We start from the raw sequence: 61,520 nt of genomic DNA on the forward strand, positions 1-61,520 counted from the left end.
AACTCTTCTTTGTTGTGTGTGAATGATCCAGAACAAGCAGTATCCAGCAAGGTTTTATCTTGAAAAGAAAGTCTTGCATACAAATTATCAATGATGATATTACCAGGAAGCTCATGAATGGGGCATTTGAGCATTAAAGACTTCAATCTCTCCCATGCTTGGGCAATACTCTCTCCATCATGAGGCCAGAAATTATATATGCGGTTTCGGTCTTTGTGAGTTTCACTTGGAGGATAGAATTTAGAATAAAATAGAGGCACAATATCCTTCCAATCAAGAGAATGTCCATCCTTCAGCAGTTTATTCCAATGCGCCGCTTTACCAGACAACGACATAGAAAATAATTTCTTCCTAACTTCATCCATAGAAATACCTGCACACTTGAATAACCCGCATAATTCATGTAGAAACAGTAAATGATCTCCAGGATGAACAGTTCCATCCCCTTCATAGCGGTTATCCACAACAAGTTCAATAATTTTCATGGGTATCTTGAAAGGAAAACTTTCAGTAGGTGGATTTAAAATATCACAAGCATTATTAGAGTTACCGCATATGGGAGATAAAGTATTATCAGAGCAAATTTTCTCCCCTAAAGATGGGAAGTTAAAAAGATCACAAAAACTAGCTTCCCCAAGCTTAGACTTTTCCATAGCATTAGCAGTAATTGCATTCATACTAATAACATTGCTACTATCATGCAGATAAGGTTCCATAGGTTTTTTAATTTTTGCATCAAACAATTCATGTCTTAACTCAGGAAATAGATTAAAAAGCTCACTGTTGTTTTCCATTATGCCTAACTAGTGAAAAATAAAAACAAGAAACAAAAAGATGCATTTGCAGGATCTAAAGGAAATAGCTTCGAGCACTCACACACCGGCAACAATGCTAGGAAATAGCTTAGTAGTCGGAGGATGTGAATGCCTTTTACCTTACCTCCCCGGCAATGGCGCCAGAAAATAGCTTGATGTCTACGCACGCTTCTATTCCTGTAGACAGTTTTGGGCCTCCAAGAGCAGAGGTTTGTAGAACAGCAGCAAGTTTCCCTTAAGTGAATCACCCAAGGTTTATCGAACTCAGGGAGGTAGAGGTCAGAGATATCCCTCTCAAGCAACCCTGCAATTAAGATACAAGAAGTCTCTTGTGTCCCCAACACACCTAATACACTTGTCAGATGTATAGGTGCACTAGTACGGCGAAGAGATAGTAAAACACAGGTGGTATAGATGGTGGTAATATTGCAGGAAGTAAAGATGCAGTAAAACGGTAAACAAGCGATGTTTGCAGTATTTGGAAACAAGGCCTAGGGATCCTACTTTCACTAGTGGACACTCTCAACATTGATCACATAACAAATAAATAACTTCTCCTCACTTGTGCTACATACACTCTCTTGTTTGATAACAAACACCATTCATTGTGTAGGGCTACAAGAGCTCCCTCAAGCCGGAGTTAACAAGCTCCACAACATTCGGAGTTCATATTTAAGTAACCTCTAGAGCATAATAGACCGTTGCAATTTAGACCGAGTACTAACATAGCATACACACTGTCACCTTTAAGCTATGAAAGGGGGAATAGATCACATCAATACTATCATAGTAATAGCTAACTCCATAATCTACAAGAGATTACAATCATAACCTACGCCAAGTACTACATGATGCACACACCGTCACCATTACATCATGAAGGAGGAATAGACTACTTTAATAACATCACTAGAGTAGCACATAGATTAGTAGTGATACAAAGCTCATCATATGGATCTCAATCATGTAAGGCAGCTCATGAGATCATTGTATTGAGGTACATGAGAGAGAGATTAACCACATAGCTACCGGTAGAGCCCTCAGCCTCGGGGGAGAACTACTCCCTCCTCATCATGGGAGACAGCATCAGTGATGAAAATGGCGGTGGTGTCGATGGAGATGGCTTCCGGGGGCAATTCCCCGTCCCGGCGGAGTGCCAGAACAGAGACTTCTGTCCCCCGAAACGGATTTTCGCGATGGCGGCGGCGTCCCTGGAGTCTTTCTGGAGTTTTGTCAATCGGTGTCGGGTTTTTAGGTCACGAGGGGTTAAATAGGCGAAGAGGCGGAGTCGGAGGGGCCAGGGGGCTCCCTCCTCATAGGCTGGCACGCCCCCCCCTTCAGGCCGCGCCGCCCTATGGTCTGGGGGCCCTGGGCCTCCTCTCAGGCTCCCCTTCGGTGTCCTGGTCCGTCTAGGTGAAATATGATGTTTGGCCTTTGTTTCATCGAATTCCGAAAATATTGCCCGAACAGCCTTTCTGGAACCAAAAACAACAGAAAACAGGAACTGGCACTGTGGCATCTTGTTAATAGGTTAGTTTTGGAAAACGCATGAAATCATTATAAAGTGTGAGCAAAACATGTAGGTATTGTCATAAAACTAGCATGGAACATCAGAAATTATAGATACGTTGGAGACGTATCACCCCCTCGACGGTTTTTGGTCTTAACATGCCCGCGGTGTCCATACTCATAAAAGATTTGGACAAGTTCAAAGTTATTTCCCTTGCATCTTCTTCAGAAAGCCGAGGCATCCTTGGTCGGTGTCTTCCCGAACCTTGGTTGCTCCGAGACGTGCCTGCCTGTGAGGCTCTCCGGCTGTGTAACATCCCAAATTTACAAACAAGAAGAAAATGAATTTCCTTTTTCCAAAAATGAGAACCAACAAAAACTTTTATTACCTAGTATGCTATGCATAGTGCTTCTACCTAATCCTTGTGTTATTGCCATGATTGTTTGTTGTAGTATTTTGAAATGACCTAAAACCCTAAACCCTATCCTTTTCACCATTCAAGTTAAAACAAAATAAAAAGAAATTAAATAAGAAAAGGGCCTATGTGCCTATGGCTATTTTTGGTAAGACTTTTACCTAGGCTTTTCTACCTTGTTTAGATATTTTGAAAACCTCAACAAACCTAACCTAGTACTTACCAACTAATTCAAGTGAGAAACAAAAATAAAATAAACTTGGCATAGAGGCATATGTGACACATAGCCATATTACCAAATCTTGCCCTATGCCCTCATACCTTGCCCAAATGGTTTGAAACCATCTCTAAACCTAATCTAACCCTAAATGGACCCTAAACCATGCCCAAGTAAAGCAAGAGGAACAAAATAGAAGAAAAGATAAATTGGAATATCACCTCTTATGTGTTTATGGCCATTTTTGCAAATCTTTGAACTAGGCCTTTTGGAATGGTTGCAATGGTTTGGAAATGTTCCAAAACAAATAAGAATCACTTTGGAATCAAGAAAAACCAAATCAAATAGAGAGAAATAAAAGAAATAGAAAAGAATACCATTTTCACTCTCATACACATTTAACCAATTATGCAAATCATCAACCAAGGCCCCAATTGCTTGTGCCATTATTTGTGAAACACAAATACCTCAATAACAAACACTTTGGCATCAAAGAAACACAAATCAAATCAAAGGAAAAATCAAATCCTTGTTACATATGATAATGGTCACTTTGCCACTTTTTATCATCATGCCCACTTTGAGCCCTTCTACTTAGCTAATCCCAAACTAAACCTGGCCAACTCTTTCCACCTCATCCAAGAGCATATCAAGGTGAACATTTCTTGTGTTGACCACCCTGGTTGACTCTACCTAGTTTGACCAATATAAGTGTGACAAGTGGAGACTTTGAAACAAAGTGAAGATCATACCCATTTTGACATTTTGCAAATCAACTCATTTTTGAACACCACCACCACCCTTCTACTCCTTTATTTATTCAAAGCAACTCCACCAAAAAGAATTACAAAATTCAAATAAAATTCTCTTGCGGCCAATTCATCAAACACTTGGTGAGCAATAATCTGAAATTTGAGTACATGCTAAAACCCATTGGATCTTGGACTAAACCAGGGACCATTGGTGATCATCACAACCCTGGTACCTCCTCTGCATCAACCATGCACTGCAGCCCTGATAAAAGTGAAGAAATGATCAAAGTTTCAACCATGCCGAGCCCTCATGCCAACCTCATGTCACTCATGGTCTCCCTTTTTCTCTGGTCCACACCACCATGTCAGCCACCTCCCTCTCTCCCTCCTGAACACGATGGTACAAGCCCTGGCCAGAGACACGCACGGCATTGGCCAAACTCGACGCGCCCAGACACGCCCAGTACCTGCCAGCACGCGCGCTCACCGCGCACTGGGCGCGCCAGAGCGGCGAGTCGTGTCGTCGCCTCCGTCCTCCCCTGCAGCCATATCTCTGCATCGAGCATCGCCTCCAGCCCCTCTAGCTCCTAGACACGCTCCAGAGCTCGCGCGTGCACCGTCGCCGTCACCATGATCAATCTCTGCCGCGCCGGTACTACAAGGACGCGCCTCTCGCCTGCACACTCTCGTCCATCATTGACCGCGCCAGCACGCTCCCTAGCTTCGCCTAGACGTCGCCTACCGCACGCGCACGCGCACCTCGCCTTGCCCCTTCGCGCCTCAGAGATGCCGCGCCACCGTCGACCTCGCCAGCACCCCACGGCCACCTCGCGCTCCTATAAAAGGAGAGCTCCTCCTCCTCAATTGCTCACACCACTCGACTCCCCTCCTCTCCCTGATCATCCTCGACCTCTCTCCCCTCCACATCATCGCCGGTAGACTACCAATCGACAGCTAAAGCCCACGGCGGTGCTGCAGACGAAGCCGATGATTTCCGCCACCACTGGAGTCACCGCCGGTACCAGAGGATCTGCCGTCGTCCGCAACGCCGCCGTACATCGTCGTTGATCATCGCCGGAGCCCAGGATCACCGCCAACCCCCTTCCTCCACCGTGCCAGTGCCCCCTTCTCGTCGACGACGACGACGACGCTCGACCGTCGGATCGTCATCTAATCCAACCGCTCATAGTAACAGGTACCGCTTCGGTGTTTATGTATCACTGACGAGTAGGTCCCACCTCGTCAGGCGGCCTGCGGCGTGAGAAGCGCTGTTGGGCTGGCTTTTGCCTTTTCAAACCTTTTCGGCCCAGTAGTTTCCCGCCTAGCACATTTAGTTCAAATTCGAATTAATTCATTTCAGTGAATTTCAATACTGGTGCTCACTTAGAATTTGAATAACTTTAAATCCACCAAACCAAATTTGACCAATTGTATATGGTTGAAAATCCTATCAAATGCTCTATCCAACCCCACTGGTTTCAAAGCAAAATCTTTGGTAGAATTTGAATAGTAAAAATAACAAAACAGAGAGTTTTCAGAATTCAAATAAATTTATAAAATCAACCATGATGAATTTTGAGATGATTCAAATTCTCATAATTCACATTTCAAATACTCTAATTGTTTATGTAAAAATATGATATGGTTGTTTCACATGATCATGGGCTAGAGCAAAATAATGGCTATGTGGCTATTTCTAGTCCATTTAAATTATCCAAATTTAATTGTTTAAATAATATGGGAGATACTATCTCATTTAAACCATTGTCCTAAGTAATCCAATATGAAGTAATAACCTTAATTTATAGCACCTCATATGAAATTACTTAGTAATATTAAATTGCTCCATAGTGATATTTAGATGGCATGAGATGATGAATCTCATTTAAATCATTTGTTTCTCAAATGATAAGTGTGAAGTGTTGACCTTGGTCACCATGATCTCACATTTATGAATTGAGGAGATTAAATCTTAACAAGATTTAATGAGAGGAAATTATTTCTCCAAACTAAATAGAACCATATGTCAATGAGAGAAAATTATTTTCCTAACACTAAGTGAGAAAACCCTAGCATAATTTTTAATAAATGTTAAGTGATGATGCTAGATCATCTTGTGTGAGCCATTAAGGCTAATTAAGTCTACTTAAGTATTGTTTGGTGATTGTATCCTCGTATTCGTTTATAGACGCTAGTACCGGAGACTATCAAGAGGAGGAGGTTTTCTACCAAGAAGAAGAAGAAGAGAACTTTGATCACTACCCCAATCAAGGCAAGCTAACACTCTTGCAAAGTTCCCAAGGCAAAGCTCTACAAGAGCAAGGCCTCATCACCATTTAATTTATGCTTAATGATCCTATCCCAAGTTTTTACCTTACAAGTTTTTGACTTTGGTTTATCAAAGTTTACTTTTTGATTCATGATTCACTTGGTTTAGATATAGAGTAGAACAAGAGCATCAAAGTTAGCCTAGAGCAATACAAGCTAGTTAGCACCCCTCACGACTAGTTGCTAGTGCTAACAAATAAAATTGACTACTCTAGATGGGAACATGTGAAATGAAATGACTTTGAAAACCTTGGAATGAGGAGTCATTCTATTGAAAGATTTTGAAGGTGAATATGACTGGTGAATGACTTGGTGAATTTTACAAAAACTGATGGTTGGGTTCGGATGCGATACCATTCCAATTTTAAAGTACCCCCACAATACCCAACATGGGTAAGGGCTTAACTAGAAATTTATGTGCATTAGTATGGGTTCCCTCTGAACAAGCGTCATAGGGGTTATGCCGAGGCTGCCTCCGTTGGAAGTGAAATGATGTGAAATGACGTGAAATGAGGTGAATGTCCGGCCCAAGCCCTGTGCAGTTCCTAGGCTGACCGTTTGTCTTCACTGGGAGGCCAAGCTCATGGGGAGAGGTGCCTATACTAGAGTATGTAAGTGAAAGGTTATGGTTGGTGGTCCGTGATACGTCTCCAACGTATCTATAATTTCTTATGTTCCATGCTAGTTTTATGACAATACTCACATGTTTTATACACACTTTATAATGATTTTATGCATTTTCCGGAACTAACCTATTAACAAGATGCCGAAGCGCCAGTTCATGTTTTCTGCTGTTTTTGGTTTCAGAAATCTTACACAGGAAATATTCTCGGAATTGGATGAAACAAAAGCCCACGACCTTATTTTTCCACGGAGCTTCCAGAACATCGAAGAAGAGTCGGAGACGGGCAGCAGGGGGCCCACACCATAAGGTGGCGCGGGTGGCCCCCTGGCCGCGCCCAGATGTGGGGAGGGAGCCCCCTGGCCCCTCCGAGGCTGCCCTTCCGCCTATATATTACCTCCGTCGCGAAAACCCTAAAAAATAAGCCACGGGACGAGAAAAGTTACGCAGCCGCCGCCATCGCGAAGCCAAGTTCGGGGGACAGAAGTCTCTGTTCCGGCACGCCGCCGGGACGGGGAAGTGCCCCCGGAAGGCATCTCCATCGACATCACCGCCATCTTCATCGCTGCTGCTGTCTCCTATGATAAGGAGGGAGTAGTTCTCCCTCGAGGCTAAGGGTTCTACCGGTAGCTATGTGGTTAATCTCTCTCTCATGTACCTCAATACAATGATCTCATGAGCTGCCTTACATGATTGAGATACATATGATGAGCTTTGTATCACTATTAATCTATGTGCTACTCTAGTGATGTTATAAAGTAGTCTATTCCTCCTTCATGATGTAAAGGTGACGGTGTGTGCATCATGTAGTACTTGGCGTAGGTTATGATTGTAATCTCTTGTAGATTATGGAGTTAGCTATTACTATGATAGTATTGATGTGATCTATTCCCCCTTTCATAGATTAAAGGTGATAGTGTGTATGCTATGTTAGTACTCGGTCTAAATTGCAACGGTCTATTATGCTCTAGAGGTTACTTAAATATGAACTCCGAATGTTGTGGAGCTTGTTAACTCCGGCTTGAGGGAGCTCTTGTAGCCCTACACAATGAATGGTGTTTGTTATCAAACATGAGAGTGTATGTAGCACAAGTGAGGAGAAGTTATTTATTTGTTATGTGATCAATGTTGAGAGTGTCCACTAGTGAAAGTAGGATCCCTAGGCCTTGTTTCCAAATACTGCAAACATCGCTTGTTTACTGTTTTACTGCATCTTTACTTCCTGCAATATTACCACCATCTATACCACCTGTGTTTTACTATCTCTTCGCCGAACTAGTGCACCTATACATCTGACAAGTGTATTAGGTGTGTTGGGGACACAAGAGACTTCTTGTATCGTAATTGCAGGGTTGCTTGAGAGGAATATCTCTGACCTCTACCTCCCTGAGTTCGATAAACCTTGGGTGATTCACTTAAGGGAAACTTGCTGCTGTTCTACAAACCTCTGCTCTTGGAGGCCCAACACTGTCTACAAGAATAGAAGCGTGCGTAGACATCAAGCTATTTTCTGGCGCCGTTGCCGGGGAGGTAAGGTAAAAGGTATTCACATCCTCCGACTACTAAGCTATTTCCTAGCACTGTTGCCGGTGTGTGAGTGCTCGAAGATATTTCCTTTAGATCCTGCAATTATATCTTTTTGTTTCTTGTTTTCACTAGTTAGGCTTAATGGAAAACAACAACAAAATGAGAGATCTTTATGAACTTTATCTTGAATTAGGACATGATGTGTTTGAAGTGAGAATTAAAAAACCCATGGAACTTTATATGCAAGCTAATGGGAATGTTATTAGTATGAATGCTTTGAACACCATTGTTGCTAATGCTATGGAAAATTCTAAGCTTGGGGAAGCTGGTTTTGATGAGCATGATATTTTTAGTCCCCCAAGTTTTGAGGAGAAAATTTTCTTTGATGATACTTTACCTCCTATTTATGATGATTATAATGATAGTGGTATTTTGGTGCCACCTACTATGGAGGATAAAGGTTATTATGATTATACCATGCCTGCAATTTATGATGATTACAATGATGGTTATGGTAGTTTTACTCCCACTTTTACTAATAAAATTGATTATGCTCATGTGGAGAGTAATGATACTTTTATGCATGTGAATAAGAATGCTTTATGTGATACTTATATTGTTGAGTTTGTTCATGATGCCACTAAAAGTTATTATGAGAGAGGGAAACATGGTTATATGCATCTTAATAATATTAGTTTCCCCTCTTTGTGTTGAGAATCTTGAAGTTGCGCTTGTGTTGCCTTTCTATGCTTGTTGCATTGTGCTTACATGACTTGTTTATTTACAAGATTCCTTTTCATAGGAAGTGGGTTAGACTTAAATGTGTTTTGAATTTGCTTCTTGATGCTCTCTTTTACTTCAACTCTTATTTCTTGCGCGAGCATCATTAAAATTACTGAGCCCATCTTAATGGCTATAAAGAAAGCACTTCTTGGGAGATAACCCATGTATGTTTTTACTACTGTTTTGTTGAGTCTTGGAAGTTGTTACTACTGTAGCAACCTCTCCTTATCTTTATTTTATTGCATTGTTGTGCCAAGTAAAGTCTTTGATAGTAGGGTTGATACTAGATTTGGATTACTGCGCAGAAACAGATTTTTTACTGTCACGAAATTGAGCAGCCCCGTCTGTAGGTAACTCAGAAGAATCTGCCAATTTACGTGCGTGATCCTCAGATATTTACGCAACTTTTATTCAATTTGAGCTTTTTCATCTGAGCAAGTTAAGTGCCTCTGAAAAAATTCGTCTTTACGAACTTTTCTGTTTTGACAGGTTCTGCCTTTTATTTCACATTGCCTCTTTTGCTATGTTGAATGGATTTCTTTGTTCCATTAACTTTCAGTAGCTTTGGGTAATGTCCAGAAGTGTTAAGAATGATTATGTCACCTCTGAATATGTGAATTTTTGATTATGCACTAACCCTCTAATGAGTTTGTTTTGAGTTTGGTGTGGAGGAAGTTTTCAAGGGTCAAGAGAGGAGGATGATATACTATGATCAAGAAGAGTGAAGAGTCTAAGCTTGGGGATGCCCCCGTGGTTCATCCCTGCATATTTCAAGAAGACTCAAGCATCTAAGCTTGGGGATGCCCAAGGCATCCCCTTCTTCATCGACAACTTATCAGGTCACCTCTAGTGAAACTATATTATTATTCAGTCACATCTTATGTACTTTACTTGGAGCGTCTGTGTGCTTTTATTTTCATTTTTTATCTTAGTTCTCTGAATAAATTGGATCATACCTTGTGTGGGAGAGAGACACGCTCCGCTTTTTCATATGAACACTAGTGTTCTTCGCTTTTACTTTTAATGTTCAATGGCGAAAGTTGACCGCTTCGTTAATTGCTATTTAGTTGGAAACAGAAAATGCTTCATGTGGTAAATGGTATATGGTCTTCAATAATTTAATACTTGGCAATTGTTTTGAGTTCTCATAGATCATGTTTAAGCTCTTGCATCATGTAGTTTAAACCTATTAGTGAAGAACTACCATAGAGCTTGTTGAAATTTGGTTTGCATGATTGGTCTCTCTAAAGTCTAGATATTTTCTGGTGAAGTGTTTGAACAACAAGGAAGACAGTGTAGAGTCTTATAATGCTTGCAATATGTTCTTATGTAAGTTTTGTTGTACCGGTTCATACTTGTGTTTGCTTCAAACAACCTTGCTAGCCAAAGCCTTGTACTGAGAGGAAATACTTCTCGTGCATCCAAAACCTATGCCATTAGTGTCCACCATACCTACCTACTATGTGGTATTTCTCTGCCATTCCAAAGTAAATTACTTGAGTGCTACCTTTAAAATTTCATTCTTTGTCTTTGCAATATATAGCTCATGGGAAAATAGTCTTAAAAACTATTGTGGTATTGCATATGTTGCTATGTATCTTATTTCTTATAAGTTGCTTATTGAGCGGTAACCATGTTTCTGGGGACGCCATCAACTATTACACCTTTGTTGAATATCATGTGAGTTGCTATGCATGTTCGTCTTGTCTGAAGTAAGGGCGATTTATCATGATCAAATGGTTTGAGTATGCATATTGTTAGAGAAGAACATTGGGCCGCTAACTAAAGCCATGAATCATGGTGGAAGTTTCAGTTTGGACATTAATCCTCAATCTCTTATGAGAATATTATCTGTTGTTGAATGCTTATGCATTAAAGAGGAGTCCATTATATGTTTTCTATGTTGTCCCGGTATGGATGTCCTTAGTTGAGATCTATCAAAAACGAGAAATCAAATGTGATTTATCTCCTTGGACCTTTGTACAGGCGGCATAGAGGTACCCCTTTGTGACACTTGGTTGAAACATATGTTATGCAATGATAATCCGTGTTAATCCAAGCTAATTAGGACAAGGTCCGAGCACTATTGGTATTCTATGCATGAGACTTGCAACTTATAAGATGTATTATGCATAACACATATGAATTATTACTACCGTTGACAAAATTGTTTCTATGTTTTCAAAATAAAAGCTCTAGCACAAAAATAGTAATCCATGCTTCCCTCTGCGAAGGGCCTTTCTTTTACTTTATGTTGAGTCAGTTTACTTACTTCCTTCTATCTTAGAAGCAAACACTTGTGTCAACTGTGCATTGATTCTTACATGTTTACTTATTGCACTTGTTATATTACTTTATGTTGACAACTATCCATGAGATATACATGTTACAAGTTGAAAGCAACTGCTGAAACTTAATCATCCTTTGTGTTGCTTCAATGCCTTTTACTTTGAATCTATTGCTTTATGAGTTAACTCTTATGCAAGACTTTTTGATGCTTGTCTTGAAAGTACTATTCATGAAAAGTTTTGCTATATGTTATCTATTTGTTAGCAAACTATAGATCATTGCCTTGAGTCACTTCATTCATCTCATATGCTTTACAATAGTATGATTAAGATTATGTTGGTAGCATGTCACTTCAGAAATTTTTGTTTTTATCGTTTACCTACTCGAGGGCGAGCAGGAACTAAGCTTGGGGATGCTTGATACGTCTCCAACGTATCTATAATTTCTTATGTTCCATGCTAGTTTTATGACAATACTCACATGTTTTATACACACTTTATAATGATTTTATGCATTTTCCGGAACTAACCTATTAACAAGATGCCGAAGCGCCAGTTCCTGTTTTCTGCTGTTTTTGGTTTCAGAAATCTTACACAGGAAATATTCTCGGAATTGGACGAAACAAAAGCCCACGACCTTATTTTTCCACGGAGTTTCCAGAACATCGAAGAAGAGTCGAAGACGGGCAGCAGGGGGGCCACACCATAAGGGCGGCGCGGGTGGCCCCCTGGTCGCGCCCAGATGTGGGGAGGGAGCCCCCTGGCCCCTCCGAGGCTGCCCTTCCGCCTATATATTACCTCCGTCGCAATAACCCTAAAAAAATAAGCCACGGGACAAGAAAAGGTGACAGTGTGTATGCTATGTTAGTACTCGGTCTAAATTGCAACGGTCTATTATGCTCTAGAGGTTACTTAAATATGAACTCCGAATGTTGTGGAGCTTGTTAACTCCGGCTTGAGGGAGCTCTTGTAGCCCTACACAATGAATGGTGTTTGTTATCAAACAAGAGAGTGTATGTAGCACAAGTGAGGAGAAGTTATTTATTTGTTATGTGATCAATGTTGAGAGTGTCCACTAGTGAAAGTAGGATCCCTAGGCCTTGTTTCCAAATACTGCAAACATCGCTTGTTTACTGTTTTACTGCATCTTTACTTCCTGCAATCTTACCACCATCTATACCACATGTGTTTTACTATCTCTTCGCCGAACTAGTGCACATATACATCTGACAAGTGTATTAGGTGTGTTGGGGACACAAGAGACTTCTTGTATCGTAATTGCAGGGTTGCTTGAGAGGAATATCTCTGACCTCTACCTCCCTGAGTTCGATAAACCTTGGGTGATTCACTTAAGGGAAACTTGCTGCTGTTCTACAAACCTCTGCTCTTGGAGGCCCAACACTGTCTACAAGAATAGAAGCGTGCGTAGACATCAGTCCGCACACGGAGTGTGATAAATCAGGGCCAGTTAACCCTGACGGATTATTGCAAATATTGTGGCAAAAGTGTGCGACCTCTGCAGAGTGTAAAACTATTCGAATAGCCGTGTCCACGGTTATGGACGGTTGGAAAGGCCATACTGTTCCATCATCAGACCATTTTCAAAAATGTGACATATGACTTGTGACTTGAACTTGAAAGGTGAATGGTGAATTTGAATTGAATCACAACAGAGTTGTCGGAATGACACTAATGTTCCCACTTGAGTTAGTTAGCAAATGAAGAGGCTTTTACTAAATATTTGTGAACTAAAATTGGCTTTACGCAAATAAACTTAGAGCTTAGCACCCCCTTACTAAAATTGATAATACTTACATTAGTATTAGTTTGTGAGTACTTTAAAGTACTCATGGCTTTGTCCCTGGCTATTCAAATGGCCATACTATGAAGGAGAACAGCAGTATGAGGAAGATGGACAACAGGACGTCTACGACAACTAGGACTGCTCCTGACGTCAAGCGTTGGCCTGTGGATTAGATAGCCACTACTACTTCGCTTCCGCTATTTGTGATGTTCGTTGATCAATAGATCAACTACTATTGTAATATTGGATCATGTGATCTACCTTTGACGATTATGTGTTGTAATAAATGATGATTCTATGATATTCAACTGTTATGTCTCGCAACAACAATCTTCCTGGGATTGCGATGTATGGCATAATAGGCATCTAGACTTAAAAATCCGGGTGTTGACAAGTTGGTATCAGAGCCATTGTTTGACCTTAGGAGACCCTAGTTAGAATGGACGTCTGAAAAACTTAGTTTCAAAACAAATGAAGTGAATATTTCTGAAAACTTATTCTCACCCTTATCTTGAGATCTGTTCAAAAATAATAAATCCATGCTCTACTTTTCTTTGTAATTCGACATAAAATTTTGCACACTTGATCACGTCATTAACTTACTTATCCTAATTGCTCACAGATGGAGTACCAATGTGAGTCCTATCAGATTGGCCATGGAGGAAACCTGATGTTCGAGAAGGATTTGAAGCAACTAGTTGAGTATCAAGGACGCCCGTATCCCGAGTTCTTCGGAATACCCCTCAACCATCCTCGGGAGGACCACCTCGGTGGGAAGTTATTGCAGATCTGAGAGGAGAACTTGGAGCCCCAATATGGGAAACCATCTGGTTTTCTGTAACGGGAAAAACTTGGAAGGATGGAATAGCCAAAGCCATGCAGGAAGCAATTGCCAGTCTGTGTGGACAAAATGAGAACAAGATCAAGAACACTCGCTTTGTTTACTACCCAAGACATGACCCCATGGGAAGACCACTAACCATGCCACCGCACCCGGAGATGAAGTACTATGTGGTATGCCTAGACTTCCTGCTGCACAAGACCCGTAAGGAGTTGGACAATGCCCGCCAAGCACATTACCGTGAAGAAGAAGAAACCACCATTACGAATGAAGAGTAGTATTACTAAGTCACTTGAGTAGGTGTGAGTTTGTAGCAGGATCCCCTTGTATCGTAGAGCGATGAATGGTTCCTAAAACCAACGGTGTGTTAGCTTTGTAATATGTGATGTCTGGTATGAATGAAAAAGTGTTGTTGGTTTTTACCCCCTCAACACTACTCAAGTTTTCAAGTTTTGAACTTTTTTGAACTTTAACTCAAACAAACCATAGAAATTTCCCTCTCATCTTATCATCTACCTCAATGTTCAAATGGCCCCACCAACCCGCAGCACCAACCAGGACGCAATGCTGCAGATGCTGCAGATGATGATGGCAGACATGGAAGCCGAGAGAGCTGAACGTCAAGCCAATATCGCCGCACTGCAACAGATAGCTCAGAACAACCAAGGCCATGGAAACCATGATCACCCTGGATCGAAGCTGAAGAACTTTCAGAACACCAACCCTCCGATGTTTAGCAAGACCGAAGAGCCACTTGACGCAGATGACTGGCTCCAGACAATGGAGAACAACCTAGAAGTTGCAGGAGTAGAAGCCGCAGAGAAAGTACTGTTCGCCACCCACTACCTGTCAGGACCTGCCAGAGCCTGGTGGACAAGTGCCCGCGCAATGAACGCGGGACAAATGATGACCTGGGAAGACTTCAAGATCAAGTTCAGCAAGTATCACGTGCCCCAAGGACTGATCAAGAAGATGAGAGACGAGTTCCGGGAACTCAAGCAAGGAAGGATGTCCGTGGTGGAATACCGCGACAGATTCCTCACGCTGTCAAGGTACGCCCCGGATGAAACCGACACCAACGAGAAAAGGAAGGAGAGATTTCTGAATGGACTGCATGACGAGATGCAAACTGTGTTAGTGAACATTCCGTTCGCTGACCTAGAAGCCCTGGTGGACTCCGCCATCCAGATGGAAGGAAAGCTGCATCAAGCCAACGAGAACCGCAAGAGAAGAATGATGAACCAGAATGGACCCAACAATGCACAGAAGCACCGCAACAACTCAGCTGGAGGGTTTGCCTCAAGATACAACACGCCACCTGCTCAGACTTACCGCCCAAGCTACACCAACAACAACGGAGGACCCCCGAAGCCCGGAGGGAACAACAACAACAACAACCACAACAACAACGAAAACCACCCCAATGGTAACAACAACAACAACCCCAATACTGCCCCAAGGACTGGAAGCAACGCTGTTCCCGTCAACCCCAAGGACAAGTCAACTGTGAACTGCTATGAATGTGGAGTTGTGGGTCACTACTCCAATGAGTGCCCCAAGAAGCTTGCCAAGATTGCCGCCAATACCGCTGCACCTGCCCAGCAACAGCGCCGCTTCGCAGCCAGAAGGAACCAGAACAACCGCAACGGCCGTCTCTACCACATGAATGTCACTGAAGCCCAGGAAACACCCCAGGCCATGCCAAGTATGTCTTCCTGTTAACTCAACTGCCCAATCTCTCTTAGGAGCCTAACTTTTATTAAAATCTCGGGACGAGATTTGTTTAAGGGGGAAGGGTTTGTAACATCCCAAATTTTCAAACAAGAAGAAAATGAATTTCCTTTTTCCAAAAATGAGAACCAACAAAAACTTTTATTACCTAGTATGCTATGCATAGTGCTTCTACCTAATCCTTGTGTTATTGCCATGATTGTTTGTTGTAGTATTTTGAAATGACCTAAAACCCTAAACCCTATCCTTTCACATTCAAGTTAAAACAAAATAAAAAGAAATTAAATAAGAAAAGGGCCTATGTGCCTATGGCTATTTTTGGTAAGACGTTTACCTAGGCTTTTCTACCTTGTTTAGATATTTTGAAAACCTCAACAAACCTAACCTAGTACTTACCAACTAATTCAAGTGAGAAACAAAAATAAAATAAACTTGGCATAGAGGCATATGTGACACATATCCATATTACCAAATCTTAACCTATGCCCTCATACCTTGCCCAAATGGTTTGAAACCATCTCTAAACCTAATCTAACCCTAAATGGACCCTAGACCATGCCCAAGTAAAGCAAGAGGAACAAAATAGAAGAAAAGAAAAATTGGAATATCACCTCTTATGTGTTTATGGCCATTTTTGCAAATATTTGAACTAGGCCTTTTGGAATGGTTGCAATGGTTTGGAAATGTTCCAAAACAAATAAGAATCACTTTGGAATCAAGAAAAACCAAATCAAATAGAGAGAAATAAAAGAAATAGAAAAGAATACCATTTTCACTCCCATACACATTTAACCAATTATGCAAATCATCAACCAAGGCCCCAATTGCTTGTGCCATTGTTTGTGAAACACAAATACCTCAATAAAAAACACTTTGGCATCAAAGAAACACAAATCAAATCAAAGGAAAAAATCAAATCCTTGTTACATATGATAATGGTCACTTTGCCACTTTTTATCATCATGCCCACTTTGAGCCCTTCTACTTAGCTAATCCCAAACTTAACCTGGCCAACTCTTTCCACCTCATCCAAGAGCATATCAAGGTGAACATTTCTTGTGTTGACCACCCTGGTTGACTCTGCCTAGTTTGACCAATATAAGTGTGACAAGTGGAGACTTTGAAACAAAGTGAAGATCATACCCATTTTGACATTTTGCAAATCAACTCATTTTTTAACACCACCACCACCATTCTACTCCTTTATTTATTCAAAGCAACTCCACCAAAAAGAATTTCAAAATTCAAATAAAATTCTCTTGCGGCCAATTCATCAAACACTTGGTGTGCAATAATCTGAAATTTGAGTACATGCTAAAACCCATTGGATCTTGGACTAAACTAGGGACCATTGGTGATCATCACAACCCTGGTACCTCCTCTGCATCAACCATGCACTGCAGGCCTGATAAAAGTGAAGAAATGATCAAAGTTTCAACCATGCCGAGCCCTCATGCCAACCTCATGTCACTCATGGTCTCCCTTTTTCTCTGGTCCACACCACCATGTCAACCACCTCCCTCTCTCCCTCCTGAACACGATGGTACAAGCCCTAGCCAGAGACACGCACGGCATTGGCCAAACTCGACGCGCCCAGACACACCCAGTACCTGCCAGCACGCGCGCTCACCGCGCACTGGGAGCGCCAGAGCGGCGAGTCGTGCCATCGCCTCCGTCCTCCCCTGCAGCCATATCTCTGCATCGAGCATCGCCTCCAGCCCCTCTAGCTCCTAGACACGCTCCAGAGCTCGCGCGTGCACCGTCGCCGTCACCATGATCAATCTCTGTCGCGCCGGTACTGCAAGGACGCGCCTCTCGCCTGCACGCTCTCGTCCATCATTGACCGCGCCAGCACGCTCCCTAGCTTCGCCTAGACGCTGCCTACCGCACGCGCACCTCGCCTTGCCCCTTCGCGCCTCAGAGACGCCGCGCCATCGTCGACCTCGCCAGCACCCCACGGCCACCTCACGCTCCTATAAAAGGAGAGCTCCTCCTCCTCAATTGCTCACACCACTCGACTCCCCTCCTCTCCCTGATCATCCTCGACCTCTCTCCCCTCCACATCGTCGCCGGTAGACTACCAATCGACAGCTGAAGCCCGCGGCGGTGCTGCAGACGAAGCCGACGATTTCCGCCACCACTGGAGTCGGCGCCGGTACCAGAGGATCCGCCGTCGTCCGCAACGTCGCCATACATCGTCGCTGATCATCGCCGGAGCCCAGGATCGCCGCCGACCCCCTTCCTCCGCCGTGCCAGTGCCCCCTTCTCGTCGACGACGACGACGACGCTCGACCGTCGGATCGTCATCTAATCCAACCGCTCACAATAACAGGTACCGCTTTGGTGTTTATGTATCACTGACGAGTAGGTCCCACCTCGTCAGGCGGCCCGCGGCGTGAGAAGCGCTGTTGGGCTGGCTTTTGCCTTTTCAAACCTTTTCGGCCCAGTAGTTTCCCGCCTAGCCCATTTAGTTCAAATTCGAATTAATTCGTTTTAGTGAATTTCAATACTGGTGCTCACTTAGAATTTGAATAACTTTAAATCCACCAAACCAAATTTGACCAATTTTATATGGTTGGAAAGCCTATCAAATGCTCTATCCAACCCCACTGGTTTCAAAGCAAAATCTTTGGTAGAATTTGAATAGTAAAAATAACAAAACAGAGAGTTTTCAGAATTCAAATAAATTTATAAAATCAACCATGATGAATTTTGAGATGATTCAAATTCTCATAATTCACATTTCAAATACTCTAATTGTTTATGTAAAAATATGATATGGTTGTTTCACATGATCATGGGCTAGAGCAAAATAATGGCTATGTGGCTATTTCTAGTTCATTTAAATTATCCAAATTTAATTGTTTAAATAATATGGGAGATACTATCTCATTTAAACCATTGTCCTAAGTAATCCAATATGAAGTAATAACCTTAATTTATAGCACCTCATATGAAATTACTTAGTAATATTAATTTGCTCCATAGTGATATTTAGATGGCATGAGATGATGAATCTCATTTAAATCATTTGTTTCTCAAATGATAAGTGTGAAGTGTTGACCTTGGTCACCATGATCTCACATTTATGAATTGAGGAGATTAAATCTTAACAAGATTTAATGAGAGGAAATTATTTCTCCAAACTAAATAGAACCATATGTCAATGAGAGAAAATTATTTTCCTAACACTAAGTGAGTCAACCCTAGCATAATTTTTAATAAATGTTAAGTGATGATGCTAGATCATCTTGTGTGATCATTAAGGCTAATTAAGTCTACTTAAGTATTGTTTGGTGATTGTATCCTCGTATTCGTTTATAGACGCTAGTACCGGAGACTATCAAGAGGAGGAGGTTTTCTACCAAGAAGAAGAAGAAGAAGAGAACTTTGATCACTACCCCAATCAAGGCAAGCTAACACTCTTGCAAAGTTCCCAAGGCAAAGCTCTACAAGAGCAAGGCCTCATCACCATTTAATTTATGCTTAATGATCCTATCCCAAGTTTTTACCTTACAAGTTTTTGACTTTGGTTTATCAAAGTTTACTTTTTGATTCATGATTCACTTGGTTTAGATATAGAGTAGAACAAGAGCATCAAAGTTAGCCTAGAGCAATACAAGCTAGTTAGCACCCCTCACGACTAGTTGCTAGTGCTAACAAATAAAATTGACTACTCTAGATGGGAACATGTGAAATGAAATTACTTTGAAAACCTTGGAATGAGGAGTCATTCTATTGAAAGATTTTGAAGGTGAATATGACTGGTGAATGACTTGGTGAATTTTACAAAAACTGATGGTTGGGTTCGGATGCGATACCATTCCAATTTGAAAGTACCCCCACAATACCCAACATGGGTAAGGGCTTAACTAGAAATTTATGTGCTTTAGTATGGGTTCCCTCTGAACAAGCGTCATAGGGGTTATGCCGAGGCTGCCTCCGTTGGAAGTGAAATGATGTGAAATAACATGAAATGAGGTGAATGTCCGGCCCAAGCCCTGTGCAGTTCCCAGGCTGACCGTTTGTCTTCACTGGGAGGCCAAGCTCGTGGGGAGAGGTGCCTATACTAGAGTATGTAAGTGAAAGGTTATGGTTGGTGGTCCGCACACGGAGTGTGATAAATCAGGGCCAGTTAACCCTGACGGATTATTGCAAATATTGTGGCGAAAGTGTGCGACCTCTGCAGAGTGTAAAACTATTCGAATAGCCGTGTCCACGGTTATGGACGGTTGGAAAGGCCATACTGTTCCGTCATCAGACCATTTTCAAAAATGTGACATATGACTTGTGACTTGAACTTGAAAGGTGAATGGTGAATTTGAATTGAATCACAACAGAGTTGTGGGAATGACACTAATGTTCCCACTTGAGTTAGTTAGCAAATGAAGAGGCTTTTACTAAATATTTGTGAACTAAAATTGGCTTTACGCAAATAAACTTAGAGCTTAGCACCCCCTTACTAAAATTGATAATACTTACATTAATATTAGTTTGCGAGTACTTTGAAGTACTCATGACTTTGTCCCTGGCTATTCAAATGGCCAGACTATGAAGGAGAACAGCAGTACGAGGAAGATGGACAACAGGACGTCTACGACAACTAGGACTGCTCCTGACGTCAAGCGTTGGCCTGTGGATTAGATAGCCACTACTACTTCGCTTCTGCTATTTGTGATGTTCGTTGATCAATAGATCAACTACTATTGTAATATTGGATCATGTGATCTACCTTTGTAAGACGATTATGTGTTGTAGTAAATGATGATTCTATGATATTCAACTGTTATGTCTCGCAACAACAATCTTCCTGGGATTGCGATGTATGGCATAATAGGCATCTGGACTTAAAAATTCGGGTGTTGACAGGCTGACATAGGCATCCCGGATGGGCCTATCGAATATAGTACTCGGGGTTTACTGAAAGCCCATCACCCAAATTTTATGAAGCCCGGAAGCCCATAAAGTTATTGACTATGGCAAGTAGAGATAGATACTTGTAATTCTACGGGACGGACTCAAAGAGCCTTCCGGCAATTGTAACTTGTGTAATACGAAACCCTCGGATCCGCCTCCTATATAAGGGGGAGTCGAGGGACAAAGAAAGGATCAATCTCATTGTCAATTCAACCCTAGTTTTTAGCAGTCGAGCACCTTTTCGGGTGAAACCTTCGAGATCTACTTGCCCTCTACTTCCGCGAAACCCAAGTCTACAACTTGTAGGTATTGACAAGTTAATACCTTGTCACCGACGTTCACTAGATTGATCAGCCACGATCCAACGTCGGTCGAGAGTTGCTTGCTCATTCGATTTCCCTCCAATATAGAACGATATGCATTAAGGGTCCCCACCAAGGTCCCGGAAGGGAGCCCAGTATTGTTGAGTATAGCAGCTCGAGCTGCCGCCCACTCTTCTTCAGCGATAGTGTAATCGCTGTCGTCATTGCTGGCGCTATTCTCGGGGTTGCGGCACCTGCTAACATGTGGTGTGCGCTCTCCTTCTTCTCCTCCGTTCGCTGAACTGAGTATAGAGTAGATCTGATGATGCGCCACCCTCCAAGTGGCTATCCTAACGGCGCTGTCGATACTTTCTTCACCGAAGAATAGTTGGCACTGCAGACGAATGGTGTGTCGAAGGATGCCCTCAACTGAGACCGGAGTTGACGCGGTTGATCCTGTTGCAGACGAGGATGAAGTCCTTGCTGAGTTGGAGACGATCGGTTCGGGCAGTCGAAGGATGCCCTCAGCGTTGATGTTGTAGTGGACGCTCCCGAACGTCATGCCCAACCCTCCTTGTAGATCCGAAAAGGTTGGGCGAGACGAGTTGTCATGCGGTGTGAATTCGAAGGACCTAAATTGAATCGAGTTCCCCGAGCTTGGCGATGAAGGGGACGATGATAACGTCGGTGATGATGATGAAGCTGCTGATAGCATGGCCGAAGGGGCCGATGTCGAGTCTTGTGCCAACAGGGTTCCCACAGACGGCGCCAATTGTCGAGGGTGCTCCTCCGCAATGCCCACCTTGAGGGGCTTAGGGTTGATGGAATCCTGCAGGCTGACACGAGACATCGGATACCAAACAAACGGGAAGAGAGATTTACCCAGGTTCGGGGGCCTCCATGAGGTAAAACCCTTACTTCCTGCTTGTCTGATCTTGATTATTGAGAATATCGGGTTACAATGGGGTAGCCGAAGGCTTCGACTATGATCTCGTCGAGAAGCTAGGGTTTTGTACGACCTAACTCTAGACTTACGATGGTTATGGCTAAAATTGATTGTGTGTCCCTCGGCAGACCCTCTCCTGGCCCTTATATTGTGAGCCAGGTCTCGAGAGGTCTGTCCGGGTACGACTAGGTTACAAAGAGTGCTAGATATAAACTTTTCTTGTTCCTTCATATTCTCGCCTTGTTCTTCAAGAATCCTTCTTTGGAACCGACATATCGGCCCGCCTTGGTCGATGGTGATCTTCATGGTCCCCTGGTCGGGCTGTAAGAGGTAGCACAATACAAGTTACCCGAAGGGTAATGCCCACATCACATGTTCTTCAAAAGTTATTCTTTTGAAATATAATAAGTAATCATCCGCCATGCACTATAAGACTTAAAACTGATCACTACTCTTTATTTATTATGCAATCACTATTCCTTCGTGTGTATGATTGTTATGTGCACTATACCATTTGTTTATGATACTAAAATAACCAAACCCTAATAAGAACCTTGTTTGTGGAACCACTCTAAAAGTGCATCTGGGAAAGTATTCACATAGGATTAACAACCAATATCGTCCAGACCATAAGATCTATAATGCATCTGGGAAGTCAGTTGTATCTTTTTTCCTTCTACATATCAACGGACTTGATAGAGCCTGGCTGGGTGTTGCGAGAACACTGCAGCGGATGCTTGATACGTCCCAAACGTATCTATAATTTCTTATGTTCCATGCTACTTTTATGATGATACTCACATGTTTTATACACATTATATGTCGTTATTATGCATTTTCCGGCACTAACCTATTGACGAGATGCCGAAGAGCCAGTTGCTGTTTTCTGCTGTTTTTTGTTTCAGAAATCCTAGTAAGGAAATATTCTCGGAATTGGACGAAATCAACGCCCAGGGTCCTATTTTTGCACGAAGCTTCCAGAAGACCGAAGAGGATAAGAAGTGGGGCCACGAGGCGGCCACACACTAAGGCGGCGCGGCCTGGGCCTTGGCCGCGCCGGCCTGTTGTGTGGGGCCCTCGTGTGGCCCCCTGACCTACCCTTCCGCCTACTTAAAGCCTCCGTCGCGAAACCCCCAGTACCGAGAGCCACGATACGGAAAACCTTACAGAGACGCCGCCGCCGCCAATCCCATCTCGGGGGATTCAGGAGATCGCCTCCGGCACCCTGCCGGAGAGGGGAATCATCTCCCGGAGGTCTCTTCATCACCATGATCGCCTCCGGATTGATGTGTGAGTAGTTCACCCCTGGACCATGGGTCCATAGCAGTAGCTAGATGGTCGTCTTCTCCTAATTGTGCTATCATGTTCGATCTTGTGAGCTGCCTATCATGATCAAGATCGTTTCTTTGTAATCCTACATGTTGTGTTTGTTGGGATCCGACGAATATTGAATACTATGTCAAGTTGATTATCAATCTATCATATATGTTGTTTATGTTCTTGCATGCTCTCCGTTGCTAGTAGAGGCTCTGGCCAAGTTGATACTTGTGACTCCAAGAGGAAGTATTTATGCTCGATAGTGGGTTCATGCCTCCATTAAATCTGGGACAGTGACAGAAAGTTCTAAGGTTGTGGATGTGCTGTTGCCACTAGGGATAAAACATTGATGCTATGTCCGAGGATGTAGTTATTGATTACATTATGCACCATACTTAATGCAATTGTCTGTTGCTTGCAACTTAATACCGGAAGGGGTTCGGATGATAACCTGAAAGTGGACTTTTTAGGCATAGATGCATGCTGGATGGCGGTCTATGTACTTTGTCGTAATGCCCTGATTAAATCTCATAGTACTCATCATGATATTTGTATGTGCATTGTTATGCCTTCTTTATTTGTCAATTGCCCAACTGTAATTTGTTCACCCAACATGCTATTTATCTTATGGGAGAGACACCGCTAGTGAACTGTGGACCCCGGTCTATTCTTTACATCTGAAATACAATCTACTGCAATACTTGTTCGTTATTGTTCTTCGCAAACAATCATCTTCCACACAATACGGTTAATCCTTTGTTCACAGCAAGCCGGTGAGATTGACAACCTCACTGTTACGTTGGGGCAAAGTACTTTGGTTGTGTTGTGCATGTTCCACGTTGGCGCCGGAATCCCTGGTGTTGCGCCGCACTACATTTCGCCGCCATCAACCTTCAACGTGCTTCTTGGCTCCTCCTGGTTCGATAAACCTTGATTTCTTTCTGAGGGAAAACTTGCTACTGTCTGCATCATTGGGAAATCCTTTAAATCCCCATCCTTGAGGATGAGTGCGTCTATGATGGATTGTCCATAGTACATCGTGGGTAAAGTCGTATGATCGGGAGATGTCTACCGGGGATGTGCGGATGGACAAAAGGGTGGGTATGCAGGGTCGCGGAGAAGGCAGTGATTGGCTTGGATCTTACACCTGGCCTCACACCAAGGAAGTGTGGACGGGAAAGAATTCTCCTGGTTGGCAGCAAGGATAAGGTCTCTTACGGGTAAAGTAACACACCTCTGCAGAGTGTATTGAACTCTGACTTGTCACTCCCTGTTTCGGGAAGGAACTACGAACGCGGCAGGAAAAGAACTCCATGAAGTTCTCGTCAACCTGTGAAGACTGACGGACATAGTTTTTCAGAATAAAATAAACCTTTTGAAGAAATGTTTACGAAAACTTGCATTCGCCTATGACTTTCTGGTCTGTAGCTATAGCTAGTGCATGATACACCTATTTCCTATAATGAACTTGCTGAGTACGTTGTACTCATCCCTCTTTGAATCCCCTGCTTAGTTGTGGAGTCACCGAAGGGGAAACTACCTTGGAACTCGAAGACAAAGGAGTCAAGTACAACGAGATGGAGAACCCGATCAATGAATTCAATGAAGTCAACTTCTGCATCGGCTAGAGGGGAAACCTAGACTAGTAATATAAGGGAATCATTTCCTAAATCCTAGCACCTAAGTAGCTAGAGTTCTATAGCAAGCCAAGTAGCTCTAGAGCTAGAGTTAGCAACAAGTTAGACTACGAGTTATTCTTTTGGAGCTTTATTTGCAATTTTACCTCACTGTAAAGTATGAGGCTATGTTGATCTTCTATAAAGAGTTTTTGTGTACTTCTATAGACATGCCTTGGACTCGCATATGTTTCTGTTGTACCACTCTGAGGGATGTAATATGAGTGAAACGGTGTTTCACTTGTGTTATATCAACGACTTGCGTACTACACCATGCAGTGGTATGCTGGGGCACCGTAGATGGCCACGCAACCATGCGAGACACGACGCTTCGCTGCGCCGACTGGTAAAACTGTGCGGTTCACTAGGAAAGTTGTGTGGCCATTACGCTGCTTGATCGTAGGCGACATCATAAAACCCCCACGCGCGTTGGTTTGTGTCACTGGTGAAGCTGGCGCACCACTCGCAATCTGGTTTTTCGTTGAGTCCGGCACCCCTGCAGCGTTTTCTGTGTAGTAAAAATGTGCTCGGGGCACCAGACACTCTATAAGTGCATCTCCACCGGCGGTCCCCAAATAGGCGCCGACAGGGGTGCCAGCACTGCCGTATGGGGGGATACCAGCAGAGCATCCTCTATTTCGGGATGCTACTCCCACACCCCCATACGCCAGCCACGATAGAATTTGAAACTTAAAATGAAAATTTTAAAACGATATTCATACGAAATCCGAACGAAATTTATACAAAAGTAACTCGAATTTAAACTAAAAAAACTAAAAAAAAAAGTCTAGCGGAGCCGTGAGTCGAACGTGCTGAAGTCCAGGTCATCGTCGTCGTCACCGTCGTCACTGGATGGCCTGAAGGACCAGTCGTCGGCGGTGGCGACCTTCTCCTCCCTTGGCGCCGACAGCTCGGAAGGCCCGGTGAGGTCGACGAAGTTGGCGCCATGGTACCTGGCGGACCACACCGCAGCCTTCCGCGGGTCCATCGTGATCTGCCGGTAGTCCTCGTCTTCGGAGCGGCCGACGATGAAGTTCTAGCCGAGGAACTCCTCCGGGTCGTCGCCGCCACGGAGGGCCGCCTGCGCCTCTTCATCCATCTCCCACCATTGCTTCTTCTTTGCCAGCGGAAGTGGTGGCGAGGCCGTGGCGTCCTCCTCCTTGAGGTGGCGGCGGTGGCCTGACCTCGTCGTCCGACGGGCCAGAGCAGAGGACGTGCGCCTCGCCCCGTCGCGGATGACGACGCCTCCGGAAGGAGGCGCGGGCGCGGCCGAGCGCGTGCGCGCGACGGCTGCTGACGATCTGGTGCGCAAGCTTCCGGACGCCGCGGTCCTTTCCGGCGTGCACGCCGCCTGTGAGAAGTACAATGGGTGGGTCACCGCGAACGCACTGGCGGAAGCCGTGCGGCGCATCGTGGTGTCGACGTCGCGGCCGTGCCGCTAGGCACGGCGGCCGACGGTGTTGAAGCGGCCGCGCGAGCGGTCGGCCGCCCGCGCGAGCTCGACGGCGCGCTTATCTTCGAATCTCCGCTGCAAGGTCGGGCTGTCGAGCGCGTTGTTCGGCAAGTTCCTCCCCGCCGACGTCATCAGGTTCCGCTGTTCCCTGGCGAGGGCTCGTGTCTGTGGTCCTGCCGGTGGCGACGGTGGCACGACGAAGCCGGCGTTGGAGACGTGCCAGCCGTGCGGCAGTTTGTATTGTGCTGGCATGGGGATGCGCTGATACACCCGTCGAGGCTGAGCTGCAACGAGCAGAGCACGCCGCCGCCGCTGCCGCCAACCTCGTCGTTGTGCCACATCGTCGGTGGGTGCGTGGGAGGTTTTGCCCGGCGATTGCGACGGCGACGGCTAGGGTTGGAAGGCGGGGAAGAAGAGAAGTGCGCGCCGAGGTGGTTTTAAGGGAGGTGGGTGACGCACATTGAAGGTGCGTGGGTAAGGTAGGTGGACGCCGCATGGCCAGTCGCCGCCCTCATCGCCGCTTGGGTTTCCGCGCGGGAGGCCATTAACGGCGACAACCAACTTTCCCGCGTCGTATCCGATGCGAACCGTCGCATCCTCTCGCTGACAAGGAGCCCCCACCTACGAAAACCGTTGTGCCGTGAGGGGCCGGCTAGGGTTGCCGATGCTTCTATTAGGTTCGAAAAAGCGCCGGCGCCTATTTAAAGCGCGCTGGTGTGAGTCTATTTTCGCTGCCGCTCCCAGAACGCTATCGGGGCCGGTGGAGCTCTAAGGAGGGTTTTGGAATACACGGGTGGAAGTGGTCAGGTGAACTATTTGGGGATGCGACTGGAGCAAAACCTTCCCATTCGACCCTAAATCCTCAAAACCCTAAACCATAGCCTCTTCTCCCCATCCCTATGGCGCCGCCGTCGCAGCAGCTGGTGCTCGCGGCTTCCTCTGCCGACGCCGGCGTGGCCGCGTGGGATCTCCGCACGGGCGCCGAGGCTATCCGCCACCGGCCCTGCTCTTCCCGGCCACGTGCCATCACCGCCGTCGCCGACCGTTTCCTCGCTGCCGCTCAAGCTCCCGCCGGCAACTCCGCCCCCATCCACTACTACCACTGGGACAAGGTAAGCGCCCTTTTGCAAAACTGACCTTGCTTACTGAAACTCCAAACCTAGCCTGAGCTTGTGTTCTTGGTTCCAACTGCAGCCCCAGGTGGCCGTGAAGAGCTTCCCCGCAGAGCCAATCCGCGTGCTCATTGCTGATCCGGAGGGGAACTATCTCATCGGCGGCGGTATTTCCGGTGACATTTTCTTTTGGGAGGTGAGGGAATTATGGTTTCTAGGTTCTGTGGTGAAACAGTTAACGGTGAAAAGTTGATCCAGCTTACACCTGTTATTTTCTCTTGTTTTGTGTAGGTGGCAAGTGGAGAGCTGCTTGTCCAATGGCATGCTCACTATCGTGACGTTAGGTGTCTAGCCCTCTATGACTTGTTACTTGTCTCAGGGTCTGAAGATGGGAGCATCAAAGTTTGGGATCTTCTCACGTATGTGTTTTGTTGAGACTAAAGTTGAGGGAACTATTTGTAGCACATTGTTTAATCGGGTGTTGATTGCAGGATGCTTGATGAACAATCAAGGTTGGAGGCGAAGACTCCATACCTGTACAACTTTAATCAACACGCACTTCCTGTAACTGATGTTGCTTGTTTTCATGGAGCAATTGCTGTGTCATCTTCCGAGGACCGCACGTGTAAAGTGCGTATTCAATTTGCTTTTTTTAGTTGTAGCCTAATTATGGACTCAATGCTTGTATTTGTTTTTCTTTCCCCAGATATGGAGTCTATCTGAGGGCAGAATGCTAAGAAGTATTTCATTTCCTGCCATCATTGATTCTGTTGAAGTAGACCCAAGAAGTCATATTTTCTATGCTGGTGGCAGAGATGGAAAGATATATGTTACTGCTATGGGAGTTGACCCCTCTCAGGGCCGTGACGATTCATCTATTCTCGGGGCTTTGGATGACCACAGGTTTGCTTACTGTCCTAGTCTTATTTTACCAGTCTCTCTTTTATAATGTGATGTAAATAGCTCTATTATGCAGACTAGAATTTCTCTTATGTCTTCTGAGAGTACACAGGTTAGAATTTTGTCTTGTATGCTTGAGCTGTAACTTGGCTGTAGAAATCTGAACTTGCTGTTTCAAACTCGGTCTATTAGCTTCTTTTCTTTTCTTGCTGTATCTTGTTTGATTTTTTAAATTATCTTATAAATTTATAGCCTAGTATTGTTGAAGTCAATTGGTATGCCTAGTAACCAAGGTTCAAAAAAGCGCTAGGCGCTAAGCGAGCGGTGAGGCACTGCTTAGAGGAACTGTTGCTTAAGCGAGCTTAAGCGCGACTTAAGCGCTCAGGCTAAAATTGTACGAACATGAAACAATATGAAACAGGAAGTCAAAATGGGCACATATAACCCTATAATATGCTGTAAATTTTTATCTTAAGCATGTAATGCTACATTTCTGAGAAACAAGAGGATTAATACCTTGGTTAGCCTCGGTTTTGCTCCAATTTTCTTATAGAGGCAAGCAGCTAAGCAAACAATGTAACAAACACAAATAAGCATCTAAGCAAACAATGGAACAAACACAAACAAGCAGCTAAGCAGTACTGGAGTAGCAAGCAGCTAAGCAAGACCTAATCAAATTAACATAGCATCAATGCGTCGAGCAAGGAGCAGAGCAACACAGGCAACACACGAACACTCGCATAGAGGAGATTCTAGCACAAAATATGACCAGATTCCCTGTCTCACTTAATCGAACGCTTAGGCCAAAAGCGAAGCGGAAGGCAACCGCTCAGCGCTTAAGCGCGCTTAAGCGTACCTAGGCGTACGCTTTTTGAACCATGCTAGTAACGTTGACACCTCTACTAGACATGAACTAGCCCTGACAAAATGCATCATCTAAAATATACTCATCCAACTCACTTACGAAAACGTCAACACCAATATAACTGGTAAAAGTGAGGTCCATGAACGCAAAGTGTAAACGGAAGTACTTGAATGGTCTCTTGTTCACAGAGATTATGTCCTGTGAGCTTGTATAAGACTGCTGGTCCTGTGCTGCTCTTGGGCACTGGTATAGGCACCCAGGAGCAGTAAAGAAATATGATAACTGTCATTCACTTCCAATCGATTACTATTGGTACTTTTTCGTGATTTTTTATTTATTATTTCATTGAGCTAATACTTCATGACTCATATAGAAGTCTACTTTGCCCTTTAAATGGAGATATGTACTTTGATTAGCTGCATAAGTTAAGATGTTAACAACTAACTCTACTGTTAGTTTGAGTCGCTTCAATTCAAATCTCCTGTTATTTGTGTTGCAAGACTTCTTACTTGATCCTGGTGATTTGTGTTACTTGTTCAGCAAGGCCGTAACGAGCTTAGCATCAAGCACTGATGGGCTTCTGCTAGTCTCTGGATCGGAGGATGGCCATGTTCGGGTTTGGGATACCAGAAGTCAGCAAGTAACCCGGAAATTCAAACACTCCCAAGGTTCATAGTTTATTTTCCGCACTCGATCCTTTTCTCTTCAAACTTGTTTGACATGTATTCTTCATTATCATGGACTATGGAGTTTATATTTTATCTACTTTTTTTTTCTTGAGAGAGAGAACTTGATATTTACTTGTGGTTGTGACTGTAAAGTAGAAACACTCCTATGTGAAAAGCAAACGAGATCCCCCGCAAAAAAAGGAAACAAAATGATATTTGATGTTGGCACCTTGCATAGATTGACACGAGTATAGTTTGTTGCCTTTCTTATTTTTCAGTGTGCTTCATTTGTATGAACAATTAGGTCTTGCCCTAGGATACTTTACCTAAAGTAAAATGTATCAGTCCATCCTACAATATGACTTGCTATGTCGATTCAGAAGCTCAAACAACTTTTTCGTAAGTTTTCTTTACTGAAGAGAAACGATTGTAGCTGTATGAAGTTATAATTAAAAAAAGGCCCCATGGACAGCAGATGTAAGCATTTTTGGGTTTTAATCAAACCTTAGTTTTGCTTGAGACTCACCAGTCACCATGGAGAACTTGAGCATCTTAAATTTAAGGTACTCCCTCTGTTCCAAAATGTAACGTGCCCTTAAATTTTGCAGGTCAACAAGTTATTACTTTGACTATGGTTTGCACTTATAATATATGCACAAAAATACTATAAGTATATATGAAATGAAAGAATTTGCAAGACAAATGCAACGATACCATTTGTACATTCTGAAGCTATATAATTTGGTGGTATATATTAGTGGGACGGAGTGAGTGGTTATTAAAAGATATAAGGGCAAATTTGTATTTTGGTACTTTGTATTGTAGTGTGATGTCGCTTTTTCTAAGTGAAACAATGCGACTTTGTCAATGGCAAATAAGAAAATTGTACGTGCCACTTTGGTGTTCAATTCTGATTTGTTTAATACTTCGTAATTCATGCTGGATAACACATCATTCTATGCCCTCAGTCCTCAGCAGCCTACCAAACCATTGAATGTTTGTTGTGCACATTGCAGCTGGCCACCACAACAGATTGTGGTGTACCAGTGACCCACAGCTACTAAAAGTACCAACTTTATCCAGATTCTGTAGCATGGACCATGTAAACTGACTGACAAGATTTGTACGTGGAGAACATTTGTGTCTATAATTAATATCCTCACCATCTGATAAGTAAAACCCACAAAATGAGGAAAGGAGTGACTGATCAATAACATCAGGGGGGTAACAGCCGGCTAATTGTGTACATGATTTTGCGATCCCTAGAGTGGCAGACACCGTTGAGGTAACATTTGTGTGTACAATTAATATCCTGACCATGTATAATGAGTAACAAACTCCAAAAGGAGGAAAGCAGTAAGCAATCACCAGATTGGCAGACACCATTGAGTCATTTGAACTGATTGTTTGCCTTGACAACTCAACTGATACAGATGCACGTGATTAGCCCCAAAAGAGTGATATACATCTTATTTGAACTGATTGTTTGCCTTGACAACTCAACTGATACAGATGCACGTAAGTAGCCCCAAAAGAGTGATAATTTTTTTATTTGAACTGATTGTTTGCCTTAACAACTCACCATATTATCGGACCATTCATCTATGTATTTTGTTTCTGAACCATGTCAAAGGAAATAGTCTTTTTGAGGTTTTGATAAAAATCTTGTATAACAGGTCCAGTAACAAATGTTCTCATAGTAACACCCAAAAGAGTGAATTTACCACCTCTACAATCATTGCGTAAAGTGTGCGCAGCAAATGGCGAAGTTGAACCACGAGCTGTAATTCTGCCCCACCCTGAAAACGATGTTCACATTGCTGGAAATCTCAGCTCTAACCTTCTAGAGCACCTCTTGGATGCAACTCAGGTCAGCTGATCTTGTATTTCCTTACATTTGGTGCAAAAATTGATTGTTAACCTTTCGTTTCCATGTTTCTTTCTGTTGTGTCTTATTTGTCATACTTTGATCCAGCAGCATGGCAGTTCTAGGTTATTTGATTCTGGGGCGAGCACTCCCAATGGGGCACCTAATGAACAGGGGGAAGAATGGAGAAGTAAATACCTGGAATTGCAGGATCTTTTTGTGCATGAGGTTCTTGGTCAGATGCCATCTTCAATGGACATATGATACCTCAAGACTGGATATTACAGATTATTACCGTAAGTTAGGTGAGAACTGCCTAATATTTCTCTTCTGTTGTTCAATTAATAGTGGGGAATGAGGAAAGAAAGTAATTATTTATCAGCGGTCATCTTGTGAGCTCAAAACAGATCAGATGGTAATATGCCTTCAACATTTGTAGATTTATGTAGCTGAAGAAAATTCTTGCTGGTGAAACTCATTGGTTATTTTTTTTTGCCAGAATCAAAACATCTGAATATGTTCTGCTCTTATTTGGTGTCCCTGGCAGTTTATGTTTTTGGATCATTGCGCAGGATGCTTGTCTGCATATGTTTTCTGCTGTTATTTGTTGTCCCTGCCAATTTATGTTTTTGGATCATTGTGCAGGATGCCTGTGGTGAAATTGTGTCGCCAACAAATGAGCTGGTATTCAACTATAAAGCCTGGGAACTCTGCGGATGCAGAAGATGAGTTCTTAGAAACAATGAAGATCATACCTCTTGATGTGCTGACAGGTGAACTGAAAGGATGAGTTTTTTGAAACAACGAAGTAGTTATATCAATTGACATGTGGAAGAGTAATACTAGAAATGGAAAGATATTTAAATGGAACAAAATGATTGGTAGTAGATGGGACATCTGAAACTGTGATTATACTGAGTAATCAGAAGTGAAGATTTTTGCTTAAAATATGGTACTGCGTTAGTGAATGGATTTCCTTTACCCGTTTATGAAGCAATATATGACAAGTAAAATGTCTGGCTCGGTATCATGTTTGTTCGGCTTGGTTTTCTAGGTATGGTTGCAGCTTGCAAGTCTTGAGCTGCTTTGAGACTAGCTCCCTACAGAATGGTTTGGCACCTGACCAAATAAATGTGCTACTACTGTTTGAAATCCGATGACGAGTAGTGTTAGGCCAGACTGAAATTACGTGCAATCCACACTCAACGTCTGCTCGTTGTTTGAGACCCGCTTGCGGTATCTCTGTCTGCCTCGTTGGTCCCGAATCACCCATTCATAGCACATGATCCCCCACTGGCGCGCCCGCGCCTCTGATAGGATTAGAACCTATCGACAGATGAACATTGGGTTTAGACAATTTGCAGCTACAGTTGTATGTTTTTTGGGAATCTTTTAAGACTTCAATTTCTGTCAAAAAAAAGTAGGAGCCTTGAACCATATAAACAAGTGGCGTCTAGGTTTATACCACGAGGGAAAATATGAAGCTAGAACCCTTGAACAACTATAAATCACCTTAAAATCTGGAAACGAGCTTTCTTTCTATCACGTACTCTAGTTCTACTGTCGCACGTGAAATGGGTGAACGAGATTGTTTTGCCCCTCTCAGAGCCCTTGCATGCCCGGTTAGTATTTGAACATTTATAGGAGAAATGTATAACCTATTTATAATCTTTATTGGTCATAATTGCTAATTGTTGGTTTTCGTTGTGTTCTAGGTTTTGCAGGTGGTTTCCATCTTCAAGTTTGACATAAAAGTGGAGGACAAATGGCAGTTTTATTTCCGAAAATTGAATTTCATGTCCTCAGAATGGTCTCAAATAAAGAATACATAAACATGAAAATTGTCGATATGAAAACGTTGCCTCCTTAGAGCTACCTGAGATACACTTGGCTGGACACTTCCCCCCGTCTCCTCTCTCAGCCTGCTACAGTAGCCAGAGGCAAATCCGTGAGATCCGGCCTGATCCCGAGCCCCTCCGACGGTGATGCCGGCCGGAGGTGAGGCGCTGGAGTAGTTTCCTAGGATAGGAGTAGTTTCCCGACGGTTTGCTGGTTAGGTTTAGAGTGGAAGCTCTGGTTTCGCGGCCAGATCCAGAACGGGCCGAGTGCTGGCGTCGTCCCTCTATGCTCCGGCGGCCGGAGTTCAGGGAGCCTCCTTCTCGACCGATCTCTGTAATAAGGCCATCGTCATCTCCCTCGAGCTCCTCATGGCGCCTCTTCTTCCGCTCCTGGCCGGCCTTGGTGGTGAGGGGGGTTGGTCGGAGTCGTCGTCAAGGGCTTGATCTGGAGGTGACAGGGGCTGAGTGCCTCTCTGGTGCTCCGGCACGGCACCAGGCGGCCCGTCGCTGGCGGCCTCCCTCCAAATCCATGGGGGATCTTGGACTGGAGCTCGTCGACGGTTGCGCTCTTTGATAAGGCGCCTAGGAGTCAGCAGCTGATGAGAAGGTTGCCTCCTTGGCCGGCCATGGTGGCGGGGGAGGTGGGCGCGGAGGCGGACTGCTTGGTTTCTTCCGGCCTGACCGGCCGTGGAGGCGAGGGGGCGGGAGGTGCCATGCAGCCGTGCTTCTCCATCTAGCTGATGACGCAGTACTCGTCGCGGCTGACTCTCTCTCTCTCTCGCTTGCTCAAGCCCCATGGTGGTGGCTTGGTTGCGGGAGTTGATTGATGTCGGCGACGACTTCGAAGAGGAGCTCCTCTCCGATGCTTTTTGGCGTCGGACTGAATGATAGTAGGGCTGTCGCTCCGCCGCTGCTCTGCTCCGGCCAACGGTGTTTCTCCTGTGCTTTGTCTCCAAGTGGTTTGTCCCCGGAGATGATGGCGCAGTCCGTCGTCCGAGCTCGATCTGGAGGAGGAAGATGGAGGACTTGATCGCGTTTTTCTTTTTCTTTTAGGGTCCTCTCTGCTTATTTCCTAGACCCCTATCACCCTATGTAATTCTTTGTATCTCTTAGGGTCTCCTTGTACTCCAGTTATTTATAGCAGCTTTGTCGGGTTTCCACCCGAAGGAATTTCAAAAAAAAAAGAGCTACCTGAGATGTTGCCTTGTTAATTATTGAGGGGTATTTGTTTAAATGGTACCACAAAATCACCAAGGGCCTGCTTGGATGGCGTTTTTTTTTTTTTTGAGAAACACAGTACAAACGCAGACGCTCATATACACGCGTATACACTCATCCCTATGATCGCACACACGCACACCCTACCCCTATGAGTACCTCCGGAAGACTGAGCCGGCGGATTGGATCTTGAAATTGACGAAGTCACCACAGGCGCCTCGCTGTCGACGGGAACGTCGCCTCCCACTGAATGAATATTCCGCCTTTATGAGACACACAGATGTCAAACCTGGGGTTTGAACTCTGGTGGGCTGGAGATACAACCATCCTCCTAGCCACCCAACCTCGGGTTGGTTCTCAACTTGGATGACGTTTTGATTACCATCCAGGGCGAGGTTTTCTCTTCCATGCCCGAAATTTAGTGTGGCCTGACCAGGTCCGTAAATATTACACCGTTTTATACTAAAATACGGGGAACCAAACGGGGCCCAAGTGGTTTTTCTAGAATATATTAGAGGCCATCATAGGTGCAATCGAGTTTCCAACCTATGAATGCTCAAGAAAGTGTGTTTATATTGCTGCTGTATCTTAAGATAGACCACATCACCAACATTGGATACCCTTTCAGATCTATGCTTGTCTACATAGTGTTTCATTCTTTCATGTGCTCTTGTCAGATTGTCTTTGGTGAGCCGAGGAATGTTTTCATTTGCTGATTTGTTGAATCACTTTTGGCGGAAGGCTCTACCAGCAAATTTATTTTAACTATTGGACGGGGAGGAAATCCCTATAAAGCTTGAAATGATGTCATATTGACTATTGAGTGATGTGTTGAATGGTGGCGCTTAGCTATTAGAAGAGGAGTTTGATAGGTGGCACTTAGCTAGGTTGTTCTGCTCCAAGAGCTTTGGCTTTCCGGAGCCAAACCCACTCTAGGGGAGTAGGCTTACCTGCGGGGAGCTATCCACCCCATGTGTTGACAACATTAACCTACCGTTTCAGGCGTTTTTTTTTAAGACAAGCAAAAGAGCCTTAATTAATTAAATAAGGAGAAGTTTTAGGTAACAAGTTTAAGTACAAACCAGCCACCTCCACACAAAATCCTACTTTCCCGAAATTAAGTGACCCAAATGCTTAGCCGCAGCAACCACCCAAGTCCGCGCTTCCATCTTGATTTCGTCCAAGATGGTCGTGGGCATCGTGCTCACATTCTTGAAAGTTCTTGCTCTTCTCTCATTTCAAAGCTCCCACGAGACTAGCATGAGGAGGGAAGCCAAAGCCATTTCAGGCGTTGTATGAGCCATCCGGTTCCTTCTTCTATTTTTTTGACAAAAAACATATATTAATATCACAGAGATACCAATTACACCCAGCCTCTGCAACAATGACTGCCCTAGCCGTATTACGGATGCACACAATCCAAAAAAGAAAGAAGAATTTAAAAAAAAATCCCGCTACAACGATCTAATCCTTGAAAACAGCAATACTAACACCACCAAGACAACACCAGAAGTTCAGCTTCTCCAAAACGACGGCTCCAAAAAGGTAACAATGCACAAACGCTGTCGTCATCCGATCATAGATCTTAGGTTTTCACCTGAAGAAATCCTCACTCTCAAAATAATGCCTTCAACAAGGACATTGTCAGGCACAACCAATTAAGGCCAGACCTTGGATTTTCACCCTGAAAGGTAAGCGTTTGAACTTCTCCTACCGTCACCCCCACTCATGCCGCTGCTCCAAATCACAGATCACCAAGCCAAATCCTCCTCGGCACCAAGACTCGAGTCACCGTTGCAAGACCTAAGATCTCGGCTTCCATGTCATTCTCCGCCAGCACCACGAAACGAGAACGTGTTCCATGATAATAACCGCCAGCAGAGATTTGAATCGCTCCCTCTGAAACCAAACGGCCAGAGAAAAACACGAGTACGCACGACCGAATTCCACCCAATCTCCAGGCTTGGTTCGCCCAATGGAGCGCCGGCTGAGCCTTCCGGAACACGACTCATCCGCTAGATCGATGAGGACAAGGCTCCTTCTTCTATATATTCAATAAACTTGGGTTAGACCACCATTCAGCCATAGGAAGCCCATTTACTTGGTCGTGCAAATGCCATGCATCTCAAATAATTCTCCAAGCATTGATGCATTTGTCTATCCATCAGTTAGGAGGTGCTGAAATGTAATTTAACTCTATTGACTTTAAGAGATTTTGACACAGATACCATCATTTTAACACGGTTGTGTAGTGTGATTTTTTTTTTTTTGAGGGGGGTGCGCTATTTGTCGATCGGCACTATTATTGCTTTGCCACTGCGAAATACTTCAAAATTACAACAACACAGACGGTAATGTCCGGCGTAGACAACTTATTATCACCTAGGCTGGATGCCGCCTCTCGCCCTCAGCCTCTCCCTGGCAAAATCGCCGGAGACAGGTGTTCGCCGATTCCGTGCCGCCACAAAGCCCTGTGACTCGTGACCGTGAGCCTTCGCTGTCGGGTCAGGTTTGGTGGCAGCGCCTTGCTGCTGCTGCTGCGACCCATCATCGTTGGCTGCTTCGTCAGAAGCCTCCTCAACCGAGCTGCTCCAGCCGAATTCCATCATGCGCTGCTGGTAGCATTTCATCGCCACCACCAGCATGAACACTGCACAATAATGCCAAATGTATTACAGTTACTAGCATTTTGTCAAGGATGGCATGCGCTGCACGGGTAGAAGAGGTTAATTAGTTACCAGCCCAGACACGAGCCACTGTGGACGAGACGTTCCAGACGAGGGTGAAGACGGCTGCCACCACCGCCTTCTTGTGGGAGCAAGACTCCCATGCATCCCTGAACCTCTCCAGCCAAAATTTGCCTGCCGTGCGTGCAAATCAGTTCAGTTAGCAAATTGTGCAACAACGATTGAAAATAATTCCTAAATCATCTCCTTAATTTCATCAGCTGATTCTGTATCTCTTTATTTCTTTCTCTCTTTCCTTTGAGAGTGGCCTAGGCAACATGGGCTTATGGTCGACTTGTTTTTCTTAGTCAGACTCAGAGGTGACATGATCTTTCAACTAATTGCTGTTCGCCCACAGTGTTTTGTTGTCGGGTTGGTTAATGGTGTCTTACTTTTTTCTTTTGGACAACAGAGAGAATTGGCAACCATGATTAGGCATAAGTAACGTTGGGTCCATGTTTTTAAGTAACCTAATCGATGTCATTTGGACAAAAGATGGAGGGAGTAGTCATGATATATGTTTCTTCTTGTCCCTCTGAATGAACATTTCATTTGGGCACACCTATGTTTGGACAGCGACAAGCTATCTATACTCCACCTTCACTAATTAGTGAAGTCATTGGACTTGATGATTCTGATAGTCTCGTTAAACTACCTGTGATGCAACATTCATCATCACAATCAGCTTTATCACATGATTGCTGCTTCCACTTTGTTATGGCTAAAGAAGTGGTAGAACAACAACATCACTTATAACATCTACAATATTCTCTATGGTTGTTTGATGAGAAGCAGATATAATGAGCATATCAAACGAATCATGAACCTAATATCTTGAAGAATGTCAGCTAGTAATATTATTGATGTATTATTGTTAAGAGGGATGGTGAACAAACAGAAGGCCCCTCGGAATGGAGTGGGGATTGTATCTAGAGATGCTAAACGGAGGGTCGGGATTCGATCTACTAATCCACAATTAGTGGCTAACTAATAATAAGTTACTGTTCAATCCAATTCAGAAGAGAAGGCAAAGCTACTATAGCCGAAACAGCGGTAAAGTGCAAGAGTAGGTTCAAAAGCTGACACAACCAAATTTATTTTAATTACCCATAACATGCGGCATACTTTTTTATCACTGAATTAATCCTTGACGACACCAATGATGAGACTAATGTTGGCCGTTAGTGAGATTCGTTTCACTTTCCCATCAAAAAGAAAAGGAAACAAGGTGTGGGTCACCTGGTACAGCAATTTCATATCCTTTTAGCTTGAGCCATCGCAACAACAACAATCAAGCCTATATTGACCACCTTGCACGTGCAAAAGGTAGCAGCTAGCAGGAATAACCGTCCATGCTCCCTCACCGACGCAAAAGTTACCTATGGTTATATACTTTACTTACTTTTCCTCCAAAGAGGAAAGTTACCAAATTATCATCTAATAAAGTTACTGGATGATTATTACTTTCTACATCTTCCACAACAGCTATATAGTACCGCTGGCTCTGGCTAGCCTCTTAATTATTTACTGGCTAATGTATGCTTTGTTACTGGATAAACAGAAGTCGCTCGTTTAATATGTTTTACCGCCAGTAACATAGCCTGTGTCTAAGTACACCCTGTTCTTGGTTTATTACTACTGCAGTAACTAATGTACGGGCTGAGGAGTGCAAATTAACTAGTAGTCGGTTTTCCTTGAAATAATTAAAAGCAAGGTTTTGAACTGCAAATTAACTAGTAGTCGGCTCCTGGGTGCATATGCTCTCTTTAGTTTGAACTGTAACTTTGATACATTTTGAAATGTTAAAAATTCCAAACGAAAAATTCACGTGTACATCTTAACATGCTAAATACGCACAAAGTCTTTCCATGAAAAATCAACTTGTAGTTTGAGCTGTGTAAAAAAGACAAAATTTAGTGCTAAAAATAAGGCATTTTGTGAGACTTGTTTTGTCTTTTTTACATCGATCACAAAAAATATCGGTTTTTCATGAAACTGCACGAACGCACATAGATTGTCGAGATGTACATGCAAAAAAATTTGTTAATTTTTTTTTGATAATTAAAAATATGTTTTTTGGGTGGAGGGAGCATATGCACCCAAGAGCTGAATTGAATTTCCGCGCTCGGCTTCACCTATTATCCATAACAAACAGTTCTTATCTGGCTTTAGTAGAGACCATAACTCACAAGCCAAACTAAGCGCAAAGGGAGTAGTCTCAAAGAGAAGGGAGTACTCACTGCAACAAAGACATATACTGGCGTTGCAGGGAATCTGAACCGTGATACTAGTACCCAAATGTACCTGTCTTAATATAATCCTTCTGTCCTGCTCAGCTATTTACCTTGGTCATTAATTTTACATAGTCCCTCTACCTAGCACATGCTCCTGTGGGCTGTGGCTTTGGGGACCAGTAAAGTAGTGTACCAATGTTGGATGGGAGAAAACTTGGATCCAACAACCACAAATCTTGTAAAACACAAAGCAGCTATCCCTATGAACGAAACTAAGGTATCCAAAAACTTGCAAAATGGTGTCTGCGATAAGATAAGCGGGCCCACCCACGGAGGAAATCCAGTGGCGTCTATTTATCGTCCACTGAGGTGCAGGTGATGTTGATCATGTGTAGTTGTATCTATGTTCTTTGGGTGTGTCTGACTAGATCGATTTGTGATCTCTGTCAGAATCTGGTAAATACTTCTGCCTTCTATAGAGCTAAGGTACTCCTAGGCCTACTCTAAAAAATAACATTTTGGGAAGAAAAGTGTAGGAGAGCTTTCATTTCACTTACCATATCTTGCGAGCTGCGTGGAGTAAGAAGAGCACACCTTTGGAATGATGAAGATGCCAAAGAACACTGCAGAACCACCCACAGATCACAGGTACAAAAAAGTCAGTAATAGCACTAGTTCATGCTTGTGGTCCTACATACAGAAACACATATACAGCCAAAGCTAGGCTGTATATCAGAGGTTGTCATTTGCATTTTCTACAATAAGAGATGTCCATACATGCATGCATCAATTATTCAGTTTCCTTTCAACCTATGAATGGTTTCAGTATTTGACCACTTCTGGGTGTGCTTGGTAAATTGAAGAAACAGAAGAGGCTCAAGAGAGAAGAAAGAATGTACATGATGGTGGTACTTACCCAGTTTGGCCAGGGTCCAGAGGGTGACAAAGTTGCCACACCGGGCCATTGCAAATAGCAGCAGTGCCAGCTGCAGGCACATGTGTCACTCTGTCAGTACAAATCTAGGGATGCATGCATGCATCTATGCCAGTGAAGACTAGCTGCTGGTACAGGAGGAGAGGCAGCTTCTTTTTTACCTTCATGGTTGTTGCTGGCTCACCGGAGAAGAGAGACCTGAGATTCAGGAGCACCTCATTGACGTAGGGCAGCACAAGCCTCAACAGCCAGATGGCATCCTCCTCCCCTACCAGGTGGTGGTACCTCCCACCAGTCCTCTCATCATCACACTCCACACTTTCACCTCTACATTTCAACACCAAGGTGGATAGTATTATGTTATTAAGCAGGAAATTATTGGATAGTTTATAAAGGTGGGTAGTTAATTTGGAGAAATTTGTTACCTGTTAAGTATGGACTTGGCAAGGAATCTTAGCCCAAGGTAGACTAGGCCTAGATATGAAACTGCTGTTATTGTGCTGTGAATTTAGAGATTTGAAGGGAATGTTAGATAAATTCACTTTTTTTTTTGTAGCTTCAGGGTAACAATACTGAACAGTGACTTACTTAAAATTTAGGTCTTTGGCATAGGAACAGGATATGAGCAAGAAAGTCCCAAATCCAAATACAAATGCAGACTTAGACACATCTCTCCACATTACTAAATCCACTGAAAAGAAAGGAACCAAAACACAACAAAAATCTTAGCAACTCCAATTCTTTAAACATGAAAGAAGCGGAAAAGCACCAAATTTACATTCCCACCGTCTCATAATATAAGATGTTATTATAATCAACATATGAGTATATTGGTTGTAACAACATCTTATATTATGGAACAAAGCGTAACTTTTAAAACCATAGATCACTAACCAATGTTCTGCATTCTTCCATTGCTTCTGCTAGGTGCTGATGGCCTTCCCTGAATTTCCTCATACTCTTCCACTTCAGGACCAACAGCAATGCATCAGTATAATAACCAAAGAAGAAGAGGACTAATAGGAATAGAGAAGGACCAACCGAGCAGGCAAAACGGAACTCACCAGGAGGAGTATTGACAGGCTCTTGCTTGGGGATCCGGCGACCAATTACTGGCGATGCTTCCTTCTCTGGAGAACACCAAGAAGAAAAATAACACAATTGAAGTAGCCTTAGCTTAGGAAATGCTGCATAAATGTTTCTGTTTAAAAAATACACACCAAAGTTACCAGGAGAAGTTCTTGCCGGCTCTGCATTCGCCTTGCGATGAATTACCACCGGAGTCGGTTTTTTATCCACTGCATTTTGGAATAACTGAGGAGGTCAGCAAAATAGAGTTAACATTCATCTGGATTTTTTTTTTCATCCGTGGAGGAGGAATTCACCTGGAGGAGGGGTGACGGGCTCTCGGATCATCGACCGGGAACCAACCGCTGCAGCAAGTTTCACCGGCTCTGAATTGTCCGCTCTCTCATCTTCGTCCGGCGCTGCCACCGGCTTATTATTACCTTCTACAGTTGAACAGATAACCATATCATCAGAAAAAACAGGAACAGCCGTGAAAGAATGAAAAATCTGAATTTGCTCTCACTTTTTGTCGGTGGCTCAAGATCTTCTTCATCCGCTGCAATATGACGACAAATCAAGATCCAAATTGGAAAACTGAATCTTTAAGAAACGAATCAGACATAGACAATCAGAGGGGAGTAATTCTTGCCTTGATGAAGAGATGTCGCCTGTACAGTTTCTTGGTCGTCAATGGCCATGTGATCTTGATCTAGAACCTCCTTCTCCTCCTCCTCTGCTTCCAGCTCTTCTTCCCATTCCTCCTCGTCTTCCTCTGCCTCCTCCCCAAAATTCTTGGGTTGCTGCAATGGCACCTCCACCACTAGCACCTCCTTCACCTCGGCCACCTTCTTCTCCGGCGTGGTGACCCTGGCCACCGCCCGCTTGGCCACCACTCCCGTCGCCGCCGCCACGTCGGAGCGTGACTTGCGCAGCTCGCCGATCGCCGTGACCGGCTCCGACGCCTTCCAGTTCCTCCTCTTCTTGGCCGCGGCGGCGGTCCCCGCGCCCGCGCCCGCGCCGCTGCCGCCACCACCACCATCGCTCTGATTCCGCCGCAGGCGGCTGTACACCCGCATGCCCTCCTCATCGGCGTCGTCGCCGCCCTCGCTGAAGACCTTGACGCCACCCTTCACCTCGTCCATCTTCATCCGCGTCTCCCACACCGACGCCGCCGCAGCAGTCCTCCGCGGCACCGTGAGGCGTCTTCTCGTACTAGCTGCCGCGCCTCCCCCCTGTTGCTGCATCCTTGTAGATTAGTAGTTCGTCCACGCTCTGCAATGCTCTGGCGTCGTGTTTTGTGCTCTGCGACTGCGCTGGTTGCTTGCGTTTGGGGGCTCTGATCTGCCCTGCTCTGTTCGTGCGTGTTGTCCCCCTCAAATTCCCCCTCTTCCTCTGCTCCGCCTGGTTGCTCAGACTGCCTTGTGCTGCACTCTAGCTCAGACTGACGGTCACCTGGACCTGGGTGGTGCGAGAGAGAGAGCGAGTGAGCTACAAGGAAGAGAGCATTTGCAGGCTGCGCTGCTGCGAATCTGAGGTTGTGTTTCCCTTCTTTTTTTGAGGGGGTGCGGCAGGGACTGGAGCTTTTGGTATGGTGGGGTGAGTCGTGAGTGCCTCCACTCCTCTGCTCTGCTCTGGGAGCTGATGGGGGGCAAGTGTCTCCTTCGGGATCTTGGCCTGCCTTGGTTGGTGAGGACTCGGGTCTCAAGAGAGAGAGAGAAAGAGAAGTGAGCCGACGAGAAACTGGTGGTGGTGGCGAATCAGTTGCATTTGTTTCCGTGCGCGTCCCATTGCTCTTTCCCACGGACGTGACCTCCTGTGGTGGCATGGCGGCAGATTGATGCCCATGTACTGGTTAAAAAACGGATGCTCATGTGAAGAACCATTTCGAACCTCTGCTGCTTTTACTCTTTCTTGTTGCAACTTGTTTTTGCAAAACCTTTGCTCTGGCTAAAGGCATATTTGGTTTGAGTCATATAGGAATTGAAAGAACATGAATGCACTTCTTTTAAAGAATGGAATCAAACCTGATATTTAATTTTGATCTACGGTGCATATGCTCCTGCTACAACAAAATAAACCTTTTGAAATTTTTAAAATAATTTGAACAAAATTTTCGCTTGAACTGTCAGTATTCTATGTATGCATGCCAAGTTTTTGCGGAAAATCGACATTTTTTTAATCCCGTGCAAAAAAAAAGATAACAAAATGTTTTCGTGGAGAGCTTTTTTTAGTACCGAAATTTGTCTTATTTACACATAACACAAAACTTATATTTTTTTACCGTTTGAAAAAAATCAATGCGTGTGCGATAGTTTCTATGAGAGTTTTTGAACATTTTGAAATACGTTCAGGAGCATATGCTCCTGGGAGCCAAATCACCGTGTCCCAAACAAATACTCTTTATAGGAAAAACTTAAAGAACGGAGTCCTCCGAAATTCCTATGAAATTCTCTTCAACAAAGAGGCCCTGTATTCTTTCAATAAACATAGAAGGAGGTTTACTTTTGGGCCGGAAAGAAAAAAGGAAAAAAGGCTTCTTATATGGTAATGAAAAAGAGTCTGTAGATTAAAGAGTAAAAGAGTCTGTAGAATGCAAAATATTAGTTTTTTGTATAGTGGTGGTGCAAACTTGACAGTTGACACTCAAAATGGTTTATGCTAACAAATTGCTAAGGCAAAATACATAAGAAATAAAACCGTGGCAAATGTGAAAGCTAAAGCTAGTGACTCTCCTTGTTGGAAGGCTTTGCTGACAGTGCAAGATACTTATTTTTTGGAAGAGAAGTGTTCTTGCATAAAAGAAATATTGTGAGGTTTTTGTTAGACCCTACTTCTTTATTTTAAGTATATCCAAGCTTGTTTGACATTGGCCGGTTTCGGGAATATATCTTTGCTTCTGTGGTGAGTGTTGATTTGCAGGTTCCTTTTCGGAGAAGGTTGAATCCAGAGTTGTTGTTGCGATGTAATAATATAAAAAAATATGGTATTCAATTCAAATGCATATTTCTCCAGTGTCGGATGGTGTCATTAGGTCTCTGACGGCTTAAGCTTTTCTCGACCAAGTATGTGTACCAATTCCTGGAAACAAATGTATCTAGAGCTACACACAAAGTATCTGGAAAGCTAGGCATCCTTTGAAAACTTAAAACATATGGCTTTATCAAGAGCTATGTTGACGAGGGAAAAAAATGAGGAAACAAAATTGGCATGGATGTCTAAGTTGTCGTTTTAGTAGTAACTAGTAAGATTGCACGTGCAATGCACGTCTGAACTAATGAATAGTCAAACATATTGGGAACATTAAATTTCATATTGTTGCATCTTATGAAATAACTTAGCTCTTTTGTCAAATACCGAAAGTATACATTATAATCATTAATAATATATCCTTAATTACATAGTTCAAATACATTTTGTCATACACCAAATGATAAACAGCTGAAAATATCCTACACTTCCAAGTTGTTAACCTCTCAATTAATGCCATTAAAGTCAGTTCCGACCATGTTTTGCGACCTATTGTGTGTTTCTAGCCAAGATTGCTGCTTGAGAGTTCTGGTAGCAACCTTTCTAAAATTTAGCGAAAATTGTTTTAACAAATTCCATCATCTATTCTAGCATCCAAGTGGGTAGCTTCTTTATGTTTCTTATTGATCTGCTAAGAACAGAACCATCGTAGCAGGGTATCCAACTTTATACATAACAAGCAAGCAACCACATCAGATATCACAATAATTTTTTGCGTTCATCTTTTTGGAGAGGGTATTCACATCTAGAGCACAGAAAAAATTACCTCATGCACATAGGATCTACGCAACTCTCACACTAAATAAAATACCTATACTGTAACATTCTAGGGTTTGATTTATCAGCACAGATCTACCACAATACATCACATGAAAGCAATTTTATGTGGTCAAGCTTTTGTATTGGAGCACCCGGGATTTTGAATCATTGAATTTGGACTATCGAGGAATATACAAAATTTCAAAACCTACATGCCTAATTACTGGAGGAATTTCCAGATTTAATTCTTAATAGAAATGGTCTGGGGTGTGGGGTGTGGGGTTGTGGCCCAGATCTCAGCGGGTGAAGCCACGGGCCGGCCCCAAACCGCGCGGTCGCGCAGGACGTGCAAGATTCAAATCCGGCCGATGCGGCGGCCACGCTGGCTCGCGGGACTCGGGGACCTTGCATGCAGCCGTTGGATCTAATCCAACCGTGCATGCATCGTCGTCCTCAACGCGACGCCGGGGCAGTGCTGCTTACCCTAGGAAATGGCGAGGCTCAGTGTGCTCACCCTGGTGCACAGATGACAGCGAGGCGACACGCGTTGGATGCGGGGGAGCAGGGGCTTCCGAGCGGTGTTCGAAGGGGTCGGAACAACGGCGATTTTTCCGGCGACCATCGACGGTGGTGGAAACGTTGTTCGCAACGCCGAAAGCTACAGGTAACCCTGAGAAGAGAGAGTAGGTGCGTTAGAACGAGGGGAGACGGTGGCGTCTGGCGACGGCAACCTTCACCGGACCCGTGCGGTGTCGAGCTCGCGCACGAGCAACAGGGAGGAGAGGAGCTCCTCTCATCTCAGGAAGTGATCTGGTGGTGGATGGGGAGTTCTGTGGCGAAGGAGGAGGAACGGAGGGGGTCAGGCGCGTTATAAAGGGCGACGCCGGTGCACGGTGCACCGGGTCCGTGGCGAGGGAGAAGGGGCGGGCGACAGCGAGGGATTGGTCGTGCGGGGCAGCGTCGTTGCGCGTCTGAGAGGCGGTGACACGGCTTGGAAGCATGCGCGCTCCGGTCAGCGGAGAAGGGAGGGGAGACAAGACGGTGGCGGGGTTGTCTGCCAACCATTCGATAGAACAACGCGACGCGGCACCGTCGGTGGCGTGCAAGGGGGTGGCTAGGGTAGGGCTAGGCGCGCGTCTGCGAGGTGGGGGCAAGCTGCTCTCGTCCAGGAGGAGCGGCGAGGGTTACCAAAGAGGTGGGTGAGGTAGGCGACGTGGCCGTGGATGGGCCAGCGTGCTCGTCGGCCATTGGGGTGGCTGGGTGGTGTCAGAGGGAGAGGGGTGGAGTGGGGTTTTGATACGTCCAATTTGCATCACTATTTTGTATTATAATCTACTGTTATTTATTGATATATTTCATATTTAGACATGATACTTATGTTATTTTATCTATTTTTGCATGTTTGATGATTTTCACGAGATTTGCTGCCAGGCTGGAATTCTGCTGGAAAAGTGGTCATCTGGGTACCATACTTCGGAAGATCAGAAAATTCCAGAAAGTTTCACAAAGATCTTATTTTCCTGGATGAAGGAGATAGCCAGAAGGAGGACCTGAGGGGGGCCACCATTGGGCAATACAATGCCCAGGCGCGGGCCCTACCCTAGCCGCGCCTGGGGCATGTATGGCCACCCTGGCCCACATCTGACGCCGCCCTTTCACGTATATCATCCCCACGAAAACCAAAGATCGGGGGGCAGCTCGCAGAAATATTCCGCCGCTGCTACGAGGCGGAAAACACCAGAGAGAGAAAAGCTCTCCGGTAGATAGGAATCTGCCGGGGGAAATTCCCTCCCGGAGGGGGAAATCGTCGCCATCGCCACCGCCATCGAGCTGGATTTCATCATGATCATCATCCTCATCATCTCCACCATCAGCACCATCATCACCGCCGTCTCCACCTCGTCCCGCTGTAACTATTTGGGTTGTACCTCGCATATTTCGAAGGGGAAACTCTCCCGGTATTGATTACTTGTTGTATTTGATGCTATTGAGTGAAACCATCGGATTAAGGTTTATGTCCAGATTGTTATTCATCATTATATACCCACTGATCATGTTCCATATGTTGTCCCGTGATTAGTTCGTTTAGTTCTTAAGGACATGGGAGAAGTCTTGTGTTAGTAGTGGATCTATGTGAGTAATATGTATTGATATGATATTTAAGTTGTGGTGTTATTCTTCTAGTGGTATCATGTGAACGTCGACTACGTGATACTTCGCCTTTATGGACCTAGGGGAATGCATGGTGTATTTGGCTACTAATTGCGGGGTTGCCGGAGCGACGAAACCTGAACCCCCGTTAGGAAACCGTTGCATGAGGGAGCGTAGGATCTCAGAGTTTAAGGCTGTGGTTAGATTTTATCTTAATTACCTTCTTGTAGTTGCGGATGCTTGCAAGGGGTTTAATCACAAGTATGTATTATCCTAGTAAGGGTAGTGCATTAGCATAGGTTCACCCACACAACACTTACCATACCAATAGAGATTATTCACGGATGCGACGCGAAAGCACTTGATATAAAACATCCCGTGTGTCCTCATGAATGTTTGGTCGATATAAGTAGAACAACCGGCTTGTCCTTTGTGCTAAAAAGGATTGGGCCACTTGCTGCAATTATTATTGCCGCCTTTTATTTACTCGCATTTTATTTATTTGCAATATCAAATACCCCTAAAAACCCGTTTGCTAGTGTTTACAGAGAATCCTTCATTGAAACTACTCATCAACACCTTCTGCTCCTCATTGGATTCAAAACTCTTATTTATCGAAAGTACTACGATACACCCCCTATATTTTTGGGTCATCAAGACTATTTTCTGGCGCGTTGCCCAGGAGTGAAGCGTTATTGAAGAGCGGAATCGGTAAAGGTAATTTTACTGCAAGTGCTATTTTTCTGCTTGCTGATTTATTTCAGCGATGGAGTCTTCTTCTTTGGACTCCTTATTTGGGTTTGTTCCTACCGCTGCTATGTTAGTGGACAAATCACCGCAAGCTCAAGTTGATCCTTTTAAAATACCTATGAAAATTGTGGAACGTGTTATGAATAACTGCTATTCAGGAGATGGAACTGTCCATCCGGGCGATCATTTGCTTTTTATACATGAATTATGCGAGTTGTTCAAGTGTGCAAGTATTACTATGGACAAAGTGAAGAGGAAATTATTCTCATTATCGCTTTGTGGAAGAGCTGCAGAGTGGTATAAGCTGGGCGGAATGGCCGATCTATTGGATGGGAGGAAATTGTCCCTCTCTTTTACTCCAAGTTTTATCCTCCAAGTGAGATACATAAAGATCGGAATCAAATATATAATTTCTGGCCTCAAGATGGAGAAAGTATTGCCCAAGCGTGGGGGAGATTGAAGTCACTAATGCTCAAATGCCCCATTCATGAGCTCCCAAGTAAAATTATTACTAATAACTTCTATGCGAGGCTTTCTCTACATGATAAAGATTTATTGGATGCTTCTTGTTCTGGATCATTTACCAAGATGAAGGAAGAAGCTAAATGGGATCTTCTCGACCATATTCAAGAAAATACTGAAGGATGGGAAAATGATAAAGGAAGAAAATCAGGTATTAATTATGATTATGAATACATTAAAACTCTTATGAAAACTGATTACTTCCATGATTCTACAGCTATTTATGGAGTTGATTCCCAAACTGTTGCAAATCTATATAAGGTGTTTGCTTCTTATTATGATATTCCAAAAGGGGAATGGAGTGATTATCATGCGCCTTATAAAGACATTGTTAGCAGCGTTCCTTCTAATGTTGTCGAGGTCAGTACCACTGATGGCGTTCTACCTGAACCTTATATTGAAAAGATGCCTTTCCCTGCTAAGGTAAAGGAGCATTCTATTTTGTCTACTGTGGTTAGTAAAAATAAAAAGAAAGTTTCAGAACCCGATGAGCAAATTAATGTTGAACCTGCAGTAGCAATAGTAAAAGAACTTGTTACTAAAAATGTAGAAGATGAACATATTTTTGTGTGTGAAGATGCTTCTAATATTGTTTTGCATCCTAATAAGCCTCGAAAGGCTAGTATTCCTATGCTTTCTGTCAAAATAGGTGATCATTGCTATTATGAATTATGTGATATTGGAGCGAGCTCCAGTGCTATCCCTTATGATCTTTACAAGGAGATTAGGCATGAAATTGGACCGTGTGAACTGAAAGATATTGATGTGGCTATTCAGCTCGCCAACAGGGAAATTGTTTATCCAATTGGTATTGTGAGAGATGTGGAAGTCTTATGTGGTAAGTTTAAATATCCCGCTGATTTTCTTGTGCTTGGGAAGGCTTCTAGTAAGTATTGCCCTATTATATTTGGTAGACCTTTCTTGAACACTTGCGGTGCTATTATTGACTGCAGGAAAGAGAAATTCATACTAAATTTAATGGAGAGTCTTATGAGATTTTTCCAAGTTTACTAAAGTTTCTTTGGAAGTCGATTTACCTAATGAAGATTTTAAAGTTGAACAGTTTGCTTCTATTGCTCTTGCTCCTAACAATGCCTTGCAGCAATATATGGAGGAGCACGTGAGTGATGCTTTTATGCAGGAAAGAAATGAGATCGATGATATATTTCTTCGTCAACCGGAGATACTTAAACACGATTTACCTGTGGAGGATTTGGGTACCACTATGCCTCCTAAAGAGGATCCATTTTTTGATTTAAAGCCTTTACCTGAGGATCTTAAATATGCTTATATAGATGATAAGAAAATATATCATGTTATTATTAGCTCTAAACTTTAAGGATATGAAGAAGAAACATTATTGAAAGTATTAAGGAAGCATCGTGCATCTATGGGATATACTCTTGATGACTTGAAGGGAATTTCTTCAACTATATGTCAGCATGCTATTAATATGGAGCCCGATGCAGAGCCGGTAGTGGAACATCAACGCCATTTTATTCCTAAGATGAAGGAAGTGGTAAGAAATGAGGTATTAAAACTCCTTGAAGCTGGCATCATTTATCCTATTGCTAATAGTAGATGGGTTAGTCCTGTGCATTATGTTCCTAAGAAAGGAGGCGTTACTGTTGTTCCGAATGATAATGATGAGCTTATTCCTCAGCGAATTATTGTTGGTTATAGAATGTGCATTGATTTTATAAAAATCAACAAAGTTACTAAGAAGGATCATTATCCTTTGCCTTTTATTGATCAAATGCTAGAAAGGTTGTCTAAAAAGACTCACTTTTGTTTTCTTGATGGTTATTCTGGGTTTTTTCAAATTGCGGTTAAAGCGCAAGATCAGGAGAAAACCACTTTTACTTGTCCTTATGGAACTTATGCTTATAGACGTATGCCTTTTGGTTTGTGCAATGTTCCTGCTACATTTCAGAGATGCATGTCTGCTATTTTTCATGGTTTTTGTGAAGAAATTGTGGAGGTATTCATGGACGATTGCTCCGTCTATGGAACCTCCTTTGAAAATTGTTTGCACAATCTTGATAAAGTTTTGCAGAGATGTGAAGAAACTAATCTTGTTCTTAATTGGGAGAAGTGCCACTTTATGGTTAATGAAGGAATTGTTCTTGGACATAAAATTTCTGAAAGAGGTATTGAAGTTGATCGAGCTAAAGTGGAGGCAATTGAGAAGATGCCCTATCCCAGGGATGTTAAAGGTATTCGTAGTATTCTTGGTCATGCTGGTTTTTATAGAAGATTTATTAAAGATTTCTCTAAAAAATTAAAGCCTCTTACTAATCTTCTGCAAAAGGATGTCCCTTTTGTTTTCGATGATGATTGTAAGGAAGCCTTTGAAACTTTAAAGAAAGCTTTAACAACTGCTCTTATTGTTCAACCACCTGATTGGAATTTACCTTTTGAAATTATGTGTGATGCTAGTGATTTTGCAGTAGGTGATGTTCTTGGACAGCGTGTAGATAAGAAGTTGAATGTTATTCATTATGCTAGTAAAACTCTTGATGCTGCGCAAAAAAATTATGCTACTACTGGAAAGAGTTTTTAGCTGTTGTTTTTGCTTGTGATAAATTTAGGCCTTATATTGTTGATTCTAAAGTTACTATTCATACGAATCACGCGACTATCAAGTACCTTATGGGAAAGAAAGACGCGAAGCCGAGACTTATTAGATGGGTGTTGCTTTTACAAGAGTTTGATTTGCATATTGTTGATAGAAAAGGTGCTGAAAATCCTGTTGCAGATAAGTTGTCTAGGTTGGAAAATATTTCTGATGATCCTATTCCTGTTAATGATAGTTTTCCAAATGAACAGTTGGCTGCAATAAATGTAGTTTCACAAAGCCCTTGGTATGCTAATTATGCTAACTTTATTGTTTCGGAGTATTTGCCTCCTACATTTTCAGCTCAGCAGAGAAGGAAATTCTTTTATGACTTGAGGCATTATTTTTGGGATGACCCACATTTATATAAAGAAGGAGTTGATGGCATTATGAGAAGGTGTGTTCCGGAATTTGAACAACAAGAGATATTGAAGAAATGCCATAGTAGTGCTTATGGAGGGCATCACGCTGGAGATAGGACCGCGCAAAAGGTTCTACAATCAGGTTTTTATTGGCCTACTCTTTTTAAAGATGCAAGGAAATTTATTTTATCTTGTGATGAATGCCAAAGAGTTGGCAATATTTCTCGACGCAATGAAATGCCTATGAATTATTCGCTTGTTATTGAACCATTTGATTGTTGGGGGTTTGACTTTATGGGTCCTTTTCCCCCATCAAAAGGTTACAATCATATTCTAGTTGCTGTTGATTATGTTACTAAATGGGTAGAAGCCATACCGACAAGTAGCGCCGACGGTGAGACTTCGTTAAAAATGCTTAAAGATATTATTTTTCCTAGATTCAGAGTGCCTAGATATCTTATGACCGATGGCGGTTCTCATTTTATTCATGGTGGTTTTAGAAAAACTCTTGCTAAGTACGATGTTAACAATAGAATCGCTTCAGCTTATCACCCCCAAACTAGTGGACATGTAGAATTATCTAATAGAGAGATCAAGTCTATTTTGCAAAAGACTGTCAACAGATCTAGGAAGAATTGGGCTGATAAGCTGAATGATGATTTATGGGCCTATAGGGACGCTTATAAAAATCCTATGGGTATGTCTCCTTACAAGATGGTTTATGGGAAAGCTTGTCATTTGCCCTTAGAATTAGAACACAAAGCTTATTAGGCAGTGAAAGAGTTGAATAGAGATTTTAAATTAGCCGGTGAGAAAAGGTTGCTTGATTTGAGTTCTCTTGATGAATGGAGAACCGAGGCTTATGAAAATGCTAGGCTTTTCAAAGAGAAAGTGAAGCAGTGGCATGATAGGAGGATTCTCAAGAGAGAATTCCATGTAGGTGAATTTTTATTATTATACAAATCTCGTCTAATATTTTTTGCAGGGAAATTACTCTCAAAATGGGAAGGTCCATATGTCATTGTGGAGGTATATCGTTTCGGCGCAATAAAAATTGCTACGTTGAAGGATGACAAAACACAAGTGGTGAATGGACAAAGACTCAAACATTACATTTCTGGAGATTCTTTTAATGAAGACGTTGATGTTATTGAAGTAAAGACTCCGGAGGAATTCATTAAAGATCAAATGCAGCAGTCTGCATACTCTGGTTTCGAATAGGTAACAGTTCTGGTAAGAGAAAGTTCGCGTTTTGTTTTTCCAAGTAAGTTTCTGTTGTTTTCGTAATATTTAAGAATTTACGAGATGAAAACGGAGTCGAGGTGACGCACGGAGTGGCCATACATGGCCCAGGCGCGGGCCCACCCTTGGCCACGCCTGGGGTGTGTATTGCCACCCCAGAGTCCGTCTCCGCCCCGTTTTCGTCCTGTGTTTCCCTTATATTGCGAAACTTTTTGCTATTTAATCCCGTGGAAGTTCCGAGGTATGTATCTCGAGTTCTCATCGCGTTTTGTTTCGACCTGTTTCTGCCCGGAATATTCGCTATTTAGTGCCGCCATGTCTTCGTCCGGATCAACTGGAAACAGCCCCTTCATGGGTGGCATCAACCCGTACCTGAACGAGTTGATGACGCATCCCAAGGAGTTGCTGTTCAAGGATGGGAAGGTGCAAATAGAAGATGTCCGCGGACCTAAAGGAGTGGGTGATCTTGAAGCCAGGGTGGAAAAGCTGGAGCAGGAAGTCTTTGAGTACAGGAAGATGGCGGAGCGTGAAGTGCACATTATTCACAAGATCCATCCCGAGCTTGTTGCCGAGATCAAGAAGGAGGGACATATTGCTGCAAGGGCAACTAACATTGGACGTGTCTTTTCTCATAACTTGTAGGGACCAACGCCGCTGATTCTGAACCTAAGCTCTGTCCCTTCAGCTGAAGAATCCGTCTGTGTTGTTGATGAGTTTTGTGATAATTATCGAGCTCTGAGGAAGGAGGTGGATAGACTCCTTGAGGAGAACACCAGACTTCGCAGAATACTGGAATATTACTCAGTTCCCATCACAAGGCCACCACCACCATCTTCAGATAACAATGAATCTCTTCGAGTCTTAGTGCAGAACTGCCAAACTGAGAAACTGAAGCTGAAGGAGATCTTTAAGAATCGCAGGAACGGGCCACCACCACCGGCACCTGAGGAGTCATTGTCTTCGGTATAGGCATCCCCTTGGCTTGTTCCAAGCTTGGGGGAGTGTTGCGGTATCACTATCACCTTTATCTTTATTTTTAGTCGAGTCATATCATGAATAAAGTGGTTGTCATATAGGATAGTTTGCGGATTGGAGGTATCGCTCTTTTATTTTGTCTCATTGTATCCCTTGGTGTGAGTCGCCTATATGAATTATTAATGAGAAGTCCTCTTATTTACTTTATGCACACTTTATTTAGTTTGCAATTTCAACGGTGTGATCATTCTTGCTAATTGGTGTTGGTATCATTTCGGGAGTATTGAATACATCTTATTGGCTTTGGCAAATCTATTATTGGTCAGTAGCAACATTATTTTGAAGATCGAAGAGAAAAATAAAAAGGTATATGCATATATATTATTCATATTCTTTATTTCTTGATTGGCTCAAAAGCTTGGTATTCTCAAATCAAGATCGTTTGTACTTTCAATATGAGTTATTTGAATTGCTTTTTGATACATGTATATTTGCTTGTTTCACTTATATTCGTATGCTTGCTACCCAGCCTTGCTAGCCAAAAGCCTGTATTGAGAGGAAATACTTCTCATGCATCCAAATCCCAACCAAAATACTCATGCCATTTGTGTCCACCATATCTACCTATATGTGGTATTTCACCGCCACTCCAAGTAAATTTTCGTGTGCTACCTTTAAAACCTTCAACTACATTTCATTTTGTGTTTATGTTTTTAGCTCATGAGGATGTGAAAGTTATTATTGTCGTCTTCCATACTTTACTAAGTACAGCAAGACTTGTGAGCTTCATCTTGCTTGTCAATAAAAAAAGATAGATATAAAAAAGAAGAAGAGCTCGTTTGACCACAACTTCCAAAAGAGGAAGAAAATAGGAAAGTATAAGAAAGTGGCACTTCTCCATGGTTTCTGATTGTTGGTCGGCACCCGAGGATTCGGCTAGCCATGGTATGTGTAAGCAATGGATGGGAGGAGTGTCACGGTTTTATAAATAGCATGAATAAAAAGAGGCTTCGCCCAAACATTTCGGAACCGCTCTCAAACTTGTTTAGTATGGAAGATGACAAAAACACTTGTACCTATTCGTTGACAAAAGCAGCCACCTCTCAAAGCAATCTTTTATTCAGTTTTGCAAAAAAAAAAGCTCTAGCACATGTTTAATCTCTGCTTCCCTCTGCGAAGGGCCATTCTTTTACTTTCTTGTTGAGTCAGTGCACCTATTCCTTCTATATCAAAGCAAGCATGTGAACCGTTGTGATTCAATCATCTATGAATGTTGATGTATGCAATTGTCTTTTTAACTCTTACTTGTGCAGCACAATGTTTCTACCCAAATGAATACAATGTTGAAAGCCATCTATGAATGAAAAGAGGATGCAATAATTGAGCATTACGGTATGTGAAAATTTATTAGTTGTTAATTGTTCTCTGACCAAGAACAAAAGGTTTGCCATGCCAATTATGATTCCCTTTACATACTCCTATGTGTTCATTCCTTATTCATTGCAAGTGGATCATATTTGAGGATGTTGCTGTCTATGATAGCTTGTGTGTTGGTGAGCGTGATGCTTCTTGTTCGTATTTTGTTATCGACACTTCACTCCATAAACCCGTGGTCCGGTTTACTGAGCTCAGCTTTTGCTTGGGGACAAGCGAGATCTAAGCTTGGGGGAGTTGATACGTCCAATTTGCATCACTATTTTGTATTATAATCTAGTGTTATTTATTGATATATTTCATATTTAAACATGATACTTATGTTATTTTATCTGTTTTTACATGTTTGATGACTTTCACGGGATTTGCTGCCGGAGCTGGAATTCTGCTGGAAAAGTGGTCATCTGGGTACCATACTTCGGAAGATCAGAAAATCCCATAAACTTTCACGAAGATCTAATTTTCCCGGATGACGGAGATAGCCAGAAGGAGGACCTGAGGGGGGCCACCATTGGGCAATACAATGCCCAGGCGCGGGCCCTACCCTGGCCGCGCCTGGGGCATGTATGGCCACCCTGGCCCACATCTGATGCCGCCCTTTCGCGTATATCATCCCCACGAAAACCTAAGATCGGGGGGCAGCTCGCGGAAATATTCCGCCGCCGCTACGAGGCGGAAAACACCAGAGAGAGAAAAGCTCTCCGGCAGATAGGAATCTGCCGGGGGAAATTCCCTCCCGGAGGGGGAAATCGTCGCCATCGCCACCGCCGTCGAGCTGGACTTCATCGTGATCATCATCCTCATCATCTCCACCATCAGCACCATCATCACTGCCGTCTCCACCTCGTCCCGCTGTAACTATTTGGGTTGTACCTCGCATATTTCGAAGGGGAAACTCTCCCGGTATTGATTACTTGTTGTATTTGATGCTATTGAGTGAAACCATCGGATTAACGTTTATGTCCATATTGTTATTCATCATTATATACCCACTGATCATGTTCCATATGTTGTCCCGTGAGTAGTTTGTTTAGTTCTTGAGGACATGGGAGAAGTCTTGTGTTAGTAGTGGAGCTATGTGAGTAATATGTATTGATATGATATTTAAGTTGTGGTGTTATTCTTCTAGTGGTATCATGTGAACGTCGACTACATGATACTTCGCCTTTATGGACCTAGGGGAATGCATCGTGTATTTGGCTACTAATTGCGGGGTTGCCGGAGCGACAGAAACCTGAACTCCCGTTAGGAAACCATTGCATGAGGGAGCGTAGGATCTCAGAGTTTAAAGCTGTGGTTAGATTTTATCTTAATTACCTTCTTGTAGTTGCGGATGCTTGCAAGGGGTTTAATCACAAGTATGTATTATCCTAGTAAGGGTAGTGCATTAGCATAGGTTCACCCACACAACACTTACCATACCAATAGAGATTATTCACGGGTGTGACGCGAAAGCACTTGACATAAAACATCCCGTATGTCCTCAGGAACGTTTGGTCGATATAAGTAGAACAACCGGCTTGTCCTTTGTGCTAAAAAGGATTGGGCCACTTGCTACAATTATTATTGCCGCCTTTTATTTACTCGCATTTTATTTATTTGCAATATCAAATACCCCTGAAAACCCGTTTGCTAGTGTTTACAGAGAATCCTTCATTGAAACTGCTCATCAACACCTTCTGCTCCTCGTTGGGTTCGACACTCTTATTTATCAAAAGTACTACGAACCCCTATACTTATGGGTTATCAGGTTTCCAGGGATTGAGAGGGAGAGAGGGTGCTCGACCAGGACGAAGGGAAGAGGCCAAAATGGAGGGGAGAGGAAGATCTCCTCTATCTTTCCATGCGGTTCCCGAGGTGGTGCAAGAGAGAGAGAAGGGAGAGGGTGGTCGAGTTGGGTGCATGGAGGTGTGCATGGTTGCTGGGTGCAGCATGCCTGTCGTTGGTATGCTCTGATGTGGAGGGAGAAGTGAGAGAAGGTGCAAGAGAGAGTGAGGGTGTGATGGTCAGCATGGCCATGTTCTTATTTCCAACATTTTTCAGAAATTTGGCATACACTCCAAAGTGTGTTTTAGAGCAAAACTGTTGGCAAGATGTGGTGAGTGAAGGGGATCCAATAGTTGGAGAATTTTTAGAATGTTTAAAGGAGAAAGGAGGAGAAGATTTGGTGGAGGGAATTTGTAAGGAAACATGATCTTAGAAGATCATGATCACATGCAAGGGATCAACATGATCTAGGGTTTTTCCATGGTTTGCTTCAAAGAAAACCAGAATTAAAAAGGAGGGGTCAAATGAAAATAGGGTTTTAGGGTTCTAGAGATTTGCACCTAGGTGGAGATTCTCACAAAACAAACCTACACACACTCAACAAGCAAGGGCAAGACCAAACGTGCATTCATGAAAAAAAAAACATAATTTTTTTTGGCCCTAAATTTTGCATTCCAACAATTTAAACCTAAGTGCAAAAGTTGGGTCTTTACAACAAGCTCAAGTGTGTGTGCTTATATGAGACTAAAGTCCCCGAGGGCGGCATGGATTTCTAGCATCTGAGTTCTACACAACATGGAAAATATTTTGTCAAGCTTTATTCAATTAGCGACGGAACCTAAATTAGGTGCAACCATAGATATGTGCAAACACACCCCTTATGATGGGTCCTCGAGTCATTTTCATGTGCAAGTATAGGAATCATTATGACATAAATGTCCCGTCATAGCAATAAGATCATTGGTCCCCGACATAGACCCCTCTAATGCACCCCATAGTACTGGAAAACAGTTTCTTTCAGTCCGTCCCTTCCAACACTAAGAGCAGCCCTATGAGCCCACATAGGGGAAGTAATATGCAGTCGACGTTCGCATAAAACCATCATAGAACAACATAAAATATAGAAAACTTGACCAAATACTCATTACACATCATATAGAATTATAGCCATATCATCCTATGCCCTCTGGAACGTGGGGAACTACTCACAAGTGTCAAACATGAATGGACCAGAAGCATAATGATTACAACATAATCTGAATATATAATCTTCCCACCAAATAATGACAAAGTACCAACCACAAACATGCAACAGAACTAGAAAATAATATCCGGGGTTCAATTCAACACAAACTATGAGCGGGATGACATCGATCTCGTAGATGGAGACGGTGGTGATGATGGTGCTGACGGAGACGTTGATGGAGATGCCTCCTTGATGACCCACAAGTATAGGGGATCGCAACAGTCTTCGAGGGAAGTAAAACCCAATTTATTGATTCGACACAAGGGGAGCCAAAGAATATTTGTAAGCCATAACAGCGGAGTTGTCAATTCAGCTGCACCTGGAAACAGACTTGCTCGCAATAGTTTATCAGTAGCAACAATTTTATAGCAGTAGCAGTAGTGAAATATAAGAAGCAGTGTAATAAAGACAGCAGTAGTGATTTTAGTAAACAACAGGATTAAAATACTGTAGGCATAGGGATGGATGAACGGGCGCTGCATGGATAAGATAACTCATGTAATAATCAAGACTAGGAATTTGCAGATGATAATAAAACAGTATCCAAGTACTAAACAACCATATGCATGTGTTCTGTATATAGTCGTACATGCTCGCAATGAGAAACTTGCACAACATCTTTTGTCCTACCAGCCGGTGGCAACCGGGCCTCTAGGGAAACTACTGGTAATTAAGGTACTCCTTTTAATAGAGTACCGGAGCAAAGCATTAACACTCCGTGAACACATGTGATCCTCATATCACAGCCTTCCCCTCCGGTTGTCCCAATTTCTGTCACTTTGGGGCCTCGGGTTCCGGACAGCAATATGTGTATACAACTTGCAGGTAAGATCAATAAACAATGAATATCATCATGAATCAATAACATGTTCAGATCTGAAATCATGGCACTCTGGCCCTAGTGACAAGCATTAAGCATAACAAGTTGCAACAATATCATAAAAGTACAAACAACGGATACTAGGCACTATGCCCTAACAATCTAATGGCTATTACATGAACAATCTCATCCAATCCCTACCATCCCCTTCAGCCTACAGCGGGGGAATTACTCACACATGGATGGGGGAAACATGGATGGTCGATGGAGAGGCGTCGGTGGCGACGATGGCGATGATCTCCTCTAATTCCCCATCCCGGCAGGGTGCCAGAACGGAGTTTCTGATCCCGAGATTGGGTTTCGCGATGGCGGCGGAGTTCTGGATGTCTTCTGGAAAAGTGGTCGAACCCCCTCGCGTTTTTAGGTCAAGGGCTTTATGTAGTCCAGAGGGGAGCATCGGGGGCTGACCGAGGCGGCGTCACCATGTGGCTGCGCGGCCCAAGGGCCCACCGCGCCGCCATGTGGTGTGCGCGCCTCGTGGCCCCCCTTCGTCATATCTTCTGGCTCCGTGAGTCTTGTGTAAAAATAGGCCCTTTGCAATTATTTTCGGGGATTTTCCTGAAAGTTGATTTTCTGCACAAAAATAAGACACCAGGGAAATTCTGCTGAAAACAGCGTTAGTCCGTGTTAGTTGCATCCAAAATACACAAATTAGAGGCAAAACAATAGCCAAAGTGTTCGGGAAAGTAGATACGTTTTGGACGTATCAACTCCCCCCAAGCTTAGCTTATTGCTTGTCCTCAAGCAATTCAGTTAACAACTGAGTGCGATAAAAGAACTTTCATGAACACATTTGCTCATATGATGTAAATATTCTCATTATATGGATGAATACTTAAGCAATTCATAATCAGATAAATGCAAATAAAGTCATCTAATAGTTATGTCAATCATGAAAAAGATACCAACAAACTAATAATAAGCATCATGAAACATATCTATCAGCAGGATTGTAATGCTCATAAAAAGATATGATAAAGTGGTATCTCGCTTGCCCGTATTTGTACAGCAAAACATAAATGCCCAGGCACCTCTGAAGTTCATGGAAAGACTTGAAGTAAAGATTATCAAAGATAAAGCATCAAAGTCATACCACAGTTAACCATATTCTGGGACAAACATATTACACTAAGAATGACAATTATGCTCTCAAGAAGGTGCTCAAAGAAAGGATGGTGACTCAACATAAAAGTAAAAGATTGACCCTTCGCAGAGGGAAGCAGGGATTAACATGTGCTAGAGCTTTTCATTTTTAAAACAGAAGTAAAATTGTTTTGAGAGGTGTTTGTTGTTGTCAACGAATGGTAGTGGGCACTCTAACTACCTTGTCAACCAGACTTTCAAGAGCGGCTCCCATGAAGGACGTTATTTCTACCAGCAAGGTAGATCATCATTATTCTCTTTTGTTTACACATGTATTTTAGTTTCATTATGGATGACACTCCCCCCCAACCTTTGCTTACACAAGCCATGGCTAACCGAATCCTCGGGTGCCTTCCAACATTCTCATACCATGGAGGAGTGTCTATTTGCAAATTAAGTTGCTTACTGATAAATCAGGGCAAAACATGTTTAGAGAATTATTTATGAAAGTTGTAATTAATTGGGGCTGGGCTCCCCGTTGCCAGCTCTTTTTGCAAAATTATTGGATAAGTGGATGTATATGCCACTAGTCCATTGGTGAAAGTCTAACTGACAAGATTGAAAGATAAAACACCACATACTTCCTCATGAGCTATAAAACATTGACACATATTGAGAAATACTTTGAAGGTTTTAAAGGTAGCACATGAACATTTACTTGGAATGGTTTGAAATGCCATGCATAGGTATTTATGGTGGACACTTTGGAATAACTTGGTTTTCAGGGATTTGGAAGCACGAGCAGCATTCCCGCTCAGTACAAGTGAAGGCTAGCAATAGACTGGGAAGCGACAATCAAGAGAGCAATAACTGTCATAATCATGCTTGCGACAGAATAAAATTAACGGAGGCATAAAAGTGATACAAGAACTCTGAAGCAACGTAAATCATCGAGGCTTAATTGACTTTTTGTTTAGTCATATGCATGCATGAGCATGTGCCAAGTCAATTCAAACAAGTTGTTCAGAGGA

The 61,520-nt window shown here is 43.3% G+C and overlaps 2 protein-coding genes across 6 annotated transcripts; one reads left to right on the forward strand and one right to left on the reverse strand.

Annotated features, from left to right (window-relative positions):
- Positions 1–27,051: 27,051 nt before the first annotated feature.
- Positions 27,052–32,649, forward strand: LOC127301010 (protein ROOT INITIATION DEFECTIVE 3). 2 transcript variants are annotated; one of them, XM_051331210.2, is made up of 9 exons: positions 27,052–27,356; positions 27,439–27,552; positions 27,648–27,775; positions 27,848–27,986; positions 28,063–28,259; positions 29,662–29,789; positions 31,466–31,659; positions 31,765–31,961; positions 32,302–32,649. In XM_051331210.2, exons 1-8 carry the CDS (start codon positions 27,144–27,146, stop codon positions 31,918–31,920), a joined length of 1,269 nt encoding a protein of 422 aa, XP_051187170.1. In that variant the 5' UTR covers positions 27,052–27,143; the 3' UTR covers positions 31,921–31,961; positions 32,302–32,649. The 2 variants fall into 2 exon arrangements, with proteins under 2 accessions (XP_051187170.1, XP_051187171.1); XM_051331211.2 differs by having other exon boundaries at positions 27,056–27,356; positions 31,768–31,961.
- A 4,242-nt stretch (positions 32,650–36,891) lies between these two features.
- On the reverse strand, positions 36,892–43,378 carry LOC127301011 (uncharacterized). 4 transcript variants are annotated; one of them, XM_051331217.2, is made up of 13 exons: positions 42,324–43,378; positions 42,198–42,230; positions 41,992–42,114; positions 41,836–41,904; positions 41,671–41,736; positions 41,501–41,572; positions 41,195–41,297; positions 41,032–41,106; positions 40,768–40,933; positions 40,589–40,658; positions 40,230–40,295; positions 37,451–37,573; positions 36,892–37,362 (listed from the first exon to the last, which is right to left on the reverse strand). In XM_051331217.2, exons 1-13 carry the CDS (start codon positions 42,916–42,918, stop codon positions 37,091–37,093), a joined length of 1,833 nt encoding a protein of 610 aa, XP_051187177.1. In that variant the 5' UTR covers positions 42,919–43,378; the 3' UTR covers positions 36,892–37,090. The 4 variants fall into 4 exon arrangements, with proteins under 4 accessions (XP_051187177.1, XP_051187174.1, XP_051187176.1 ...); XM_051331214.2 differs by having other exon boundaries at positions 41,827–41,904; XM_051331216.2 differs by having other exon boundaries at positions 41,992–42,117; positions 42,324–43,377.
- Positions 43,379–61,520: the final 18,142 nt, after the last annotated feature.

The sequence above is a fragment of the Lolium perenne genome, chromosome 7, assembly GCF_019359855.2.
Source record: "Lolium perenne isolate Kyuss_39 chromosome 7, Kyuss_2.0, whole genome shotgun sequence".
NCBI classification, from domain to species: Eukaryota; Viridiplantae; Streptophyta; class Magnoliopsida; order Poales; family Poaceae; genus Lolium; species Lolium perenne.

Bases quoted from the DNA above. Each gene is read 5' to 3' on its own strand.
- LOC127301011 (XM_051331213.2), bottom strand. From the start codon at position 42,918: ATGCAGCAACAGGGGGGAGGCGCGGCAGCTAGTACGAGAAGACGCCTC. The intron at 41,737-41,826 runs GTGTGTATTTTT...GGTGTTCTCCAG, and splicing joins AACTTCTCCTGGTAACTTTG to AGAAGGAAGCATCGCCAGTA. The intron at 37,363-37,450 runs GTAACTAATTAA...ATTATTGTGCAG, and splicing joins AGTGGCTCGTGTCTGGGCTG to TGTTCATGCTGGTGGTGGCG.
- LOC127301010 (XM_051331210.2), top strand. From the start codon at position 27,144: ATGGCGCCGCCGTCGCAGCAGCTGGTGCTCGCGGCTTCCTCTGCCGAC. The intron at 27,357-27,438 runs GTAAGCGCCCTT...TTCCAACTGCAG, and splicing joins ACTACTACCACTGGGACAAG to CCCCAGGTGGCCGTGAAGAG. The intron at 27,553-27,647 runs GTGAGGGAATTA...TGTTTTGTGTAG, and splicing joins GTGACATTTTCTTTTGGGAG to GTGGCAAGTGGAGAGCTGCT.